The sequence below is a fragment of the Tauraco erythrolophus genome, chromosome 12 (assembly GCF_009769465.1).
Source record: "Tauraco erythrolophus isolate bTauEry1 chromosome 12, bTauEry1.pri, whole genome shotgun sequence".
Taxonomy (NCBI): Eukaryota; Metazoa; Chordata; class Aves; order Musophagiformes; family Musophagidae; genus Tauraco; species Tauraco erythrolophus.
The window spans coordinates 5,645,733-5,706,680 of NC_141476.1; the positions used below are offsets into that span (position 1 = coordinate 5,645,733).

General features: G+C 44.5%; 2 protein-coding genes across 2 annotated transcripts; one reads left to right on the forward strand and one right to left on the reverse strand.

The window, feature by feature from the left end:
* Positions 1 to 17,079: 17,079 nt before the first annotated feature.
* Positions 17,080 to 48,914, reverse strand: LOC104376371 (uncharacterized). The gene is given in 13 exon segments (XM_086619253.1): positions 17,080 to 17,201; positions 21,767 to 21,839; positions 22,356 to 22,564; positions 27,085 to 27,299; positions 28,566 to 28,645; positions 30,089 to 30,325; positions 36,996 to 37,079; positions 37,082 to 37,110; positions 37,113 to 37,277; positions 37,280 to 37,334; positions 38,380 to 38,459; positions 40,177 to 40,296; positions 48,857 to 48,914. Coding segments are annotated over 13 exon segments (1,527 nt in total).
* LOC104376370 (uncharacterized) lies at positions 48,913 to 55,226 on the forward strand. The gene is given in 7 exon segments (XM_086619254.1): positions 48,913 to 49,037; positions 50,907 to 50,956; positions 50,959 to 51,015; positions 51,018 to 51,538; positions 53,203 to 53,436; positions 54,057 to 54,309; positions 55,126 to 55,226. Coding segments are annotated over 7 exon segments (1,341 nt in total).
* Positions 55,227 to 60,948: the final 5,722 nt, after the last annotated feature.

A 60,948-nucleotide genomic window follows, 5' to 3' on the forward strand; every position in this document is an offset into this window, starting at 1 on the left:
TGGTACAAACTTTGACTACTGTTGGCGTGCTCCTTGTACAGACTTCAACTCAAATGTGCACAGTACTCAAGTCACGAAACAAGACCATGGCTCAAAAGACAACAGGACACCCCTTTTTGAAAGCAGGCTTGTCTCTCTAAGCCAGCGATCTATCAGGAACGTGTTTCCTCCCTACCACAACCACTCATCTCTGAAAGAAAATTTGTAATTCCCGTTCTTGATTTCCTTTCAACCTGTTTCTCTCAAACAATCTTCCCCTCAGGCAACGTGAGTCTCCAGCCTTTGTTTGGCTGAAGAAGTAAATATTTGGGCACTCACAGATTTGATATATAATACATATTTGTTGGAACATTTACCACCTGCTATTCAAAGTTAAATCCATAGATTACAGAAAACAAGTTCTTTATCGCTTTTTGTCTAATGTAAAATTAAAGACAGCTGAAAGCCTACAAGCTTTCTCTTGCTTGTGAGTCAGCTGTAGCATAATTACCCCTCTAAGGCTTGAATAGCAACGAAGAGTCAGATCTTTGCAAAGGCCCATCATCCCAGTGAGAGCTCCAGGAGCTTCTGTGCTCCTGAGGACATTAAAGCAGAGGCCACAGACTAATGAAAACTCCTCAGCTGTACTCTGCATGAGCTCTCACCTGCCAGTGATGAAGGCTTACTTGGCTCCTGAAGCAGGGAGAACCACGGTCTTCATAGATCATCATATGCTTCCTTCTGAGACGAACGCAGATAACACTGTAGTGGTGCATTGCAGAGGGTTTTACCAGACCTGTTCCCAAAGCTAAAAGTGGCTTTTAGAGGTTTGTGAGATCTTTATACCGCCAAACCCTTCCTATGTGTGAGGTCAGGTCTACCAAACCTGCGTTGCTTTCCCAGGATGGTTTTTCTTCCATATGGCACTGAAGCAGTACTAGGTCCACCACTTGACTATGGGAAGGTTTCTCCTCTCATCAGGCATCTCAGAAACTTCTTCAGACTCAAAACCAGATGAAGCATCTGGGTGCCCGGTTTCAGTCATTGAAGTGAGATTCTGCCAGCACTCAAAAAAGAAAACAAACAAACAAACAAAAAACCAAAGAGATGTGTTTGCCAGGAGAATTGTGCTGCATTCTCATGCTTATTGTTTTCATTAGGTTTTCAGGTGGTGACCTTGGGTGGTATGAGCAAAGGAGAGCTGACTACATAAGAACAGGACAGGCATGTGGAGTGTATACAGTGGTACAGCAGAGCTGATACAAATAGAGATGTAAACTGCAGTGATGCCATGACCTCCAGTATCAAACTGGGCTTGATTCTTAGTGCTACATAGAGGTTCCTTTAGGCTCATTTCACTCTGTGAGCTTTCAAAATACGCTTGAATAAAAAATTACATCCCTAAAGGAGACCAAGTTTACTGTAGACATTTCAGAATTTCCCAGTCCCTTGTGACTACTCTCAGTAAACAGATACCAGTGCAATTTCAACACTCGCATCCACTGCTGGCATCCTTGTTCCGAGCAGAAAACCAAACTGTTCACCTAGAAACTGCTTTTTGCACTTAACTGTATACGTGCAAACATTTGTGAATACCCAGCTATGTATATGGGACTCACATGACGTACACCTAATGGTACACACACAGTATAAGCAATATCCCCCAACTGAGAAGGCTGGGAAATCTGAGAAGCAGAACGACTGATGGCTGGTGATTAAACTGACTGTTTGGATTTGACTGTTATAGGAGAGGAAAGGTATGTCTCTACTTCCTAATGAAAAGGATAGACAGATATTGAAGAAGAGTAAGTTGGACTTTAATTACTGTTTTTGACGTCTGATCTATAACTCCCTAAAAGTTTTGTACAGGAGTAATATGGAAGCATCAGAAAATTCCACTGGGATATAGATGAGGTCCGGTTTGCAAAAATATCCTCTTCATAAAGAAGCTCAATGCCCTCTTTTGCTTGGCAAACCATCATGAATTTATGATGCATTGCATTTGGAAGGCAACGCGGCGCACAGCTGAGGCAAGTTACTGAAACGCAGGGAGAGTAAAAGCAAAATGTTCCGAGAGTGAGGGTGCATATGGGGATATTTGAAAAAAATTATATATATATAAATATACACACACATTTGCTAGAGAAAATGTATATGTATTTATAAAAAAATCTAAACTTCTCACCAGTCAAAAGTTAGAAATGATGCAAAATGCATCTGCTTTGATAAGCCTGTTAAATCTCACAGCTTGAAGCTTTTAACTGACCCTTTCCAGTTCATGAATATTTTAAGCGAACCCAGTTTAATTTAAAACAACTCTGGATCAATATATGCATTTATTCTGGCACTGCCCAAATTTCAGGTCCTTGTATTATCAAAAATTGTATCATACATCTCCCGTTTGACTCCAAATCTAGGGTTCATTCAAGGCTGGAGCCCAAATTAGGGGTAAACCTACATGGATTGAAACCTAAAAACGTCTGTATGGAACCAGGCCAAGCAAGACAATTTGGCCAACTATATTTAGAGCAATCTCATGACATAAAGTCTCTCCTATTGCCTGAAGCTGATGCTTAGAGAGGCACACAAATGCCCTGGGGAATAAATGGTTTCCAATATCACTTTGTGATGGTGTTCAGCATGGGATATCAGCAAGGAGACATTTCTGCATGACAAGGAAGTCCATGCTACCTAGCTTCAGAAAACCTACCTGCTTGTTCTCCAGAGCCCTGATGGGGAGAAGAGATGTCCATCCCACTGAGAACTGACACATCCAACATAGACGGGGACACCTTCCACGCAAAAATAATTTCAACAACCCAAAACTTCTACTGTCCTGAACACCCTTTGGAAGCATTCATCTTGGCTGTATGACACTCTTCTTCATCCAGGTGTTCAGAGAGTCGTAGGCCGAGAACTGCGAGGCTGACAAATTATTCGTTGAAGCTTTTTGAGACCTTGGAGCATTTGTATGACTTTGCAAGACTTGCAAAAAGCAGCTATTTATAAAAATAACTCCAAACCTACTGCCCAGTTTAAATCTTAATGGAATTAACAACTGTCCACTGTCTCCCAGTTCAGTGTTCTGTGCTTCTCATCTTCATGTCAGTGAGAGGCATTTCTGCATATCTACAGTGAAAATTTAATCCTGCCCTCCTCTTAAAGATGATGAGAGTTTTGCTCTGAGGCATCATTTATGTACTTACGTTTTTCCTTTCTAGTATGGTTCATTTTTTCAAAAGAAAGTCCTCTTGAAAGACACTAACGTGTATTCTACTGCACTAAATATGTTTTTCATTTTAAAACCTCTCTTTCCATACATCTCCGTCCACAGCAAAATTCATCTGGTGCCACTAACATAACGCAGATCCTGTATTAATCCGAGCAGTGTAACGCTGTTAAATTTCGTAGCTGCGACAGCCTCCTGGCCGTCATCCCCTCACCTGGTGCCCGGGGCAGCAGCCAGCTCCCGGCTGCGGTCCCTCGGGCACGCTGGGACACCCTTGCCAGCACAGCACCCTTTAGAGACTTCCCAAAAGCGTGGATCCAGATTTACAGGTGTCTATGGGAAGGGCTGTGGAGTTTCTCACTTCTCAGGCATAATTTTAGTGCCTGAAAAACATCCATTTCGGTAGGAAGGACAGCCTGAATCAGCTTCCAGATGCTTTGGTAAAGAGAAAAGCTATTGGTCACTTAAAACACAATGACTAACAGATCCTAAGCTAAGCCTGCATCACAACGCCAACCTTTCTACCTAATCACACACACTAGCGGTGATAAAAAGGCAGAAACACGGATCGGTTTTACACTTGAGGTGCATTTGTGGGGGCTTCCTCAGTGCATAGATTGTCTGTGTAACCGGCCTCTAAGGAAATACCTACACAAACATCCAGCCTGCGACTTCATTAAGATGCTCACTGACTCTATGGGAAGTCCATAATAATCTCTATAGAAAGAATCAATATGTTATTGAGAAGATAAGTCAGTGTCAGCGCTAATGTTTAAATATTCATATACTTATACCAACATTGTCTGTTACTGAAACAACAGGAATATTCAAAGATTAACTCTACATAAAAGACTCGGTAATTTTTTTTCTCCAATTCCTTGTTTTTCTCTCGTCAGTTCTACGAACAGTTGTTAAGTAGAACAGGTTGGCATTTTTTCATCAAAACGTTACTTATTTGAAAAATGGGTCTTGGAACAAACCAAGACTTTTGCAGAAAATTTTCATTTGGGGAAATTTTTCAGCTTGTTGTCAAGAAAAGTGAAAACTGAAAAGAACTCATTTTCCAGGATACACAATAGTTCTGAATATATAATCAAAAGAGCTAAAAGAACCAGACGGTATTTGTTTTAATCCAAAGAATTTGAAGGGAGAGAATATAAAAGGACTCATATTAACTGCAAGCACATTTATAAAGAGCTTCGGAAGAGAGAAGATTTGCTTCTTCGTAAAGGACCACTAGACTAACTCCAGAAAGTACCGGAGGAGAGAAGGAACGAGGACAACTTCCTAGCATTTGCGACCCACTCAAGCCATTCCTGTTACTCAGAAGAGACTTCGCAACATTTCTGCAGTGAAAGATCTGTTTAAAACTAGAAAAAAAGGAAAAACCTTATGTAGAAGATTAAGGAGCACGTGAAATGCTTGGACAGAAAGCTGCTGAAGTTCATTGAAGCTTGTGTTCTGTGTGGTGCTGCTTGGAGGCTCTAAATATAACCAAATTTCTGCCACCAGAGGCAACAGCCCCCTGCAAAAGAGGAGAAAACTGATCTCCCAGATGATCACACTGCCCTGAAAAATCCTGCTGAAGAGCATTAATGTGGTTTCATGCAAGACAGTGAGTACATCTTCCTGAGATCTGGAAAAAGTAATATATGGTAGCCAAGCTGGCCCCACAATTAATTCATCTGTTTCAGCATAGGCACTGTGCAGCACATCAAAAGTAAATCAACACTTCCAACACCTTGTTCACAGGTAAGCACTAAAGTAAAGTCTGTTACCATTTCTTAGGTGGAATTTGAACATGAGCATTGGATGAGTGATACGACAATAAGCGAAGCAACAGAGACAAACCACACTGTCATCAAGAGAAGTTTGTAATGGAATAGCGTAGTGTTTGCCATTTTGCTATTTACCAAAAGCCTTGTTTTAATCAGGGCTGTAATTAAAGCCCTTAATCATTCTGAGCAGTTTCAAATGAATGGTTTCTCTCATGCGTTAACATATCATTTATGCAACAACTGTCCATGTAAGGCAGTGTCAGGAGTCTGTCCGGACATAGGAAGTAGCCTATGGAAACATAAATCTATTTGTCGGCATTTTAATACAAATCTGAAAATGCTAGTTTACACATTTAAGAAGCTGTTACAAACTGTCAAGCCAAAAAAATATGTATCTTGTGAATTAATGAGGCTTCCTAAAGACTCAAACTGCATATCTACACAGCATGCTATGTTGGTGAAAGGGGAGCAAATAGAGCGTGGCAGAAAGCGCTTGCAGCTGTAGTGTGGGGATGTGTCCCGAAGGACATCTTCCAGGGGAGGGCATGATTTCCCCATGCCCAAGCCAGCAAGGGTTGGATTAGTCCTCATCGAGCCCCAATTTAGGAAAGACCTTTAACAAAAGTAGGAACAGGGATCTACAGCCTTCCCTTATGCCTGGATAAATTTTCAGGCCACCCCTGGATTCAAGAACATATTCACATATTCAAGTGGGAAGGGATTGAGGGGGAGTTACTTGCACTCACCCATGAACAAGAGTTTTCCTGCGTTTGCTACCGCTGATAAAGTCCTGGTACTAGAAGCTTCATGGATTGTGATGAAGTCACTTGGCATGCAAATAAATGAAGGCTAAATCCAGGCCTTGGTATTGAGAGGTATTCCTGGGTAACCCATGTGTACTGTCAACCCTCTCCACTCTTCTCCGTTTGCCTTGGTGTGATGGGGCGACAGCAGCAGCACTGGCAGCAGAGCAGGGGAAAGAGGTCAGATAGGACAAGAGGGGAAGGGAGAGCTCTACAGAAAGAAGAAAGAGGTACTGAATGGAGAAAAGACATCAAGTAGGTGAAAATCTAGCAGCAAACACTCACTGTGGTTTGAAAGTTTTGAAGAACTTCAACCTGTTCTGATGAGAAGGCATATGCTGTAAGACTGCACTGAGGTTCTTCAAGGAAGAGCAAGTTTTCCTTCTCTGTTTTAAAGAGTTAAAACAGTGTGGAAATTAATATATGATCAGATTTATAGCCACAGTGTAAAACATGATATTACTCAAGGCTGGGAAAGGTATCCAGGTTTCAGTCCTCAGCTCCTTGTGTTTCTCCTCCCAACAGCTGTTTAACCCTCTCTCTTGAAGATCATATACCTCTGTTCTCAGGTGCTACTGCTCCCTTCTGTTCCTCTGTTGGCTGGGCAGAAAGGCAGCAAGAGCCTTCCAGAGCTCCTTGCTCCCTAAAGGGGTGGGAAAGGCAATCCCTTTCTACCTTGCTAGCCAAAGGTGCAGGAATTTTCCACAAAACCTTTTGCCCTAAGGGAACTGCTGCATTCTTTAAGAAAATGTTCCAAGATGGATTTTGCTGAACTTCCAGCGAAACATTGGCATGTTTCTGAAGAACTGGTGGTCTTATAGTGCTGTAGTGGACTCCGCAGGGTAGCCCTAGCAGAGGGATGGAAGTCCTCAGCAGGGCACGTCAGTGCCTGGGCCTCCCAAAAAGCAGAAAACCACAAGGACTTCTGTCCTCACAGCACCTAGTAAGTCGTTTTCCACAAGCAGCAGAGAGCCCTGAGAGCCACATCTCATGGTCCACAGTTTCCTCTCCTGCTTCGCACTGGGAATGTGAATGGTCCCCACCGTGTTAGCTCCAGTTATGTGCTGAAACAGATACCTAAAATGCATCTGTATGAAACACTTTACCGACCTGCTGCCCCTGGCTTTGCATACCTACCTACCTGAGAGATCCATCTCCCAGATGTTCTCCAGCATGAGAAACGTCATGTGTGTGCTTCAGGGCTGCAGCACAGGGTGGGATCAGCAGGTATTCCGGATCACTGATCCTGGGTCACCAGATACCACCTGCAGCACCTATGCCTTCGGAGGTGTCACCTTAACACATTTTTTTCAGGGTGATCAATGACAGATGGATGAGCTAGAGGTATAAAATCTCCCTTTTTTCTCTCAGAGGCCACAATAACATTCAATCCCACTTCCATATCAATCTTGAGCCTATGTTTTAACATAGACATCGAAGAGACTGTCTTAAAAAAAAAATCTAATATTATGCTTTTGAATAGAGAATTTACCTAAGTAAATAATTATTTTTAAACCCAAGATTTAGGCAGCTTAGTATTCCACATTATGCTAATGTTTGACAATTACTAAGTGTGGGTATCAGCCAGCATTTTTTTTTTTTTAAGTTTAATTTAAAGCAATTTGACATGGAAAGGTTATTACTTTAGTTGCCAATAAAAGCTGTACTTTTAACATAAGTGTACACCAAGCCCTAGGGTATGTGACTATTATCTTTTCTGCAATTATGTGGTGTTCTACATAAATGTTTAAAAAAAAAAAAACCCTTAGAAATATTAAAAGTACTAACTTAGCTAGGATATAAAAGTTGAAGAGCGGAGCCGGGAAGCCCGGCTCCCGCAGACACAACGCAGGTTGAGGTTTCCTCCTAGAGGTACCGCCGGGAACGGCGCCTCCGCCCGCGGCCGCCCGCCCCGGCCCCGCTCCGCACCGCCGGGCTGAGCTGCCCTGACCAACCCCATCAAATACAGGTTCTGCCATTTCGCAGCTTCACCTGCACTCCCCAGAAAGGCGTCTTTTTTCCAAAATGTTTTGGGGTTTTGTTTTTTTTTTTATTATTATTTTTAATTTCTTTTCCCTCCAGGTCTTCTGTGCTAAGAAGAGGAAAAGGCTTTTCTTCCATCCCTCTTTTCTGCTGTTCCCTCGTAGGGGGAAAGCACAGCTTCTGCTTGCTTTGAGGCTGTGTTGCCAGAAGAGACCCCCTTGACCGCAGCAGTGAGCCTCCCCTCCGGCACAAGGCAGGGTCAGTTCTGCACCCAACAGGGAGCCCAGTATCCTGCTTTTGAGAGCCCAGCCCTGCTTTTGAGTGGAAATCAGCCTTTTCCCCCAGGAAATTACAAGCAAGGCCACAGAGCCAAAATGACATTGCCGGAGCCCCTGAGCAGATGAAGCCCTGGGTACAGGCATGTGGAGGGGAGATGTGAAGGTCTGTCCTTAAGAGGATAGACCAGCTCACACATGCATGGGGAAAGGCATTTCCCTCCTGACAGCTGCTCTCCTCCAAGAGTCGTCTCTTTGGCCGAAGTGAAGACACCACGCAAACCAAAAGAGCCAGGAGGGTGTTTGCTCATCACCCCGGGAACTCAGCACCGAGCACCCTGTTCCCTTGGGCCACCGAGTCTTGAGCCCCTCCTGTATCACGGGGTGAGAAGGCCTCTGCCACCAGCCGCTCTGGGCCAACAAGAGGCAGAGCCGCGGTCCGGGTGGGCGCATGGCCGTGTCTCCAAACAGGGTCCCAGCCCCACACTGGCCTGCACAGGTAAGCTCGCTCCTCTCTGCTCTGCCCGCTCAGCCCTTCAAAGGCAGAGCCTGGGGGAAAACGAATCTGGAATCCAAGCGAGACAAGCTCTAGTCCAAACACAGGAGACTGCTTAGTTAAGAGATCTTTTTTAGGTTTGGTTGTTGTTTGTTTTTTTTTTAAGTCTGGGGTTATTTTTTTCTGTCTGGATTTTGTTTCTAAAGTTAATTTGAAGCTTGTGAAAGTCACAGCACGACCCTTGCTGGCTGAAAATCTTCTTCCCAAAACCACGCAGCACCAGGGCAATGAACTTCAGCTTCCTGCAATGCCCTGCCAGCGCCTTCCGATGCAAACCTGCAGCCACCTCTGCACAGGGGAAGGGAGCTCAGCCTCAGCAGCCCGTTCAGCCCTTTTGTCTTTCTGCTGAGACAGTGAGAGCATTGGTTACAGTTCCAGTGCCAACTGCAGTTCGTGTTTCAAATTAGCTAAAGTTTGTTATTTTACACATTAGGTAGGAGCTGCAACAAACTGTTCACCAGCAGTCCAAGCAATAGTATACAAGCCCCTCTAGGATCCCTTGGAAGAGCTCCTGATGAGTTCACCAATGTTTGCACATTAACCTCTGGGTGAAAAGCCAGCCAGAGGGATGTGAGAACTCCACCGAGCCCTCCAGAGCATGACACAAAATGATGCAAGTGTGGGAGCTCGGAGAGAAAAGGTTTTGCGAGCCCAGAAAAATAATAAAACGTTTAAATCCTTAATTGTTTTTCTTGAAGATCTATCCAAAATCGAGCTCTCCTTAAGCCTGTGAGTTTGCAGAGCATTGTCAATAAATTAGATCATGCACATAAGGCAGGGATTTCAAGCCAAAAAGCTCTAGCCCTGAGTCGCTTAACAGCAACACTCCCCAGAAAAACGACTCGAGATGAAACATGAGATATGTATTAATTATCAATGGTCTAATAGAAAATTTAATGAAGACAAGTATCTTCTTGCACTTTATCCACGATAACGATGATAGTACGTCAGCGAGATGCATACCTTACAATGTGGCGGTGAATGTCAAGTCTGAAGCCATTACGGCAATTCACCACAATAATGGCTAGCCAATGTATGGACTTGTAGCACTTAATCAAAGTAATGACATTCATCCACAATTATTTATGTTATGGTAACAAAGAGCTGCCAAACGCAAAACAAATGACATGGGGATTTGCAAGTGAATTCCTTCCCGTAAATTCTCCTTAGGTTATGCTTAAAGGCCCCCAGGACGGAAGTCCGTACAAATTCAGAGCGTTATCGAAACGATGGTGTTACTGTGCTGCTTTTTACTGCCTGTGAGCAACGAACCCCGTGCTGTTGCCCAAAGGAGCTCTTCAGCCAAGAGAACTGTATTGGTATCATTTGAGCTGGCCGTGATTTACACCAGAAAATTGTCTTCAGAGTTTTCCAGGAGGAAAAAATAAAACAACTTGGAAGATGACCTTTGCTTACAACTGTCTATCAAAGAAAACAAAGACCTAGTTGTATCAACACTTACACATGCATTTAACTTTAGAGTATATGAGCAGTCCCCACGTACTGCAACGGGCTCTGGATGAGAGCCGTTCTAATTACCAACCATGATTAAGTGCAGTACTTTTCTTTCAGGGCATTTATGTGGGTGTTTGTATAAAAACACTGTCAAAAACTAAGAACACCAGTAAATATCAAATGGCAACATTCAGGTTCAAATGCAATGAACTAATTTATTTTTTTTTAGTACTACATCCAACTGTTTTTCACCACTCACAGATGTCACTGGAAGAAGCTGAATACAAAAAATCGCCTAAGAACAATATGCTACACAGGCCAGCTAATATTGATTGCTTTAAAAATGCCCCCTGTTAAACTAAATAATAACCAAATCTCACTGCAGTAAATGTGCCTTTATATCATTAAATACTAATTTAACAGAAATCTGAGTGTTTAGTGAAAAACACAAAAATGTTGAAAACGAAGGATTGCTTTTTTTTTTTTGCCTTTCTTTTTGCAATTATATGAGTCTCCAAAGCAACATCTGAAAGAAGAAAACAGTCATTTCGTATTAACCAGCCACTTAGCCACACCGGCCAAAACTGGGACTAAGCTAAACTCTAACCCACACTTTCCAAAGTGACCAACACCCCAGAGATGGGAGGCTGAAGAACGCCCCTCACCACAGACTCTGGCCTCCCTCGATGACCAGGTTATGGCCCGTCATGTAGTCTGAAGCTTCGGAGGCCAAATAGACGACAGCAGCCTGCAGGTCGGTGGCCTGAGCCAGCCTCCCGGCGGGGATGTCCCCCAGCCAGCGCCGCACCAGCGGCCGCAGCTCCTTGGAGCGGATGAGCGGCGTGTCCACGATGCCCTGCAACGAGCACACACACCGAGAGCTTAGCATCAGGTTTTCCCCAGAAGGAAAGGCAACACTTGCAGGTGATCGAGATGTTAATTTGGAAGGAAAACTATGGAATAGCCTCTGCTGAAAGTCATGACACAAACTTGGGTAGCGCTTCTTTCCTATGGCCTTTCGCTGCCGACAGCCAGGCTTAGAGGTTTTCTTTAAAGTGAGTGCACGCATACAGTCTTCTTAGCTAATAGCAGGACCTCCTCCTTACTTTTAAGTTACTCATTGTAATCACCAGCATATTTTTTTGTTTGTAGAAAACAAACATGGCATTGGAGCCAAAAGCGCCTCGAGCCTGGTCCGTCGTGGCCCTCGGGAGCTGCCATACTATGATTTCTCTTCTCATCACTTTGCAGCATGTTTGTACGTAGCCCAGAAACCGAAAACAGCCCTATTTCCCATATATCAAAAAATGAGGGGAACAAAAGCCAGAGCCCTTCCGGGCACCAGACCCTTTCCGAACAAAAAAGGAGAGGCAAAGATAAGCACAGCACGCCCAGTGTGATTCCCCTTAACCCAATATCCCAAGAAATCACATCATATTTACCTGTCTTGCCTCTTTTACATTAATGAGTGACTACGCCATTTATTAAAACTCTGCTAAGTTCATTTTCTTCAGGTGCCCTAAAAATGAGTGATGCTCCGGAAGGCACAACGCAGGGCGAACATTTGGCTGGCTTTTATGACTTTAACTGCGACTGATTTGTCATACTCCTCCTTAACAACATATTTGTATTTTGCGAAATGTATAATTTTTTTCAGCCCCTGAACAAATATATTTACATAACTGTGTCTAACGAGAAATTACATTTAACTTCTCAGAAATGACAATAACTAAAACCTGAACTGCCAATTCCACTTCATTAGTGTGGTAGAAATGCATTCCAAATGTTAATAAAAATTCCAACATGCTGATAAATTAGCGCTTCTAAGGAGCATGTGACACCTTGGTTAACATATTCAACCTCAATTATATTTCTCTTCAGCACCCTGTTATCTGGAACCTTTGCTGGCAATCAGAGGTGCTGTTTTTCAGCGGCCAATTTTCTAGATAATGTAGCTTATCAACACTGTGGGTAAACTTGCCAATGAAATCAGGCTGCACTGAACCACACACACGCTAATTGCATCTCTTTTTTATGCATATTTACAGACTGTCACTTCAAAGAAATCAGTGGCCCATTGAGGCAGCCAGTTAGCTGGAAGAATTGCCTCTTGCAAATGAAAATTAGCAAACAAGCTAGTGATAAATATGAATGAATAAAGTATAAAAATACCCGTTTTGTTCTGAAACTTCATCGGCATCCCAATTTATACTTCCAAGGAAATAATTTTTTTGAGACACACTGGATTCTGGGTATGAGATTTACCTTTTGTTTTAAACGAAGGCTGAAATCTGCTATTTACTCTGTTACAAAGTGGAACTAATTCAGACTTTTCCCCAAACGTTTCTGTTTTCACTAATCGGGCAGGATTTAAATATGGGCTTTATTTTTATTATAATTGTCAATAAACACCAGAGCAGTTCAGAAACACTGAGCGATGCAACTCGTTTAAGCTCTGGCAGCGTAATAAAATCAAACACATTCCAGTATGGGACTGCAGGTGGTTTACCTATTTCCCTCAAGCACAGCCCCTGATCCCCCAAACGCCTCGAGAACAGATTTTCTCCGGAGAGGAACATGCTCTGAGCAGCAAATGTGAAAAACGTTGGGCTCCTTTCCCTGACGTGCCTCTCGCTGTGCTTACAAAACCATCAACATAATCATTCTGGCTTTACACTATCAGAGATCAGAATAAGAGCCATATGATTTTATCATTTTTGGAATTTACATATACGTTTTAACCCCGAGGGAGCACAGATCAGGGAATACGACACACAGTCCTCCAGCACAACAGATTTTGCTAAAAAGAGGACATTTTTCAATCTGTTCAGAAAAAAAAAAAAATTATCTTTGGTCTGATCGCTGCAATCTGTAAATCAGAGCTCTGCACCTCTCGCTGGACCTTTCTTTAGGTTCTCTTCAAGTAGCAAAAATTTAGATGTGTAGCAAAATTTCATTATAAATTTTGGTTATATAAATGAGAAAAAAATCTAGCACAAAACTTAAAAGTTGCAAACACACATACTGATGGCACTATAAATATTAGGCATGTCATTGATACTACACATCTTCTGGGAACGCTTTGGTGCCAAGTTGGGCAATTTAATGTTGTCGAACCCTTTTAGGCAGATTTTAGTTGGCTTCTAACCAGTTCCAGCAAAGACAACTGCCAATGCATTAATTCCCTACCTCATCTCGTATGCAGTGCTGAGCCTATCAGTACTTTCTGTTGCATGTCAATGTAATATCAAACTGCTGGTTCCTTAACGTTAGATACGAGCATCAATATTTCATTATTGATACACAGGACAATTTGAGACATTAGGAAAAAAGAAAGAAACCCAAAACCCAAAAAAACCCACACCAAACTCAATTGCCTAAAACGTTTCCACTTATAGAGACACATTAGGAAAAATATCACTTACCAGATACTTAACTGGAATTGTTACGTGCGCTCAATCCCCAAATGAGAGCAAAAAAAGATTCCATCTGTGTGTAACTTGATTTCTTTCAGATGAGTTATTAATTTGAATGAGTTAAGTACACTCCACTTAATCAGGAAGTGTTTAATCAAGAGATCCACTTAATTGGGACATCTCCCAAGGAATTAGATTTAAGTCCAAAGATACTTACCAGCAACGACTGCTTAATGGGCATAGTAATGCTGCTTAATTGGGACGCCTTCAGGTGATGCTGGAGTGCTCCTTCTGCCAGCCCTTCCTCTCCTTCCCCTGTGATGGGGTACACCCAAAACCTGCAGTGATCCTGCCCTACCCACTTTCTGACTCCTCATACCCTAAAAGCCTGGTACAGCACCATACGGCTGCCTCCGTACCATCCCAGGGGAGCCAGGCAGGCATGCAGGGGATGAAGCCTCCTTGCCCATCGCAGCCCAAACCCGACTCCCTGCAGCCCAGCAGTGGGGAACATGGTTCATCTCCTAGGACTGCTGAGTTTCACTGGGTCTCTGACAAGCTGGCGTGGCTTAGAGCTGAAAATCAACTTCCAGCTGCCCATCCCAATGGTCATCACATTATGGCATTTTATGCCTTGCAAATGAAGCAGAGAGATGGGATTAGCCCCCAAAATGGACACTGATTCAGTGCAATGGCTGCAAAAATAAAGCGTTCCAATGCTGCACATGTCAAAAGCTAGAGGCTCTCAGAAGTCTCCAGCTCCATCACACCCAACACTTCACGTGTGCGGGGACAAGGAAAGGGACTAAAACACACCATGGGCAGCCAGGCATGGGCCACCAGTCAGTCCTCTGCAAAGGTCCCTATTCACATCCAGGTCCCTTCTGCAGCCCAACCTCCAGTTGCCTTTGGGGAAGACTCCAGCACCTTCTTAATTTTGCACAGCATCAGCTGTGCAGGAGACCACGAGGCAGTTGCACTAGATGTTGGCCAAAGGACTGAGCATGGTTTCCACGATACACGGAGACGCTTGCTGCTGCATGGAGCAACAGGCAAAGGGAGCCAAAGCATCCAGGCAGTCTTGGCCACCTTTTCTCTATGGGCATGAGGCTTGCCTGGCCAGCATGAGAAGCCTGAATCTTCAATTTTATACATGCAATAAATCATCCTAAGGACTCTGCCGTAACATTTTATGCATTGATAACTTTTATGCATTGCTCTGCATAAGTTTTATGCACTCATTAAGAAATTAAGTTGATAAAAAGTGACCAGATAGGAAGAGGGAAAAAGGCCAAAAGGTTTGCATGGTGAAATAATGTTGAAGGCCAGAATGGAGTGTTTGGAGCTTCAGACAGAGGTACGCTGAGAGAGCCTTAAAGCATTAATGCAACTGTGAGTGGGAAGAGCAAAGGACTTATGGACATGCTTAAATATTTTACTAATCCAGATATTATCTTGGGTACCATCATGCCTTGTAGCTATCTCTGAGCTCCTCACGCTCCTTAAAATCCTCTCCTGTGATAAGATAGTTACATGCTAGGTTGGACATCTGTGCTCAGAAAGACTTGTGCATTCAGGACATTTTTCAACCCTGCAGAGTACTCTGACAGCATCGACAGATGCACTGTTGCATTGAGGGTAGTGCCAGGTGTTGGGTACTAAGCTCAAGTGGGCTGAAGATGCCCCTGTGCCTTGGTGAGTCACGTCAAGAGACACGACAATGAGACTGGTGGGGTTCTAAGGATGAGCCCAAACATGCACTGGAATGCAGGTTCACATCTCACACAGGCAGAAGGGCAGATGGGAGTATTTATTCACTCTCAAGCATGTGTGGGTTTTGCTCGTGGTGAGGAGGGATCTGAGCTATACGAACGGCTGAAGGTTCCTTCCTCTGAACCCCACCCAGAGCTCCCTGGGCAGCCCCGGCATGAGCCAAAGCTTTGAGCTGCTGGAAGGAGAGCTCTGCTTGGCTCCTGGAGCGGGTCAGCCCGGGTCCCCAGCTGTGTCACAGGGGAACTGCTCTGTCCTGAACGGGGGACCTTAAAGACAGCAAACACATTTGCCCTCCCTCTGTGCACCCTTTCTGGCTATTCCTCCACAAAGAAATATCCCCCTGCCTGTTACAGGACTTTGAGCTCAGAGCTAGAGTTTAAGACAGGTAGAGATGATCAAAATACAACTGGTTTGTCTTGAAAAGTAGAAAAAGAGAAGTGTGACTATTTTTTTCTCTAGGCTCTGACAATTGCCTTCAGAAACATAACTCCTTCTAATACGAGCGTATGCTTCCGACTTGTACAAAACAATGAGTTTTGATCATTCAGAGGATATTTTTTAAATTTATGTAAGCCTTCTAGAAATGGATAATTCCTCATCTAAGAGCCTTCTCAGTGATTGCTGTGAACGTGGCACTACTATCCCACCTCTGTTGGTACAGATTACCCGTGTGTTTTCAGACACGATTCCTGCCAGGTCCTGCTGAGCTTCCCTAATTCCTTTCATCTCCCCTGGTTCCCAAAAGCCAGTGTAAATTCACTAGCGTTAGTTGTGGGAACACTGTTGCAGTGCAGCTAGCATCAGCATGGGGAAAATCCCATTACGAAGTAGGACGCTGTTTAAAGAATCTGTGGATCACATAGGGAGACGGCTGGAGTCACTGGTATAATTAGTAATAAATAATCATAAGGAAGACAGCTAGCACAAGCAAGTGGAGAGCAGACAGTAAAAACAGAGACACTTGCCATTGAGCCCTGTGATTTATTTATTTTTTTACTTCACTTGGTGGATTAAAATATGTAATTTGTTTTTCCTAGTTTGTTAAACTTTATGTCTTCATTATTACAGTTTAACTCCTGGGTTAAAATCCTGCCCTTCTTACCTACTCTGGTTGACTTCAATGGTCTACAGAATTTGTTCACTTCCAGTTAACACTATCCACTTGGGTTTCTGCTTAGCACTATCATGCACTGTTAATTGTTTAATAAAATGACTGTGTTGGGTATGTGTGTGAGAAACAGGGAGAGAAAAAGTGAACACTAAAAGAAAACTTTTCTTTGTGAATAAATACCATAAAATAAAACATACAGCTTTAAGCCTCTAAAAATAAGGAAAATGTAATTTGTAATAAAAATACATATATATATATATTTTTTTACAAAATTATACCTGGCCTCCTGTGATTGTCAGAGCTGAACAGTATCTCAATTACAGCAGCACAATGGTGGCTTTTAAAGTGCCTATATATTTGTCTCAAGTAAAAAGGGGAAAGAAGTATTGTCTGTTAAGTGTCAAAAGCCTTTTCTTCAACTGCAGAAGGCTTGGACAGACTAAGGAAATATTTCATCTGGAAGAGAAATGCTAAAAACTACCCTTCACGTTATTGGAAAACCTATTATCAAATGTTAAAACCTCTTCTTAAATCCCTGAGTATACACAGCAACAGAGCAGGCTTGGTTCTAAGTATTTAAACCTTTGTTAAGGAAAAGACAACATAAAAAGGGATGCAATCCACCTGCTAATTAGAAACTTTATTTGCTGAGATACTGTTCATTTGAGCTTTTTAGAGCATTTCATTCTCTTTGTACTTTCGAAACGAGACTACATTTTACTTACGGGGAAATGCAGTTGACTTTTACTCCTCTGTCAATCCACTCGGTTCCTAATGTCTGTGTTAATTTTACGACCCCGGCTTTCGAGACGTTGTACGCCAACTGCTTCTGCGGGTGTGGGACTAGAAGAGATTCAGAAATAGATAATTATTTATTCTCCACAAATTAAGATAGCTTAGGCACTACGTGGACAATTCCCTGTACTGAGATGAACTATTTCTCATTTTCCCTGATACTAGGCAGGGAGCAAAAGAATTTAGCCACTCACAACACAAAACTCTAAATCTGTATTTTGCCATTTAATGTTTTTGCCTCAGCAGCTGGGCTAAAGGGGGAAAAAAGAGGAAAAATGATGAAATACTGACATTTAAAAGTCTCTGTATTTGGACAAAGCCAAAACCCATGCATTAAACAAATATGCAAGGTTTTATTACTCCTGAGAAAGATAAACAATCATGTACACACATGCACTTTCTAATATTATACACATATGTATTTTTATATACAAAATACTTGTACAATGTAATGCTAATAAAGTATAGTATCACATAAGGATATGATATAATTTGATATGATATAATATGATTATAAGATATAGCATTATATAATATGATAGGATATAATGTAATATGATATGATATGATAGGACATAAATGCATAATAGACTTTATATAACATATTATATTATATATAGCTTCTTGGAACAAATTATTCTCCTTAATTTTTACATTATCTGTAGTCTGAAGCAAACACATCATATTATCTAACCAGTGTTTGTGTGCATGTGAGCACAGGTGCATCCCAAAAATTGAGAACACCCATCACTTTCAAAATCTGAAGCTTTTGAAAATGTTTCAGCGATGTCACATGTCAGTCAGAGAGGGAGACGATCAGCTTGCTAATTACAACGTTCAAGCTTGTTAGTGCTGTGTGCTCGGGTGGCTCTGCCCCTCCACCAGCTCTCATGCTCACAGTATTCCCAGGAAAGCTACTTAAGGACAAATCCCCAGTGAGTGTAAAGTGCTTTAAACCCATGGGAGCCAAACCAAACCGGTCCAGCTGTTGGGATTTACACCCACAAAGTGTCTCTCCTTGGACTTTTTTGGCTGCCATCGTGACTTTGTCAAACAAATCCAGCACAAAGCATTGATCCATAATTAGCACCATATCAGTACTGAGTGTCACTGCGTTGCTGACTCTTTCCTGGAAGGAGCATGAGGGAAATCAGTGCTAAAAATCAGTAATGGCAAAGGCAAGCAACGGTAGGCTGCGGGGTTGGGTAACACTGAACCCTGGAAGCAGGTGGTTGACTGTTTGTGTAAGGGACAGCAGGAAAATCCCACAGCGTTTTGATAAAAACTCATAAGCTTAACTGGTAGATGGCATTTAAGTGGTCTTAATTTATGAAGATAAGCCGTTGAATCGTTTCTAGATCACCACTGTCTGTGGAACCCCAACATACCCACAGTTGCTTTTGTTGACTAAAACTGTTGGGTTTGTCTATGTCCATTTAAAGGGTGAAAAGAAGATGGTGAGAAATTGAGTTATCCAAACCCTGAAAGAGCAAAAAGCCCTGCTGCAAATTACTGAGCATGTGAATAAGGACTTTTGCCTTGAACATAGATGTTTATGAATAGATTTAAACCACACACATGACGGGAACAACCATGAGTGCTTCTTTTTTCTGCGTGTGCTGAAGGTTCACTCAGAATTGTGAGGCCTGTTGCTTGCTACAAAGAGCATTTCACACCACGGCCCCCCTCTGACAGCATTTATTCTGTGCCCATTTTTTGTTCGATATGAAATAATGCCCATTTCCAGCGGCAGAGCCGCTTTGCCCTCCGCGTGTGCCCGTCGCCCCCAGACACAGCGCACCGTGTGGGCTCTCGAGAAGATGCGAAACGTAATTTCTTGATTAATTGCCATGCATCAGCTCCAAGTTACATACAACTTGGGTAGTTAACCTTGTAACCTCCCAAAGCAGTTCTTTGCTAAATTTTCCAAACATGTCTGTTTGTGATAATCATTCAATGTTTGCTCAGAGGAGAAGAGTTTTGGCACTGGCTCGGCACCTCTAGCACTCGTGGGTGAGAGCAGCAAGTTGCTGCAAGCTATCAGAATCAGCTTTCTGATTCGGGTGGGTGCTCAAGAGTCCTTCCTTGTAAGTGTTTTTGTCCTCATAAGAGAATCTAAGGAAGGTAATTCAGAAGATGAAATTTCCCTCTCCTGAGACACTTGGCCCCTCTCAATTGGAAGAGCTCAAGAAGAAGCCAACAAGCCCTGCAAAGTCCTGGCTCTGGGTGGGCTTTCTGTAGCCGAGCACCCCACACTGTCTCCTCTTCCCTTACCTAAAGTGGTCTCTTACAGACAGAAAAGCAAACCCTCAACCCTCCAAACTCAGACTAAATGGGGGTAGAGCTTGTGAGTAAAGCTACGCGTCACCAAAAAAAGAATCTGAATTTGTAAGGCTCCTGGGAAGGGAGGACACTCACATCTGTTTCAGATGGAGAAGATGGGAGGAAAGCAGATAAAAAAGCTGCCAACATCAGTTGCATTACATTTTAAACACCTGACACTATGTTTTTGCAGCTCTGTGCGGTGCGTGGGGCTCCTAGGCTGACCTCGAAGCAGCCGTGTAATGTTACTGAGAGGTGCACACAGATAGAGGAGACCAGACCACCTACCACTAAAGAGATTCCCAGTAAAAATTACGTATCTGAGTTACACCTGTGCAAATCGCAGAGCCGCAGCAGCCTTGTCTCCGCTGCTGAAGCATACGTCTGGAATAATTCCAGTGAAATATCGGAATCAAAATGCACATATGCAAAATGTATGCAGCTTATCTTCAATTAATTAAAACTGATTCTGAGCAGTGTATCTGGAAAAATCACAAACAAAATCCTCCCTATCCTCCTAAGAGTCTCCTCATTTTCGTGTATCTCTGAGGAAGGACTCAACCTACGACAACAAAAAAAATATCCCCTAACTATTTCTAGAAACATTTCATACTATGCCAGTTGGCCAACATACTTAAATAACCAACCAACCAACATATTTATTTAACATTCAGCAGATGGACATGATATGAACATCGTGGTTTTCAGTCGTAGTTTTATAACTACTAGATTTTCTCAATGCCAAGATTCAAACAGGTTCAGAAGGTAAAACATCTCTTGGTCTCTTAACTTCTGGCCCAACATGCACTAACTTTCAATGACATTTAAATGCATCTTGTGATGACCCTTCCAGCCTGCTCTCAGGGTTGCTTTCCAACGTTCGTTTCTGCTCCAGGACCGACACTGCCCTCAAACGAGATCCCCATATGGGTCTCATTGGGCTTGGCGCACCAGCCAAGGTGGTGCAGCCCCAAGCTGGGGCTGGGATGGATACTGTGATGGAATGGCATCACCTCCTGACTTAGCAGACCTGTGCCGGGGCCTCATGGAAAAGCTGGGAAATGTCTCTCCTTAAGCAGTGGAGAGCAATTCTGGGCAGCAAGAGCGAGGCTGGGAGCAATGTGCCGAACCAGCAGACCCCCAGCTTCTGGCAATTTCCAGAGCTTCCTAACTTTCTCTAGGGTGGAATACCTCTCAATAAATTTTGCTTTGCGACAATGATGTGGATGGTGACAGCCCAAGCCCCACTGTGCAGAGCAGAGCATGAAAGTCTGAGGCATTTGAAATTTAAAGCTCTACATTCTTTCTGAAACTCTTTTTCTTTGGGAGATTTGTAACTCCACAAAGGGATGGAGGGATGGTGCCTGTGTTTAAGCGTAAGTAAAACAGCTGGTAAAGACACTTGAAAAAAATATTAACAACAACATTATAAATGCATTTTTGAAGAAACATTCAAAGTTACTGTGCAATAAACTGAGCAGAATGTCACAGAATGTCAAACTGGGCACAGTAAAAATAAATGTTATTCCCAAGGAAATAAAAAGACTGCATATTTATGTAACATTCAGCAGATGGACATGATATTAATACAGGGGTTTTCAGTTGTACTTTTATAGCTACTAGATTTTCTTGCCTAACTTGGCAACCCAAGGCACCATTTGATTTTTGGATTTGGACAATACTGCAACAGATGTCCAGACCAATAAAATAAATTCCTGAAGGGCTATGCTTAATTTGTGTAATTGATCAATTTTTGTTACATGGGCCTCAGTTCACCAGCATGTAACTGCCTTCCAGATTAGCTCAGCAGTAGGGATTTCATTCCATATGTTACAATGGTTTATTGGCGCTTTTGACGACACTGCTGATTCAGCAGCGTTGGTGGAGACACCTGTTGGCAACGACAATGAAATAAAACCACGGGTACGGGGGCGAAGACCGGCACAAAAGCTTTTGGGTGTCTTGTAAACATCACAAGGGCACAGCTTCCCACAGTCCAACGCGTTTGCCCGAAACTACTGGGGAGGCACCAGCACCTCTCCCATACCGTCAGTGCGCCGGAGTCAGAGAAGGTGACTCCGCCTCTTCTATAAAAAGTAATAAGTGCTTTAAAACATAGAGGACAGATAAATGTTGAAAAATGATATCAATAAAAATTTTGTAGTACATTTCCTCTAATACAAAATGTCAGTGATTTACTCCTTCCCAATACAGGTTTAATTGATTCAAATAGCATGGGTAGTAATTAAAATATGGATTCTGAAGCACAACTGTTAGCTCTCATCACTCACCTATTAAACTTGCCATAGATGCTGTGTTAATTATCTTCCCATATCCTTGATTCAGCATAATGCGGCCTGCAGCCTGTGACAGAAATTAAAGGAAAGACCAGTGACCCTTTTTGTGATTGTGCTAATAATGACATGATAATAAATTAGTCTTCACTTTTCAGAAGAGTTTATGTGCGAACACATTTTTTTTTAAGCACTTGATATAAAAACTTGGTATAAAAATGGCTGATACAGGAAAAATCCCATTGCCATTTCAGACCCTCTTCACCGTTGGCAATTTTTTTCAAAACAATCACAAATGTTGGGAATGGACCCCAAAAAAGTTTTCTGGTTTTCAGGACGTGTCAAACAACCACCCTCCAAAAAGTCTGGCCGCTCTTAAATGCCTGGGGTTGGGCGGTCAGCAAGTACCAGCTGCTTTTGAAAATACTGACCAAAATCTGTAATCAATGTAAAGCAACTCCACCAAAACTAGGACCAATTTTATTGTGATAATTAGTAGTAAAGCGTTATTAAATCTTGGTAAAGGAAATGCTTAGAAAAATATTACCCATTTGCAAAACAAACCGGTACAGCGTCACAGACTTACTTGGCAGCACAAAAATAATCCTCGTAAATTAACATTAAAAGTTTTGTCCCATTCTTCCAGGGAAGTCTCTTCGCTTGCCGAGTTCATGTTGATTCCCGCGTTGTTGCACGCGATGTGAACTGTGCCCCAGCGAGCCACGATTGTGTCCACCATCCTTTGCACATCCTCGGGTTTGCTTACATCTGCTGCAAGGGCGATGCTTTTAATCCCTGCAGTCAAATAAGAGTGGTGAAATCAGTACAGGAATTCACAGAGAAAGAAACAAATACATATTTTTATGATTATTTATTAATTCATCTATCTATATATGTATTTTAATATGTCACCTTCATTCATTGCTCCACAAATTGTAGCAAAATGTGTTTGTTATTGGAATGGTGTTACTATTAAGTTGCTAACTGGTGCGAGGTTGGTTTGTTGGAGTCAAACATAAAGCCGAGGTAGGAGAGTGGAGTCTGCCACTGCACCAGGACGAAGCTTTGGTCACTGCACCATCTTCTGTCCAAACCCTCAACTGCAGCTTCCCCATCGGTGAGCGGTTCCAGAGACCAGCACTCGCCAGTGGGTGGTAAGAGCTCAGGAACAAGATAAAGCAAAAGACTCCTTCGTTTACTCAAATGTAGATGTGGTTTTATGTCAGTTCTTCCCTAAGATACTGCAGAAATCAAAACAACTTGCCCAAAAAGTGCTCTCTGGATGAATTATGGTATCCCAACAGCTGGGAGTCTGGGACAAAATCAAACCAGTTTTAGGTGGGAGCTAACCAGGAATACCTGCAGGTTCTCAGGTATGGTAGCCACAATGTCTGGCCTTATTTATTGTAAACCATACAAACATTCAGAAGTTAAGAGATTTACTGGGTTTGAAACATACAGAAGTTGTACTTTTTTTCCTAGAAAAATTCAGGCATTGACTTCTGCATCAATGCTGATACATAAATAGCTTCATTTAATCTATTGTGAAAATCAGCTTTAAATATCATTATTACTAAACAAAACAAGCAGCCTACTGAGGCACCTGATGCCAATGGAATTATATCCATCCTGAAAGTCAAACAAGGCTACCCCAGTTAGGGCTGTGGTGAAATGGGTCATAACTCACAAGAAGGGAGGCAGTCACTGGAGTTGAACCATAGATCACCAGTCCATAAGCAAACAGCACACAGGCAGGAAGTTACAGCTGTTAAAGTAAGATTTTTTACTTCTATTTAAACAGAAAAAATATTCCCCATTGCTCCCTCTTTTAGATCATTCTAATAACAAATTTAAAAGAAGGCTTAAACCTATCCTAGGAGAACAGAAGAGTCTCCCAAAATGAAGCTTTGAGATGGAGGCTTCCGTGACAGCAAGGCAAAGCCATATCCGCCCAGTCACATCTGAAGAAAATTACAGGAAAGAGGCTTTTGGATGGAAAAGCTCCTCTTGATCTCCAGTATCTCCAGGAGCCTGCCAAAGCACGCACCCCAAGGTGATGTTGGTCTGGGGTGCTCTCCATGCTGGACTGTGGGAGGTAACGTCCCCTCTGGCCTTCAGCTACGGTACAGTCCCCTTGCCCTCTGCAGAGGAGTAAAAGGCAGACCCACAATGCAGCCACCTACGAAAATGAATGCACGTTCTGCCACAAAACAAGACCCCTTATTTTATTGCAGATTTTATGATAGATATGCTGGAAGAATAAGAATAGCCAGACAGCCCCCATTGATCCTCCTAATTGTTACCGAGACATGTAAGGTACAAGGAGGTGCTGCAATCTTTGTTATTCAATTTACAGACAAAACGGGTGCAAACGTGTTACTAATGGTAACAGAACGAGGCTTTTCACCTATCCTCCAACTCTCACCCCATCTATGGCTTCATCTTGTACAACAGTTCACAAAAACAAGACAAAAGGTAACACACGTGCCTAGTGAAGAAGCAGCGAAGGCACGCTCACTCCAAACCAGAGTCCCACACTCAACTTTAATCAATTCAGCTGATATTCCTGCACTCTGAGAGAGGAAAAAAACACCCCACTCTCTGTCTCTCCACTGTACCCCCAAATAATCTGATAAAAATAAATTAATTAATTAAACTGTGGAAAAATAGCTTAAAATCAGTATTACTAACCAAAGGTAAGAAACCCAAGACATGACCGTGCTGCTACATGCATGACAGTACCAACGTGCCTCTACAGTCCTCAGTTTAGTTTTGTGATGCTTGTGAAGGCCATTTCGTGATGGATGAGAGGGGCAGGAGAGGAGCCCTGTGGCCCATGTGCTGAATGTGCCCGAGCTGCCCTTCTGGAGGGGACATGTACACGGCCCCCTGCCACGAGCTTCATCTCTAGTCTCTCGGTTTAAACGGGAGTCATACATTGCATATAGACAAGAAGATCAGAAGTGACATTGTGGGGAAGGCATTTGCATAGTTTACAGTGAAAATGTACATTTTAAAAATCCCATCGGACTAATTCTTCCCTTAAGGTACAGGCAGTGATTCCCCTGAAGACAGAGGGGTATGTAGTGAAAGGTAACCCTTAGGAGTTTTTGGTTATGTTTCATCGTTTCTGGTTCTTCTGTCAGGATCCATTAGCAACTGTTGAAAAAGGTATTCACACAGGATCTAAAAACAAAGCCCTCCGTAGTCAGGGGAGATACACTCGAGCTGTCTAACAAAGCTGAAACTGAGATCACAGAGTTCTGATGTTTAAAACTCACCAGGAAATGATGGCACCATCCCAAAAGACGGTAAAGGGCTCCTTGGTGCAAGAAGCAAAGCAGGTTTAAGAAAGCCAGGCAAAAAGTTCTGAAAAAGTATCAGTATGGGAATGACTTGGGGCACTGCGTTTCCAACTTTGAGTTAGAGATCCACAACCAAAGAGGTGTATGTGTGTGTGGGGAAATCACAGCTCCTTTGCACTTATTACAGCAGGAAAAATATGTATTAATACTGAGATTGCTTCGATTTACTCTTGTGAATATTTTGAGAGTAAAGCTAGCTGAACTTTTTTGTCAAAATTTATTTCCAACAGAGTATGTTACTTCTTTGAAGCCAAAATGTTTCGTGGAAACATATTGATTTCAACAGAAGTTTTCAAGGGAAAGCTTCTGAGGTCCAGGCTAGACTCTCTAGTTACCTCTGGAGAGAAAGAGATTGAAAACCTGACCTTTTCAGATCCTTTCCAAAAATGGGCATTTGGATCTAATTCCTTTTCACAAAAGCAATACAAAGTTTGGGTTTGGTTCCAACAAGGACTGACAATAAATTTGAAACCTCAAAAACCATCATGAGATGTGCCCTGAGCAGCTGCAGTGGTCAAGTTGATAGAGAATATTTGACCTCAAAGGATAAAGATGTGTAAAGACTGAGAAGAGGGATCTTTTACTTTAGACTGCAATAATATTTGCTATGCTTCATGACCTCTCCAACTGCATTTTGTAACATCCCCCCACCTCCTCCGGGCTTGCATCCCACCGATGCAGGAGAGAGTAGGGCAGCCATTGAAGGATGGATGAACAAACTCTACTAAAAACACCCTAGAGAAAAGTTACATTCTTTTTCAAACGGCATCCAAAGTCTCGTGGCTCTATCAAGTAGCCCAGTTCTATCTGAATAGCTCTACTTGACATGCAGGATCTCATGGTGAAAAAACGTCCAAAAGACAAGTTAACTTCTAGGGCACAGCTACTTTGTGCCAAGACCATATGGCTTCAATGCATAAGAAAATGAAAAGCTTCAGGAAAGGAGGAACTGGATGACTCAAGAATTTGTAATAGGAGCCGGACACTTTCTATTCTAGGTGTTTATTTGGGATCAGACCAGTAATCAAAGCTGGGATCATACAGACTGAGACTTTTTGTTTAAGATGGTCTTTGTGGAGGCTCAGGATGGTATCAAAACCAGATCTGAACCATTCCTCACCCCTTCCTCAGGCAGGTGATTGAGACTGGGGGATAGATACATCTGCAGGGGCTGGTTTTGTTGGAGAATGTGGTTTCCAAGGGCCCAATCCCTTTCTGAAGTCAGAGTGGAAACAAATACTGGTGACTTTATCCAAATGAGAATGTGAAAATTTCCTGGGAAAAGCTCTGTCTTTAGAGGCAATGAAGTACTGAACATCGAAGAAGGCTCGGTTATAATCTCATGAAAGGAATTATAAAATGAGTAACACTTCCTTTCTTTTCTCATTAAAATTATATTTCCAGTTTTCTTTTTCCCCTTTACAATTGCAGTTTAGCATGACTCCAAGGGGAAATTCAATTTTATGTTACATTTTCTGTTTTTACTGCTAAAATAGAAGTGGCTTGCAGAGAATTCTACCTCTGGTTTGGAATTTTAGCTATTATTGTCTATTAGTATTTGTTCCTATATCTGATCTGGCGTGTTTGAAAGAACTCTAGCTGACCGTTTCAAAAATGACTTTGCTTCGGTTTGAGCGCACAAAGAGAGATTCAGGCTGACAATACCACGACCATGTTTGGTGTTTTGGCTCATGATCCAGACATAAGGTATGGAAGAGGTGAGAGGAGAGAGTATGTGCTAACGAGTTTGTAGGCCATGTCTGTCATCCATCCTTAGTAAAATCTGGAGTGCTTTGGCTGCTGCGTGATCTACTCCGAGGAACATCAGAGCTGGATGAAAGAGAATTGCACTGCAGAGAAAGGGTCTGGTGTGAACAAGGAAAGCAGCCCGTTACGGCACTCATCGCCGAGTCCTGCACAGCAGGACCTGCAGGTCAGTCCCGTGCTTACCTTTGAGGCTGAGCTCACACACCACTGCTTCTGCCTTTGCAAGGACCAGATCTACAACGGCTACTTTAGCACCAGCTTCCCCCAGCGCGTGAGCAAAGGCTCTTCCAATTCCCTGCCCTCCGCCTGTGACGTAGGCCACCTTGCCATCCAAGCGCAGCCGGTCAAGGATGCGGCGCCTGTTGTAACCCCAGAAGACGTCATCCCTCACCACTTCTCTCTAAAACAAAAGCATACACACATTGCACAGTAAGGTGCAAAGCTCAGTAACGTGATAGCTGTGAAGGACTGTACCTGTGAGAATGAGTTGGGAGCGTGAACAGGGATCCGTATCTTCTTGGTCCATTATTTAATACAAAAGGTTTGACTAATTCGAGCCAAAAAGCACCCTTATCCCCACAGATATTAGCCTCAATAGGAGCACTAAGGTGCAAGACAATGGAGCAGGAGGGCTGTGGTTTGAGGAGATGCACCGACCACTCTATTTACAAGCAAGTAGGGTATTATATTTCCTGACTCGGCTCCCCATGAGAGACGTGTCAGGTACAAAGTCTAAGAACATGACTGTTTAAGTCTTCCAGTTATTTCACCCTCAAGGCCCAATCCTGCCCTCAGGCTCAGCTGGCTCCAGGAAGGCACGGAGGCTAAGAACAAGTTTCCAAAGGCAGGATTTGGCTCAAGTGGAGTGCAATCAAAATATCTTCACAAGGCTGGTGCGCAAATAAAGATATCAGCCAATAACTTAAACCAAGCTGTCATCTGATCGGCTGCCATACATCATTTCCCCTGACTGGAATCGAAATGGAAAATACAAGATGTTTAAAGTATTGGGTTTGAAATGCCAGGAATTGCCAGTGAGTGTAGCTTTGGGAGCACTCAGAAACTGCAAAACAATCAAAATGTTTTGGTCCGGATTTACCGAGTTAAGCCATTATGATTCCAGATGGGAATTTCATTACAGCTGGACGATGCCCACTACATGAAGCAGAGAAAGATAAAAGCACCATCTTTTCCACAGGACACACAAAATCTAGGGCCATGAAAACATTCAGCTCAGAGACTATAGGAGGGCATCAGATGCTGCCTTTGGGCTAAAAAAGATCTACTTCACAAATATTGCATTGGTTCATTACAGCTGGGCCCCAGCTCTGCCTGCCCACGCTCCCAGGCACGGGAAGGACTGGAGAGCACCGAGCAGATACTTGGTAAGCAGCACGCCAGCTGCTCTGGGGATTTATCACAGCACCAGCATGGCTGATCCAAAAGACTTTGCAAGGAATCATCATTTAATGGCTTTAGTGTAGCCCTAGACTAGCGAGGCTGATATGTACCAAGCCCTAAGCTGGCAGCTCCATGCTGCGCAGCACCACAGCACGACAGAACGTGAGCCTGGGCTCTTGCCACCAAACCCCTGGAAATTATTTTGTCACTGTCCTCAGTAGAGTCAAGATTTTCCCAGAAGTGCTCACAGAGAGAAAATACACACCTTGGATTCAATCACTGCATCTGGAGGAACAGGGCTCCTTCGAATGATGCTCAGTCCACTCTGAACAGGTAAAATTATCTGCAAATACAACACATACAGTTCTCAACTGCTTTATACCTGGCTTTCTGTCACCCAAATTCCACTGCTATGAAGGATAGCCCTTTCTTCCTTAGGCCACAGCAGTTTTTCTCCTACTCCTATTCTTTAGCTGAAATTCCTTCCAACACAAATATGTCAGGCATTTGTATTTGCTCGCATTTCTCTTCCAAACTCATGGGTTCCACAAACGCCAGGAAAAAATGCAATTTTGTCTCTGTTTTCTAAATCAGTACCAGCTGCTGAGGCTTCTGGGTTTCCACTGCCTGGCTAATTCTGTCGTGAGGCTATTCTAGTCTTATCCTTGGAGCTCAGCAAAACATAATAGCAACACTTTGGCATTCTTCAGCATTTGCTAGAACATCTGTCTTGCACCCATAGATGAGTGTGAGTGGATTTTGCCACCTTCCTTCTCTGATACCATTATCACACTTTAGTGAAAGCTGCACTCATTGTTGGAGATTCAACACTAACACCAAACTATTAGAACATTAAATATGGAAACACCATTCATTGAAGGTTAACCGTAGGATTCAGGGCATGTAAAACTATCATTAGTCTTTCCCTCTTCTACAAAGAAGAGCTGTTGCTCCTGGTACATTAGCTGATAGTTGTGTTGACGATAGAGTAAATGCAGAATCACAGGAGGCATCTCTAGAGGCCACCTGACCTGCAGATAGACAAGGACCTTGAGCCCATGAGGCACATACCAAACACCCCTGGGCATGAACCTCACAGCTTTGTGCCATAGAAAGCTATGATGGAGCGTGGGAGGGGGTGCCTGGGAGGGAGGTGGCAGACCTCACCTGTCCCACCATCGGACCAGCCTTCCAGTACAGAAGGGCAGCAGGGAGCCTTTGGGGGCTCCCCCCTAGCCACAGCAGCTTCTCTACCCCTCTCTATACAGGCATGGCATGCAAGCAAGCTTTGCAGGCTGGTGGCTACTGCCCTGGCATGCCATCATCCACACCTGCTTTTAAAGTCCTGGAAGATATTTGTTTAATTTTGCCTTTAAAACCATAGCATATCGTTTATGCATCCTATCCGCACTTTTTTTTTTTTTTTTCCTCCTGCTAGAGGAGGACTTTGTTGACTCCTGTTGTGCTGGTGATGCCCTACAGCCTCTAGAGCCCTTAAAGTGGAGCGGCGGTTCCTCGGTTGTACTGTAGAGCTGATGATTCACTCTTAAGTGCTCCACTTTTATCTTGCCTTTAACACTGTATGTGGTGTAGATAGAGAGTAGGGACCACCTCTGAATATAGAAACTCATGCATTGAGCTCAAGCAAGGTGAATTATAATAGAATTTGAGTTCATTTTAGGTCCACTGCATAATGACACCAACAATGGAAACATTTTTAAAGAGTACTTTGCAAAATCCATAGATACAGTACCACGGGCACCTTAACCAATTGCATTGCACTAACCTGCTGAACACGAGGATCTGAATTAATCACTGTATTTAATTTTCTGACAGCTAGTACATTTTCATCAGATACATTCTCCAGGTAGACTTGCCCTTTCATGAGTGTATTCTCTACACAGATCACTCCATCCATTCTCAGCAAGTGGTTATCCATGACAAAGCTGTAGTAGTTAACAGCATTTCTTTGATCAGCATCAATAAAGACTATATCAAAGTGCTCGTCCTCAGCATGTAATGCCTGGGAAAAAAAAAAATATTGCAGAAAACACTAATTATTTACCTGAAAATTTAAAGTCTTGCCATTAAAATGTCCTTTGTATCAAACCCAAACAAGTGGGAACCCTGTTCTTTTAAGGTAACATGGTTAGAATTACTTCTGGAGATCTTGGGTGTTTTCCATGCTTTGCAGACAATTCTTCAGCAACATCAGTGCCCAAAACTCTGAACCTCTCAAAGAAAATCAGGATATGAAAGCGGATGGCTTGTGGTGCTGAGAGTTACAGCAGAAACATCTGTATATCTAGAGTCAAAGGGAATTGATCCATCAGGGTACGGGAGAGGACTGGCATCAAACCCTGCGGCTGAGGTGCTGCAATAAGTTATCTCTTCTCAGAAGAGTAACTATCAACAAACTGAAGAGTGGCAATTATATCAGCCTTTGGGAAAAACAGGCATAAGGCTGATCCTGGGAATTGCAAACTAGTGAGTCCCACTTCAGTAGCAGGCAAATGGTTGAAAACCCAATTAATAATAGAATTATAAAGCACATAAAAGAACAGGTCATGATAGAGATAAAGCAGCACAGCTCCTATGAAGGAAAATGATGTTTCTTTAATCTAAAAAATGCTTTGGATGGCTCAGCAACAGAGAGGATAAAGAGAACTGGCTGCTATCATCTAATTGGATTTTCAGAAATGTGGCACACCTTCCCTCCAAGCAGGCTGCTGATGATAATGTATAAAAGTGTTGATGGATGACCAGATGGGAGCCTTTACAGCCTTCTCCTGTGGCAGTTAATGCACTCGCTGCCCAAGAGGCTGCTATGGAATATTTCAGATTCCATCTGGGACTATTTAACTGCATCTGTGTGCGTTGCAATGAAACAAGGGCTCATCCACCTATCTCGGCAAGCAGAAATGCTTTCAAGTCTTGGCATTTTGAGTGAAAAGAGAAACAATTATGTTTTCCAGAACTCACTGTTTCTACCACAACTTTTAACAGCACTTCTTGTGTCCAGATTTCCCTTTTGTGTTTGGAGACATTGTGTACAACGAGTGATGAGCGATCCCCTGAGATGTACTAGAGAAAGCATCAATAACAAATGGCAACAGAATGTGAAAAACTAATTTGTTTTCAGGAGTGAGGTTGATGGCTCCCAAACAGAGATTTCAGGAGCCTTTCTGAAGCAGAGAGTGTGTCATTCAGAAGAGGAGATAGAGGGAAGTGGATCATTCGAGTTCTGAATTACTCTATTGTGCAAACTGGTGTCATTGTGAGCTTGTTAGTGGTTAAGAAATTAAATCTGCCGGAGAGCCTGGATAGTCACACTTAACTGCAGATGCTTGATAGCACAGAAGCTCTGCCAAAAGCATTCATGAGTCTGCATTTAGGACAACTTTCAATACTACACTGTAATGAAAGAAGACCTTAAGGCCAAATATACTGGTTTATAATGTAGCAGAAACTGGGACATCTGGTTCCCTGGGATTCATCTTTTCATTTCATGACCAGTAAGAAAATTTTTCCCTGGTTGCCTCTTGAGCTGTATGGGGGAAAGCAACAGGAACATTTTTGCTACTGTGGAAAAGCATCTTATATCAGGTTGCAACTCAGTCAGTCTGTCTAATGTTGATATTTCAGAAAGGGTCAGAAGATGAAAATTGGGAGGAGGAGTCTATCAGGACGAGAGACTAGAGGTCTCACCCCCCAGAGAGAAAAACCAAAATGAAATTCAAGTAATTATCATGACTTATCACTACTTTCTGACTTGTAACCTTCCTGGGCGGAGGAGGTGGGGGGCAGACATTCAGAAGCAGATGTGGCGATCTCTGAACATATGTTACTTCTGCTCCATGGTATGGCTCCCTAATGAAAAAGAATCCCACTTTTGCATTGACTTCATTAGGTCCATATGGAGTTGTGTCGCTCTTTGGATATTAGCTGGGCTTTCTCATTTCAGACCTCTTTCCAAACTATCTACCTGCTGACAGCTTATCTCCTTCTTATCTATCTTCTGATACAGATAAACCACCTTTTAACTTCACAGCTTTCATCCCAGGAGGGTGCCTGTGTTGTATGTGTATCCAGCACACGCCTGTCTTGTCCTTGCACGGCCTGGTATGAAAGGCAACTGTCTGGAAGGGATTTCTCTTCTGCAAGTTCGAGTCCTGAACGGCCAGCCATGAAGGTCACTTGTGCACCTTTCATTTCTTCTAGAGACTTAGTACTAGATGCCTACATGAAATGTCTGACTCACTGCCTTGGAGTTCACGCTGTGACCCTGTCATTATTTGAGCTTCTTGTTTCCACAGCTTCAAGACTGCTGTTGGGTTTTCCATTTTTAGTTGGAAACAGCTCCAGGCCTAGAAGAGGAATCCATGAAATTCCCTGAAGACAGCTTTGCCTCTGGAGCAGCCTATACACAAGAGGAAAACAGCCACAGGAACAGGAAAGTGCTCTGTTTCCTAGAGCTCCTTGTCAAGCAGAGCACAGGTCACCCTCTCCAGGTGGTCACCATAGCCAGGCTACCACACTGGAGAGGGTTTCCTCCTGCAGGAGACATGCCTTTCTGCCAGCACCAGCTGTTGAACCAAAAAAGCCAAAAAGAAAAAGCTGCCTTACTGGTACCTCTGTCTGTGGCGTTAAGCACTGGAAATATTGGTGCAGTGATGGAGAGAAGAGCAGCCCTCACTGCGTCTGTCTCAGAATGGATGAGAGGTTTAAGAGAATGGATTGACCACCCTTCTGCTCCCAGAGCAGACTGGGCCAGGTCCTGCCTGGAGCCTCACAGCACGTTGGAGACGCCTTTGTCCTTGCTAGGAGAGAGGCAGAGCCCAAACATCTCCAACTGTGAGGAAAGCTGAGATCCAGAAGGAAATAATCTGCTTGCAAAATATCCCGCTGAAACTAATTTCCTGAATGTTTACAGTGCAATCCCTGCTCCTTGCTACAGAGGCATCATAGACGGTAACAGATGGCAACAAGAAGTGTCTTAATTCAGAGCAAACTTGGCTAAAATTAATGTTTTTGCTTATAGTGAGTCATTAATTTCCTTTTGGGTTAAAAAAGAACCACCAACTTGTAGGACTGGATTGCATAGAGGAGATGCACGAGAAAGGGCACAGCAGCACTATTGACGGATATGGCAAAAGATCAAGGAGAGGACATCCCGAATAAAAACATGAATGAATCTTCTGCCAAAGCTCAGAGAAAACACAATTGGAGTCCTGATGAGAGACAACACTCTCTCATAAGGCTCACACAAACTCAATCAGAAAAAATGACTGTCCAGTTCCTTTGATATGGATCCTACAGTCAGCATATTTGTAATAAAGATTACTCAAAACTTATTACCTTCCCCGTGCCTTGTTCTTGACCTAAATGTAATAGCAATCCATCCTTAGGGTACACAAAACACATGAAAAAGTACAGCTTCCTTTTAAAACACCATTAGAATATTTACTGTATGTGGACATACACTCTTGTTACTCCTAAATGCTATTCTATTGAGTACAGTTTATATTCACCAGCAAAGCTAAATCTCTAGGGAAGCTAGAGAGGGAATGCAATTTCTAGTAATAACAGCTCACAACAGTGAATACTATCCACTTATCCCCACAATTTCCAGCTATTTTGGACTCCTTTCTGAATTAACCTTTCATATCAAAAGGAGCAATTCTGCACACTAGAGACTCCGACACAATTTCATGCATAATTATTCACTCAGTTCAACATTAAACGCAGAGTCCTTGACTTTGTCAAGGTGGATTCTGTTGGCAGACTTCACAAGCAGCAAAACAGGAGAAATGAGATCTGCAGCTCAACCTCTTCACCTATTCTGTCTGGTAAAAGGAGGGGAAAAAAGAAAAAAGAAAACCTCAACATGCTTACACAATGCCCTGCAATCAGTAGAATCTGCTGCAAACATGGCGTTATTTTTGTGCTGTGTTTTCAATCTTAAAATGGAAGAAGCAAAATCATGCATGGGAATAATTTCCTGGTAGTTTGCATTCCCTCCGGACTCCATCCTGCGTCCATTGTTCAACCGAAAGTCCACTGGGAATTAAAGGAAGCTCTTTGTGCAGGATCAGGCCTCTTGCTCACAGCTGATGCATGGCAAGGCACATTGAAAAGGCAGCTAATTCCCACTGAAAGCACTTGTATCGGAGGCTGAACCCAAGGAAAGGCTCCCTCAACTCCACATTGCAAAAGATTATGTCAAAATTACTGAGATCATCAGGCACAGAGGCTCGTGCCATGGTGCATGTGAGCTACATGCTTTGGTGGGGACCTAGCCTAGCTTGGCAGCCTGTCCCTCCCGCATGGGAAAGGTGGATTTTTTTCCATTGTGCCCTCAGGTACCAAATGAGCCCCACTGCGTACCTGAGCTCTGCAGCTCCTCTCTGGTATTTAGTATCCTTTGACAGCTCAAAATCCCAGATGTTTTGCAGCTGGCTCTGATCTGGGACGAGACAGGGAGACTGGCTGTCTCTGTGATAACGCGAAGGAAGGAAGAGCAAGAGGCTTCGGACAGCCAGGTCGAGGTGCTGTGATGATGGGATGTGCTGCCTTCGCACTGCTCCCTGCTCGGTCCCAGCCCTGGCGAGCCACGGTTGCAGGTGGAAGAGCCAGAGCCACGTGGGTGCCACCAAGGCCCCACTGTCTGAGGTGAGCTGGTACAGATGTGTCGCATCCTTGTGGCAACTGCTGCAACATCTGGCAGCTTCCCTTGTAAAGGGCATCGACTGCAGATGTGGGTGCAGCACTGGACACGTTCTGCAGCACTTGGATGGTATCCTCTACCTGAGGCTAGGATGTAACTCTTGGGTGGACTAGAATGAAACCAAGAACTGTAGACACCACAGACAACAAACAAAGCCTTTGCCAGGGCTTGTCCCAGCTCTTCTGAATCTCACCAAGTATTCAGCAACTCTCACCCAGCTCTGCTCTAGATAAGCTACCTGCAGATGATGGGGGACAGAAATGCACTGTTGTGCTCTCCTCCATGAAGCTGAGCTGTGAGATCTTGGCTGTGCCACCCCGAGCCTGCCTCATCCTCCTGCCTTTCAGCGTGCCCACGCAGCAGTGGAGGAAGCCTGTTTGGTCGCCATCCGAAGCTGGTCTTCTCTAGGAAGGAAAAGGCTGCACACCATTCACCGCCTGAGCCTCTCCCATGCATCCAGGTGCATTACCACCCGGCTTCTGGGCAAACTTTAATGAGCCTGAAATGCAAAGGCACCAGAGAGGCCACCAAACGTCACTTCACTGTTTACAAGACATTGTGGATAAAGACCTAGAGACCCTGTGTAACAACCCCAATTTCCCAATAGCAATGACAAATATCTGCCAGGTTGAGCAACACAAGTTCAGAGCCCAGTGAAGAAATCCTGCACAGAGAGGTGTCCTGGTGCCAGTATGTCTCCTGCCGAAGACAAGCATCTCCGTTCCCATCAGCTCCAAGAGCTATTTCAGCCTGAGTACCTGCAGAACCGGGGTCAGGATACTCCTTTCCATTGCAATCGGAGGATATCGAATCAATTGCAATGTTCTGTTTCAAGGATTTAATTTTCATGTCTTTGCTCCCTTCTTTAATCTCTACGCAGCATGTTCTCTGCCTGCCTCTAGATATTTTAATTCAGGTCGCAGTAGTCAGTTGCACAGATGGGCACTAGAGGAGCAACAGCAATTCAATTAATTTCACACTCACTGCGGGGGAGCTGGGGTTGTAAATGCCGCACGTTGCAGGTGATCTGTAACATTTCGTTTATTCCTATATTTGGCAAAGCTCTTTGGTTCTTTCTTATCAAACTTGGAGGTCATGAAAGCCAGAGGTCAGAAAGCTCCTGGCCGTTTCATTTCAGAAACAAATACGGTATCTGTTAATGCAAATACAATTACAATGAAGCTCGCACCGACACATCCAGAGTGAAAATGGAATGGGATCAAATTGGTTTGCCTAACAATAGAAAGGCTATATGTTTAATGAACCTGGCATGAGCATCACCTGTCAGCGTGCTGGACCTGCAGCAACATCCTGGAGATGCGTAAAGTGGAGTCAAATGTGAAACTCCTCTAACTGCTGGCAGTCATGAGCTTTTCTCTTTCTTGGACAATGTCAGTAGGCAGAATGGAACAACACAGCTAACACATTTGAGTGTCTGAGCTTATCACCTTGCTCTGGAGGTGACAAACCTGGGCTGTGATCTCCCATGGTGTTTTCCATGGGGGAAAACAGTGACAGGTTGTGGATGAATTACTAACTTCTGCAGGACTTTCTCAATTCTTGTGAACATTGGGACTAAAGCTGTCCTTCTCAGGGCAGGTCCAGCAGGCACAGATACACTCTTCTAGCTTGTATGTTTGGAATTAGGACCCTGAACCAAAGCCCACCCACGTTAAGTAAAACTCTGCCACTGAAGCCTATCAACCTACATTTAGAGCTTGTGATCCCTCTGATCAAAAAGCTGCAGTATTTTAGTTAAGAAGGGAAAAAGCTATCTTGTACAATGGGGCTGTCCCATCGTACATCACCATGAATAAGAAATAACTCCAGTGCAAGAGCCCGCTCACATATTTGCAAGCAAACTAGAGTCACCACCCAGCATCCTCTGGGCAGAAATTAGGACCTGCCTGAAAACTTTTAATTGCTCTGCACAAGAGCTCCCAAACTCCTTTGCCAACTGACTTACCTCCAAAGTGTCTGCCATCGGTCCCACTTGCATGCTTATCTTTATACCATCTGAAGAATAATCAAATGCTTCTTGGCTGTTCACGATCCGAGATATGGCACTTCTGCACACGCAAGATTTTGCCATCATCTGGCAATTCTTCTGCGATAGCAAGGATACTGTAACCTTTAAGCTTGCCAATTAATAAAATCCTCCTGGCTCTAATCATACGAACAAACATCCTAAAAATTTGGCCTGTTAAAAGACAAGGATGAAAATTTAAAATTAAAACCATAGGGAAGACTGTTCACAATGAAAATTAGGTACACTTTTTAAGTGATCATTAAAAAAAAAAAAAAACTAAACTAATTTTAAAACACTTTCAAGAAGGGTTTAAAAACAGAATTTGACAAATTTCATCTAAAATGCAGCTAAAAGACAACAGAATAAGGGACTGTTTAAAATGTAAAACCTTAATCATCAATGCTGCTATTGTTCAAGTGCTTGTTACATAGTGCTTGAATTATTGCATATTTTAACATTGCCCCCATATGAAAATGGGGTTTAAGATGTCTCCATATTCTTTCTGGAACCCGGTTTAAAAAAAAATCACTACATTACCTTGCATTTGCTCTTAGAGTCATTATCCCTAGACAGCACCATCATTTAAGAAATTTATCATCAGTGGTGTCCTTCGAACAATGTATTAGTGTAATACATTATAAGAGTACTTCACTGTGATGATATATTACCGAAAAGATGGGAACATCTGGGAAGAATGAATCTAGGAATAGATTTAGTGTAATAGGCTTTACATGGGGATACAAGCCTGGGTATTGCTACTTGAAAGGGTACAGTGCTTGGCCACAGGCCACCTCCACTGCAGAGAAGCGTGTAAACCCCATCAGACACCATCAAGCTCAAACCAACATGATTTTTTCCCTTCTCCTTCCATAGTGAGGACAATGGTGTCTTTGCTGCTCGCTAAGGGTCGAGGCTGGAACTGTGAATTAAAGCACTCAAACGTGTGTGTGAGCGTGTGTGCGTGGGCACAAGGAGGTGAGGGCACAAGGAGGTGAGGGCACAAGGAGGTGAGGGCACAAGGAGGTGAGGGCACAAGGAGGTGAGGGCACAAGGAGGTGAGGGCACAAGGAGGTGAGGGCACAAGGAGGTGAGGGCACAAGGAGGTGAGGGACAGGGAAAATTCATGCAAAAGGAAGATCGAAGCCTACAGGAAGGTCCTATCTCTCTTTTAAGTCATTTTCCACATTTTCTGAGCCTTTCCATAGCATTCATCCTATCCCCACTCAAGATGGAGTAGAGGATGATGAACTTCAGTGATAACCTTTACAGCAATCTGGTGCAATTTTATCCTCTTTCTTGACCAACTTGCCATTCAAAGAGCCAGATGCATGCTCTTCCTGTGGCCTAAGTCTAGTTTCAGTTCCTCCAGCATCCTCTGGGCCATGGTCGGGTGAAGTTTTTCTGGAAAAAAGAAAGAAATTTCAACATTATGATGACAACCAAAATCTGAGTATCTTGCATTAAAAAAAAAAGGCAACCAAGAGAGAACTCCTGGAAAAAATCCACCTGTGCATTAGCATGAAAAATCAGCCCAGAAGCATTACAAATATCCCTAAATTACATTCCTAAGAGGACCTGGCTTGATGATAGGTTCATCTTGATGCTGGCAGCTGCTCCAGCCGTAGGGGCTTGGGTAGAAAGGGCTGTGGGGCTGAGGAAAAGTGTTCCCCACTGTTCAACCCCAATCTTTCCCATTCCAGTTGGTCCCAGACAGGTGTCTATCTATCTACTGGTCTGGAGTAAACGGTTCCAGCTACCCTGGCCAGGTTTTGCTCAGCTCTGGGTTTCGTTCTTTTTTTTCAGGAAAAAAAACAACAACAACAAAAAAAAACCAAACACACACACACACCACCAGGTTTCTTAGGTTTCTTTGCAGAATAGAGACAAAGATGTAAAACATAAAATTTTTTGCAAGACAGGAAAAAAGTAGTTTTCTACCCAAGCTGCTGAGAAAAGCAGGGTGTCTCCAGATGCTATTTCACAGAAGCCAGGTCTGTGACAGCAACTTTGGATGAAGCGAGATGCTACCTATGACAAAAAGAAGGGAATAGACAACGAGAAGTCCATAGCCTCCGGTCAGATTAGATTAGCCTAGCTGAAGCAAGTAACCACCAGGAATGGCGGTGATACTTCTGCGGGCCAGAATTTAGTCATTTCAGCTTTCTCTTTTTTTTTTTTTTTCCACCTTCCCCCACTGCTCCTCAGTAAAATGAGAAAGAATTCATAACCCGTGTCAGCCACACTCAGCTAATCCAAGACTTAAAGAGTAGAACATTTCATGTAACCTCTTTTCTGCCCCTCACAAATGCTTTAACAACTTTAATAAGATAATGTATAGCTATTATCGTACAGCAAGAGTAAGTCAAACAACTATCAGCTATTATTTCAGCAACAGAACGAATGCTCCGCGTTCCTGTAATCCACAGCCTGGAACAGTTTACACATTGTCATTTTAGACAGAACTGGCTTTTCCACATATCAAAACGTACACTGATAAATGGGAGTTGTTTAGCAGACCCCACATGGTGGGTAATATACTGTAGCTCAAAAAAGAATAATGAGGGTATCAGTTGGACTTCTGAATTAATGATACTTTAAATTAGTTTAATTAATTAGTTTAGTTACTGGAGTAATTTAGTTAGCAGATTAATTAATGTTTGTTGAGTGCTTGGAGATAAAAGCTGCATATAAAGGCTGTTATTATAGGGTGGATCCAGAGGTGCAGGTTTTCTTCATTCTTTATTTATCCCAGCACCAATTTGATCCAGGGGGTCATTCTTCCAGCCTTTCAGCAGGCACAGTGTGGAGGCTGGCTTGCTGATTTTTCACAGGATATGGTCCAGCACAGACATTGCCATAATCAATAGTCAATGAGTAGAGTATCTTCCAAATTTGGAGTTAGGACTTTTTGTTCTCACCTCCTCTCCTCCCAGCCATAGGCACACACAGACACACACACACATCCATGCACATTTTGCTATGTGTTGGGGTGCAGTTAACTTTCATTCTTCTTCCTGCCACTGTCCTCAGTGTTTATGGCATATTCTGAAGAGAAATCTAAGAACATATTCTTACAATCACAGGAAAAAAGCACAAGGTTACAAAGGAGTATCCGTACCTCTTGAAGTTGCCATTGCATCCAGGTAAGGGTCTAGTCCAAGAGCAACATCAAGAGCTTTTTGTAGGTAGTTCTTGAGCTGTTCAGGAACACGAGAGTCGTTGAGGGCTATTTCTTTGGCTTGAGAAGGTTCTCAGCAATGAGTCCAACTGGGGTTTCTGAAATGGAAAATAAAAGGAAGAACAATGATTTCATACTGCTTAAATCAGCAGAAGAGGAATTTAGACTGAAAAAAAAAAGTGCCTTTTTTTCCCATACAAAATACTGGTTTTGAAGGACTACAAAACAATCATGGAAACCTTTCCCAAACTGAAAAAACATTATACTTCCAATTCATTTTTGTCACGTGTTCTCCCTTTTTTCCTTTCACAGCTGATCCTTTTCTGAGTGGAAAAGCAGAAGAATATTTCAGCAACAGGAATTTTCACTTTTGAAGCTCTGAGACAAACACTGAGCACCAACAACTACATATGAAACCCATTCCTCCAGGTAGTGTTCTCCTTGGAGAAAACAGGGCTCTTCTCAAACCACCCTTGCAAAACCAGGCAGGTCCTCTCAGGCCAGGACACGCAGGCACCTGTCTAGCTTTGTGAAAAGGAGTATCTCCAACCAGCCTGCACATCAACGGGTACACGAGTCCCCCTACACGTGCCCATGCCACAGAGGCTGCTGTGCACAAAGTCTGCAAGAGCAACTCATGGTGCTCATTGCCTAAAATACATGGTACCTGTCATAAGGCAGCCAAACTAACAGGCTCTCAAATAAAAAGTTATGTGGCCAAATCCACGATGGCATAAAATCAAAGATACTCTTCAGCTAATGACTTTTAAGCAGGTGATGGAGCGATCACCCTGGCAGGAACGCAACCCACCCTTCTTCTGCCTTCAACCTGCCACAAACAGTTCACCGGTAGTGACACCATCCTGAACTCTGTTTCTCAGGTCACAAAAACTGACTATGCTTGAACCCATCAGCACCACATAGAAAATCTCCCAGCATCTCTTCACAAGCCAGACCCTGCCAAAGCTGATCATTCAGGTGGAGAGAGAAACAGTTGTGCACAACACAACAACATGTCAGCGTTTCAAAGGGCTGTGGAAACGTCTCCAGATCAAGACGACTCTGCCCGGGTAATAAAAGCAATGCTGCCCATGGTACTGTATTTGCCTTGAGACCCCAGAAAAACCCATATCACCAGGTGGTAGCAATGCAATGATGGGCCCTGGCAAGCCATGGCCCCACTGAGCAAGTCATGGCTCAGAAAAACTCCCCCACTCCTCAAGTGTAAGCGCATGTGCTGGGTTATGAAAGCACTGGCCAGACACAGGGCAAGCAGGCTGTGGAGTATAACTGGGGTGGAGCAGATTGCCCCTGGCAGCATTTTACTCCCTATGATAGAAAAGCTGCAGGCAACTAAATGAAGCGGTTGAAAAGAGGACATATTTACTCTGGGAGACTAGCCCAGACCAGCCCAGCAGCTGTGGGGCAAAGCCCTGTCTATGCAGAACCGCTGTTGCCACAGGCACCATGTCCCCCTCCCCTCCCCATGGAATCTTGGACACCACAGAAGGCACCCAGCTGCTCCACAGCCTGCCAGCAGAGCTTCGGTATAAAGCCACTGAGGACATCAGAGCATCACCTCATATAGCCCACTGTTGAGAAAGACTGTATGAAGGCAAACACAACAGCGTATTTTAGGAATAGCTTTTAATCAGAAGGTCATTAAGGATCAGACTGCCAAGTGAAGATACATATGTGCCTCTGACTTCTCTGTTCTCCATTTCTTTCCTGTCTCTCTACTTAAAATGCCACCTTGGATATATTCTCCAAACACTGGGTCTTATGGGTGTTCTAAGCCAGGCTCAGTGGTGGCCTGGTGTCAGCTTCTAGCCAAGTGGTAACATGACAGAAGGGTGTTTGGTTTTTAATGTCTTCTTGTCTGAGCATTTCAAGGGATAAATCTGAGAGGGATACACTGAGCAGCTACATATCCTCAACGCAGGATGTGAGAATAGGTCAAGTCTCCTCATTGCAGATGTGACCACTTGAGTGAGTTTTCTACAACCTCCCAGCACATCAAGATGAATGGAAATACAGCAGATGATCCCATCACCCAAAGAGCACCAGGGCTTCCAGTTGCTGGGGATCACTTCTTCCTCAGGTGCCAGAGGCACATATGAGTAAACTCAGGTCTCTGGAAAAGGGTCTAAACCTCCCCAAAGGTCTGCTTCTCAAAGCAGCGTTTCTCAGCTTTCTGTAGCTACTAATATGACAACTCTTTTTTTTTAGACAACTTCACTGATTTTCACTATCCAAATTACAAAAAGACATGAAAGCAGACAAGGAACATGTGCTTTTTACATGTTTTTGGAATCCAGGAATTGCCAGCCTGGGCCAGACTTAGAGGTCATCTAAACAGCATGCAGGCTTGTGGCTGTAGCTCAATGTGACATACGAGGAAGGCAGATTTAGGCTAGCTATAACAGCCCCGATTTACATCTCATGACAGTCGTTTGCCATAGGGGCAGCTTATATCTTTTGCAACCATTTTATAATTATTGCAATTGCAAGAATAACCATCCCCTTCCCAGACCATCTTAGTTGTTGACTTCAGCAAACCCCTCAGGCCAGCTACATGTTGAATGAAGACACATTGTCTTTGTGCAGCAATTTCCCCACTGCATGAGCGAGCATCTCTCTGGCTCCTGCCATGCAGCTGCAGGATGCTGGAGGTCGGGCTCTGCCACGAGGCTTTTTGTTAATTTAGGGGAAAACACGTGTCTATAATCATGTCAGATTTTAAGTAACCGTCATGTTACTCTTCTGGATGAGTAACAGACAGGATCTTCTGTCACTCAAGGAGGGGGAAAACAAGATTTACCTCCAGCTGTTTTGTAACCTGTGTTATAACACCAAGAAGTGCCAAGAAACGCTACGGGGCAGAGGGAGCCCGCAGTGCACGCCAAGATCAACTCTCTGTGTAAGATTATACAACCTTTCCAGGAAGCGCCGCATTTTTTTACAGCCTGATGATGCTTTGGGCCAACGGCAGAGGTCAGAATTGCCTTCATTTATGCAAGAACCCAACAAGTCAGGGCAGAGCTCAGGGCTGCTGCTGGGCCCAGCCAAGCTGCGCTCAAGGCTCTGAGCACAAGTTTCTGTGACTACGTCATTTTTAACATCACTCCAGGAAAAGCGCTTTGTTTTAGTGCGTAGTTTGCACAACCTCAGCAAAGCTGCTGGACTATATTAAGCACTAAACTAGTTTGCTTGGTTGCCTCCTCACAGCTCTATCTATGTTCAGACATCTCTTCCTCTTTTCCTGTCTAGTTGGGCGTTATCTTTCTCATGCACACGAGGGAGATATATAAAAAAAAAAAAAAGGCTCCCTCGGAGTAGGAAAACGCTGCCAGGTGCAAAGCAGAGGAGTTCAAGCCCTACCATGAAACAGCTGGAAAGGGCTGCTTCAGCCTACAGCACCTTCAGAAAAAAGATAGGTGGCAGCTCTTAAAATGGACCATAGTTCCCAGCAGGATGGTTCCCAGCATCTTCCTCAGTAGATGCTGAGAGTGCAGTCAGCCTGTTTTACTGCTAAGCGGGATAGAAGGCGGCAGCTTCTGCTTTTTCTGAAATTAGGCACTTTTGGTTCATACTAAAGTCAGGAGTCAGGATTGTGGGTGGGGGCAAGGTTGTAGTAGGGGACATTAGTGTCCCCTGAGCAGGGCGAGGATGTAGCCCCATGGAGGGACACACTGCTCCTAAAGCGAAATTAAATTCTGCAGCTTGGCTTACATGGCATTTTTTGGGTGAGGGAGCTGAGCCAGGAAAGTGGAGGACGCTGTACTGTGTGCAGGGTGCTGCCCAGGAGAAGGCGTGGAGACAAGCACACGAGAAGGAAGCCTGGGTTTGGCAAAAACAAAGCGAAGAGGTCACATCCAGAGATGCAGGACCAGATCGTTCGTTCTCGGTTTTGGCTATCCTCATTTCACCTTCCAGCCTCTAGATCTACTTTGCAGCCCCAGAAATGACTTCCAGAAGAGCTCCCCTTCCCAGTCAGGGCACAGCATTGAACCTGATCCACCCAAACACTGTGCTGCCAGAACGGCTTGGTGCTTGGGTGCCAAGCACTTCAGCAGGAGCTGCTTGGTGCTAAAACTCTTGGAAATCCAGTCTGATAAACTCAGCTCAAACAGTTCCAGCCATCATATTCACCAAGGCACCTCAGGCAATGACAACAGCTTATCATGACACTCATTACTTCATCTTAGCGGGTAAACACACCTCAGGACGTTGCATTTACCAAGCAATCCTGTCTGTAGAAACCGTAATCAATCATAGAATGGTTTGGGTTGGAAGGGACCTTAAAGATCATCTAGCTCCAACCCCCCTGCCATGGGCAGGGACACCTTCCATTACACCAGGTTGCTCAAGCCTCATCCAACCTGGCCTTGAATGTTACCAGGGGATGGGGGCATACACACTTCTCTGGCACCTGTTCCAGTGCCTCACCACCCTCAGAGTGAAGATTTCTTTCCTTATAGCTCATCTAGATCTACCTCTTTGCAATGCTCGAGCTATTGCCTTACCTACACAGAACCCTGCATACAAAACGGCAGCCTCTCAGGGAGACTGTGCTTTCCTTGACCCAAATACATCAAACCCAGCTATGATGTATGCCCACCGTATGGTGAAGCTGTAGCAAGAAAAGCAGGATTGTGGTTGTGGCATATCTGGGGCGGCTCAGTGGCGCCAAACCCACCATGCACGAGCCCGGCAGGGCCATGTGCTGGCCACACGCATGTCCTATCCAACGTGGGACCAAGAGTGGGCTGATATCATGGCCAACCCAACTGAGTGGCCATTAAACATTGCAGGGGGTCCTGAGCAGAGCTTAGCTGATGCTTAGCCTCAGCATCAGTAGTGCAGCCAAGTCAGCAGTGATGGCATGGGAGAGGTAGTGGCTTAGGGGTGGAGTGGGAGCGTGAGGAGGAAGAGGAGGAGGAAGCAGCCAGGGTGAGGAAGCTGGCCGCTTAGGGCAGGAACAAGGGTGCTAAACTCTTCCTGAACTTCAGGAAAGGTGTGGAAAACACGTTGGCTGTCGTGTTTTCTACTGGCTCTACTGCTGGAAAAGAAGTAGAAAAGCTGAATGGTCCCCAGTGCTCCTCTGCCTTGTAGGAGGCTCTGGAGTCACTGGCAGAGAGCACACAAAGCGTATGCTTATTTTCATATGTAACAAAAGACACTGCATGCGGCAGGGGTAAGCGGACACATGGATCCAAAGCCCAGGCAGTCAAGGAGAGGCTTTCGACAGCTTCAATGGGCTTTAGATCAGGCTGTGAGAGCGCAAAGTCTCTCCGTTCAGAGCCACCTGCATTCCCACACTCAGCTGTTGATTTCAGAAACAGCCAAAAAAGGCAGCAAGCATCTCGCTGCATGTGCCGCGCCGGGCACACGTGGCTACCACAGAAAGCACCGAGGCAAGGTTAAAGCTGCAGAAAAAATATTTATAAAACAAGCATCCCAATCCATGAGAAAGTAGTCACAGCCAAAGTTCTCTTGGCACCACAAGAGTCCACCTTCCCACCCATCCCTTTCTCCCGAGAGCATCCTCCTCCCTCCACTTCAGGTTCCTGCAGACCCCCCTGCCCCACTCAGCCTCAAACTCCTCTCCCCAATAAACCCGTCTGCTCCTCTCTGCCAAACCACAGAGCCTGTAGGTCACAACTTAGCAGGGCAGTGAGGGACCCAGGACTGGGACATCACAGTGTCCCCTCCAGTCCCTCATGGAGACATCATCCCTCCTGGAGCTCCCTACCCCACACAGGGAGTTTACCTGCGGGATTATGCATGTTGCTTTCTTGTCCCCCGGCCTCAGAGGATGCTGCTGTGGGTTTGTTGCCTCTGCAGAGCAGCACGTTGGTGCTCAGGTGTCTGTCGAGGGGACGGGCTTCTCCACCCATGATCATCTGGGCAGAACCCCAGCCCTAGGGAGAGGCTGGGCAGGGAGGATGGCTCTGGACGGGGCTGCATCCGCTCCAGCTGCGCCCACCTGCCCCCACCCAGAGCACAGGCAGAGGGTGATATCCAACAGCATCTGGCATGAAAAAAAAAAAAAAGAATAGTAGAAAAAGCCAACTTCAATGCCTTTGTTTTATGTAAGAGTCTTACATATGTAAGTTCACATTCTGACCTCGGGAAGCTGCTGGCTCTCAAGGAGATAATCAGCAATTTCAAAACCTTCTAGTTACATAGCACAGACATGTGTCCTGCCTAAATCATCAGGTATGAGGCCAAAAAGTCCCAGGACTTTGAACCCCAGAGTATCTACAAGTGGTCCATAGATACGAGGTCACCAGCAATCGCATGCACCCAAACATGGGAGCACCCACTGCTCTCAGGTGCAGCTTGGAGATCAGGTCTCTGCATGGGCTGGAGGAGGTTGTGTCACATGGGTATCAGCAGTCCTGAACCCCTAGAAAGGGTCTCAGGAATGCACTGGCTGGAGGAGGCATCAGGAAAAAACACTGGGAACATCCAAGGTATCCAAAAGCCTAAGCTGGGCTGCAGCAGAGTAGGAGCAGAAAAGGCTGATGAGGAAATAAAGCAAAGTAATTAAAAAGCATGTGATGGAGTTAAGGTTGGATGGCCGTCTCCTCTTCACGCAGACAAAACACAAACCAAAGTTAATGAGGAAACATGGACAAGCCCATAACCAAAGCGGCGTCTTTCACCTCTGGGATGTATCACCCTGTACATGTAGCTGATGTAGCTCAGTCAAGGGCCAACCCAACATACCTGCAAAGCCTGCCAAGACAGCCCAGAGCTGGGCAGAGGAGGTGAAGGGACTGGAGGGAGCAGGTCTTCACTGCAAGTCTCCTGACAGCCCTTCTGCAGGACAGATGGTACAAGAACATGGCAGTCATTGGCCATGGCAAGCAGACTGAGATTAGAAAGTTAAGTTGTCACCTTCTAAATGAAACAGAAGTCATTTCAATGCCCCCAGAATAAAATTGGGAAGTATAAGTGGAAAATAAGTAAATGCACAGAACAAAAGAGTAAAAGAAAAGTAAATAAAATAAGTCCCACTGCTCAGTAGATTTGTATTAATCAAAACAAATAAACAAGATGAAGAAGACAGACCTCCTTGCATACCTAAGATTATTCCATCTTATGATTTAGTAAACAATAAACTGCATTAGACCTGCAGCCCCTGTGGAAAGCAATCCAAGTTGTGTTTGGATTAGGAGTTAAAATTTCATACGAGTATTTGCTAAACAGGCTGAGAGCTTTAGTATGCCATCTGGACTGCCCCCCACTAGCTTTGGAGGTGACTTTGGGAAGTTGCTTCTCTTCTGGTGACTCTATTTTCCGCTTCTGTAAAAAGGGGATAGCAGTCTGTCCTCTTTGCAAAGCGCTTTGCCATCTGGAGATGAAGCCAGCAGTGAGAGCTAGATGTTAGGAGTTTCCCACTACTGACCCTGGAGCAGGGCTACGTGACTTCAGAGTTTATTCTTGTAGCTTTGTCACAAATTTGAGATAAATGTAGGTTCCTAAGTGAGTTTGGCTGCAATTAAGCCTTCTGTGCAATGAGAGCTCGCTCTTGTCCCATGGGCAAGAAGAACCGTTTTTTCCAGCCTCTGCTTTTATGCCCGTTCTCCGTTTCTTGATCTTTGTTTCTGAACAAGGACAGCTTTCAGAAACATGACCAAGGAGAAGGCAAAGACGGGTTTGTACCTTCAGGCACTGCTGGTGAAATCAAGGAAGATCTTCCCCTGCACTCAGCACACAGAGCTGTGTGCCAAGGGAGTGTTTGGTGTGGCAAGCTGAGCCCAGGGCCCTCCAAAAGCCCCAGCTGGAAGATCATATGGAGAAGTGTCTTTGGCTTTAGGGAGATAGGGTGTCCCCAAGTATGCAGGGGGATACTGGCATCGTCTTAATGAGACAAATAGGTGACAATTGCAGGAATGTCTAGGACCCAAAAGGCAGGGTCATTGAGGCTCAGATACCATTGCTTGGACCAAGCTGCTGATCCTGAAATGACTCCACCGCAGGGAAACCTCATCATTTCAGAGTCCCACAGGCAGCTGGGCAAACGAATCAAAATTCAGCTCATCCACCAAACAGCCCTTCAGGAGATAAACTCTCTCTGATTATTTTTTTAAACCCATCATAAAAGCTAAAAAAAAAAAAAAAATTCTGTTCCTCCGCACAAGAGAATCCCAGAAATGCGAGCTCAAAAAAGGCTTAGCCAGCTGGTATCAATCCTGTCCCCATGCTCCTGCTCTGGTCTTACCCCATAAGAGCAGGTTAGAGCCGCAGTCAGATCAGAGGCTCTGCACAGCAAAGGAGTTTCCTGAACGTCGTGGAGAATCACACAAATGGCCTTTCATAACTTTAAATTTGCTGTAGGGCATCATGTTGGAAGTTACGTATGCACTCCTGTTGTACTACTTCAGCATTATAAAACCAGCTGATTATACAACCCCGCCTTGGTCCTTGCACGTGTCTTCAAATGCTCCTACCACCCCTAACATGTATTCCAGATTAGATAATCTTAGTTTTGTAATTGGTCTCCCCTGTGGAGACAAAACTCCCCTTCCAATGCCTGGTCACCTGGAGCCTTTAAAAAGCACCTCAAAGGCACCCAGTTACAGGAGATCTCTTAACAGGGAGATCTTACCTTCTGGAAGCATGCCAGTGTCAGAAGAGGCCTTTGCTCCAGTGGCCCCAGCCACCATGCCCCAGGAGCCCCAGCAGACAGACTTCCAGCTGGTGCGAGTCAAGAGCACATGGTGCCGCATCAAGAAAGGAGAAACCCTTTCCGACTGCAAGGACAAGATAACTCTCTCCGAAGCAAAAATGTAAGTATAGAAGCCCACGTTGCTCATTGGCGAATCTGCTGGATGGCTCTGGCTAGCCAGGCTTTGCGGTATGCCTGGTGGGATGCATCTCAGACGGAAAAAACCATCGTGTGTGCCCTCGTGGCTTCAACCCATCATTACGTATACATCCCTACAAAAGTGGGCTTCAAAATGTGTGAAATATGGCAGCACAGGTATTTACTGTTCTCCTTGGCATGACTTGGCTAACTTACGGAGGGAATTTTATCAACAGCCTGAATTTTTGTAAATGGGAAGTTCCTTTAAACTTCTGAAAAGCTTACGTACAGAATTCTGAATGCTGCACTTGAGCTTTTCTTACCCTTTCCGTACATGCATGGAATCTTTGTGTTCAAAAGCTGGTGCACAGCCATGGGAGAAGGACACATTTATAGAGAGAGTTGCAGGTAAATGAAATGCCTAGATGGGAAAAATAAACACAGTAGGTCACTGACAGAAGCAAAAACTGTGATGCATCTCTCAAACTGTAGAAGTCACCCAACGTTTCTTCAGACAGAGAAGAGAGATAAATTTCCCCCAGGGATATACACAGCTCTTTGTTGATATTATCAGTTAATTATCCTTTAATTACAGGATACTACTTATTACGAGCACACGGAGCCCCGTTTTTGAGGCAAGTCTTCCTTAACACGGCTGTTTTGCCTGTCAGAAGTTTTCTAGCACTTGTCATACTCAGGTTTTAACGTCACAAGTCTAACCCTTTTCCTGGTCAGGTCAGAGGGATCTTTACCGGCGCTGGCGGTGGGCAGTGACCGCGTGCATTGCTTGGGTAGAGCTGCAGTAGATAAAACAGGACTTTAGCAGACTCAAAAACAGTCTACTGGACCTCAGTGAATAGCAAGATGAACCCAGGGCCCAGAGCACACCCAGAAAAGTCCTCAGCTGACATGCACTCCAACAAGGGTATGTTGAGCCTCAAATTCACTACCAATTTTCACACAGGGAAGGGGTTGCACTGGATGCTAGTTGTGCCATTCCGCACCCAAAGCTGGTTCCATCAACTAACATTTAAAACCATCCTGTCTCTTAGAAGGGTCAAATGCCGGAGACAGATGCACATGGACATAAAGTACAGCTATAAGGTATATATTTGGTGCATTATGACATACATGGTGTTGGGTTTTGTAATACGGTATCTTAAAAGCCCAGAAGATATTTTCTGGAAGGTGTAAATCCTCACTGTTTTTCTTTAACACTTAAAAAGGTTGGGGCCAGGTTTAGAGGCAATTTGGTAAAGAAAGCAGAGAAGCATCTATTTAGAAGTATGAGAGAAAGTTCAGGCATGTGGAAAGAAATTGGGCATGTATGGAAATCTGATTATACAATGAGCCATCCGCTCATTCAAAAACAAAGCAAAGGTTTGTGGAAACTTTAAATTTTTACCCAACTGCAGATCAAGAAGAGATCTCATATAAAACATTTTTTTTTTTTTAAAGACAAAACAAAACTGCAAAATAACACCCAAAAACTTTTCCTGATTCCCAACAAACTAAAAAGTCTCTTGTTTTTCACCTGGCTCCCCCTTCCCAACAGGAGAAGTAATAGCTGTGCAAGGCTGTGTTCTTCACTGTTTTAGATAGATACTACATGCCAGCTTTGTAGGCTTCTAAATTTATCCTTTCAACCTCCACTATGGAAACCTTTTCCAAATCGCAAATAATTACTTTTTTAATTTTAACTACCTGGGAACACTTCCTATTTCTATCATACCTGTTTCAAGGTAAAGAGAGCCACTCTTCCCCCCAGCTACATCCTTAAACTAATTCAGACATGTAAAGCACAAAAAGAGGAATATAATGATTTCAAACCATGTTTTCTGATCCTTGCCAGAGGTGAATGTGTCTCCGAAGGTGGGATTTCCTGGACAATTGAAGCTCCCATCTATTTTGCTACAAAGTGGTAGAAACATACAATATTCTGGATCCCTCTAACACTACTCTGCTCTGGGTCACATTACTGACGCCCAGCAACTAGAGTTAGCCACTGGTAGCAAAAAGAAGCTGAGGCGCTTCATTGTCATAGATGAAGTCGTTGATGAACTTTATGGCTCCAAAGTCAGAGAATACTTTGAAGAGAACAACGTTCAGCACAAGATCCTCGCCCTGCCTACCACTGAAGAAACGAAATCCATGGACCTGGTCTTGAACATCTTGCAAGAAGTCCAGAACTTCAGCATTGACAGGCGAACAGAGCCCATCATCGCCATCGGAGGCGGCGTCTGCCTGGACATCGTAGGACTAGCCGCGTCACTCTATAGAAGACGTACCCCTTACATTCGGGTCCCAACAACCCTCCTCTCTTACGTTGACGCCAGCGTGGGGGCAAAGAACGGGGTGAATTTCCTGCAGTGTAAGAACAAGCTCGGGGGGTACACCCCTCCGGTAGCGAGTTTCCTGGATAGATCCTTCATTCAGAGTATTCCTCGGCGACACATCTCCAATGGCCTTGGTGAAATTTTAAAGGTATGAACTTTTGCAACTGCAGTTTTCAAAACTGAAAACATAGAATCATAGAATATTTTGGTTTGGAAGGGACCTTTAAAGGACACCTAATCCAACCTTCCTGCAGTGAGCAGGAACATCTTCAACTAGATCAGACTGCTCAGAGCCCCATCCAACCTGACCTTAAATGTTTTCAGGAATGGGGCATCTACAACCTCTCTGGGCAACCTGTGCCAGTGTTTTACCGCCCTCATCATAAAACATTTCTTCCATATATCTAGTCTAAATCTACCCTCTTTTAGTTTAAAACCATTACCCCTTGTGCTATTGCAACAGGCCCTACTAAAAAGTCTGCGTCCATCTTTCTTATAAGTCCCTTTTAAGTACTGAAAGGCCACAATGCTGGTAAGATGTCCATCAGCATCCATGGCATTGCATATATCACCCTATAGAAACAAGAGTGGGCCATCAAGGCCACGTGGGGACTTTTAACTCTCATTGAGCCTATGTATATTTCTACAGCTGCTAAACTTGTTAGAATATCCTTTACACGCAGTGCCTAGTGCTAACCCTGCAGAGTAAACTTCAAAACTCAAGGCTAGACGTAGACACAGCACAACCAGGGGAGAAAGCATCTTCCCATTGAGGCTGATCCATAGTACTCTGAAATGAACTGCTGGCAGAGAATTTGAGGTTCATTATACTGAGGATTAATAATCTGCAAGATCATTTGCACCTACCTCACAGGCTATGTTGAGTGTGGTCAATCAATCTCCTGCCAGACAAATTCTATTTCTAAAATTACCTGGGAAGTGCACAGTAAATGGTTTTATGCCTGAAGAGCTTTGAAAACTTTTGATAAAGCAGATTTCAAGCTATTGAAGTGTATTAAAGATGAGTTCACCAGTAGCATTTCTCTGTGCTTGCACAGTGGGAACTCCCCAGGATATCTGGAGGTTTCTGGCAGGAACTGGGAAACTCGCAGGTCACCATTCCCCACTGCAAGAGGGAGCTAATGCCTAAGTCAGAGGGTGAAAAATATGTACTTGCAACAATGAAACCACTTCTGAACCCTCCTATTGCCCATATTGCAGTGCTTTCCCACCTTCCCTTACCCAAACAGCAATTCCAAGGATTAGATGAGTTGTCCTGGGGATGGCCACCATTCAGCTGAGACACTCTCAAGTTCCCCGCCAGGCACACAAACAGCCAAAGCTCATTACAAACTCTCTGCTGGGCTACTGGAGTTTGTAGCAAGCTCACAGCATGGTCAGGGTTGCACAGTAGCAAGGGAACTTGCCCACCAGTGGTCCCATCATCTCTGCCATTTAACCAGAGCCCCACTGGGCATTTCCACACTGTCTTTTGCCTGCATCTTCACTTACCATAGGCTGACAACATGTATAAAACCACCAGGTCACATTTCCTAGAGGCCTGAATACACACCGAACTGGTATATCCTCCCTACACCTACAGCGCCAGATACATCCTACCAAGAACTGTGTCTAAAGAAATACTTTTGCATGTTGCAGAGGTGGAACTTGTCCATGCACCAAGTGTGTAGGTATTTTTTTGCTGATGTATAGCACGGTGTTATACTCCAGTCTATTGGAACATTCCAGTTTTCAACAGCACCTAAAAGGATCACATAATTATCTTTAATAACCTCTTCTGTTCTACCCTAGATGGCACTCATGAAACACAAAGGGCTGTTTGACCTGCTCAAGAGCCATGGGAAATACCTGCTGGACACCAAGTTCCAGTCCTACAGTGGCTCTGCTGGCCACGGGGATGCTGCACTGCAGACTACCAGAATTGCCATCGAAACCATGTTGGAAGAGCTAGCTCCCAACCTCTGGGAGGATGACCTGGACAGACTGGTTGATTTTGGTCACCTTATAAGCCCAGAGCTGGAAATGGTGAGTACTGGACTTTATATTTCAACTCTGTTTTTTTTAAAAAAAAACAAGTTTTCAGTTAGCAGCATGGAAACTTTATGCCAAAGGAGCTGAGCCTGGTCCTGTTGGATAGAGAGCCCTCTTTCCCTGTCCCATTCCCCCCACACCTCCACCCATGTTTCCTATTCAAACTGCAGGCCAGTTACTGCTTCTCACCACTTACCAAAGCACAAAGATGACCTGGTTTCAGTGAAGCCATTAGAAATTACCAACATGAGCTACAACAGTGAGATGGTGTGGAGACCATAGCCTGTATTACTGGGGAGGAATTGCCACTGAGGAATAACCTCATGCAAAATTCAGAGCTCTTCTCTCCATCCCATGGTGTTCTTCACCAGTGATTTGAATGGGAGGAGAATTAGATCCTGGATCCCTATGGGAGATTTTACATGCAATTAATCACCTGTAAAAGAGATCATCATCTGCAACCCATAAATCACAAGATGCTAACATCCACCAAATCTGTACCTCTACTGCTGTGAGTCGAACGTCAATTTTCACATGTAGCTTTAAAAAAAGCCTCCTTATTTACTATTTGCCAACCCAAACCTTTCCCCCCACCCACCTTTGCGCCGTTTCAGAGGGTTTTGCCATCGCTGATGCACGGAGAAGCTGTGAACGTTGACATGGCGTTCATGACGTACGTCGCCCACGCGCGGGGGCTCATCACTGCCGAGGAGAAGGAGCAGATCATCCAGTGCATGAGGGGCCTGGAGCTACCGGTCTGGCACGGCGGCTGCAGCTGGGCCCTCATCCAGAGAGCCCTGATGGAGCGCCTGAAACACAGCGGGGGACAGCCCCGGATGCCCCTCCCCACCGGCCTCGGCGTAGCAGGTACTGCATGGGGGGACACCAGGGAGCTCCTGAGAGCGGGCACTTGGGGGGCAGCGGGCATCCCGCTGGGAAACGTGCCCTGCAGTTCTGGTGCTGTACCTTTCTGGTTTTCCTTGTGCTTTTCTTAGTATCTCCATAAACCCACCGAGAGACAGGGTCCTTCTTTTGTGTGTAACCACCAGAACTCAGTTCAGGACTGAGGTCTGATCAATTGTGCTACGATTGACCAATTCACTTTGCAAACGTTTTTGCAAACCGACAGTCTAAACGCAGTGCTCTGACAGACAATGCCATAAGGGAAAAACAACTCCTTTGTTATTCTCGAAAATATTTGAAAATATATGAAATATATTGAAAAAACATATAAAATATATATTGAATATATATTCAATATATTTTATATATTATAACTATAAATATATATAAATATATATAAAAATAATATATAAATATATATATAATCCTTGGCAAAAGGATTTTGATGTATTACTTTGCCTAGAACTAATAGCCGGAAACTAAATAGTATCTGTTCAATATCTGGGGTGAAACACTCTTACTGATAAGATTTTTTTAAAAAAAACCCCAAACAGCCTTAACACAGAAGCAATGCATGGGACCAGATAGTAATCTCTTGCATCAGTATCCATCCAGGCTACTTCCACGAAGCTCAGTCTCTACACACTCCCAAGGAAACAGACTCTCAGAAACTGTTTGAAGGAGCTACTCTCCCCCCTAGTGAGTTAGTGTATGCAAGCAGGAAAAGCTTCTCTATCCAATTCTTCTAATGTCCAGTTAACTACAAGTCTTATTTTACAGAGATATTCAATGACACTACTGAAGAGACCCTGGAGAGGGCATATAAGCTGTGGGTCAGGGACTGCAAGACAGTGCTGGAAGAAGCGCCGGCTGCTGTCTGAGAGCTGTGAGCCCAGAGCAAGGGTCCTGCCCCAGGAGTGGAGTTGTTTGACATCGTAAATTAGTGGGCAGGACTGAACTTTAAATAAGATAAACACAGCAGCACCTGTGAAACCACTCCAGAGCTGCATGGAACTAGAAGCATATTGGCATTTGACCTGATTTACCTCTTTCGATTGCTCTATTTGAAAGGGAATTCATTAAATCTGTGTAGTGGTCAAGAAGTGATCACTCAGAATGAAAGCACCACGCACCCACAGCGTAGCTGATAGCAAGCTGTCTCCTTTGGGAGAAAGGGAGAGGCGTTTATTCATTCATTTGGTTAATCCAACCTGAGGGCTGCCATGGGTTTGCACAGTGCTGTCCCACCAGTGCTTGCTGTTGGACCCCTGAAGTCAGCAGGTGTATCCAGCTCATAGAACATGTAAAAGAAGTGGGGCATCTTGACAGCACCATGCAAAATCTCCATGCTATATAAAATGTTTGAAGTGGGTTATCCTTTTCACTGGTTTTGGCATTCTGAGTTGTTCTTGTTTTCTCAGCTCATTCAAACTAGCAAAAAAAAGAAACTCAGCTGCCAGCCTTTGCTCCCAGTGTAAGGGAACGACACACTCCAATTACATGCACCATCACATAGCTACAAATGGGCGGATGTCACTGATATGAAGCACAACGGAAAGTATATCTTGACAGCACGGCAGCTCCATGTTTTGGGACTCTTAGATACCAAGGACATGGTGGCAAGACGCGTCTTGCTGTCAAAAAATTATAGCGGTGGTTTTACCGTGTAACCCCTGCAAGCCACCGGTGTGACAAATACAGTATGATTTCCATCAGTGTCGCCTATGAACAAAGCCGAGCCCCAGGCTGTATCACAGAACCCTTCAGCATCCCCATGGGGCATCTGTCGTGGGTCTCCTCGTACCTGGATGGCCGGGGATCCTTCCCCATCATGGTACTTTCCGAATAGATAAGGTCAGCTGAGGGGAAACCAAAAGAAATCAGGGGACACCAAGTGAGTTTATCATCTTCAAGCAGCCTCAGTGCCATGTCTCAGGATCCTGGCAGACACAGAGCAGGTTATATACCAGATGCTGACTATGAAAAATGTAAAGGCAATGTCATCCTTCTCCCTGGAGGTCGAATCAAAGGAATCACAATCAACAAACAGCCTTTGAATTATTTACGGCATTATATTATTTTTTTTTCCTTATGTCATACCCGTTTGCGCTGATGTGCTGGCTTCTGTTTTGCTGAAGTAATAAAAGCTATTAAAACTGGAAAACTTCTAAAATAATAATTCCATTGCTGCACACAGTGTGTGCCTGTGTACATTTGCACGTGCTTGAGAGACAGACACACACTAGAGGAGTGAGGAATAGAGCCGACACAATAAATCCCTTTTCCTCTTGAGTATGGAGAAAATGCGCCTAAAAGTACACAAGAAGACTTCCCTAGCTCTTCTCCAGAGCCACGCATTTCTCCAGTACGTACAAGACATACATGAACTTGAGTTGCTTGTTTTAAATGTCCAGGGAGAGACCCTCAGAGGCCCATAGGCATTTAGCACCCCGGTCCCATGGAAAGCCAAGCAGCAGCTTAGCAGGGTCCAATCGAACCGAACCCAGAAGAGCCACAAAACCACACGTACCCATTAAAAGCCCAACACCTCAGGCTGACATGCTACTGGTGACAGCAACGTGGCTGCAGGTCACCTGCCAGTTGTTCCCAGACATTGGCTGTGCCTCCGTCTTCAGGAGCCGGTGTGTGTGTAACAACATATCAAAGGAGCTGGAGCAGAATTAAGACTGAAAAGTGAACACATGATTATTATTTTTTACCCTCCCTTCTGCCATGGGTGACAGAATACAATCAACCCCTGACATGCTTGGTTGCTTAGTAGCAGACAGCGACATTTTTAATTATATACTAAAATATGCTAAAGAACATAAAACGGCTGTGTGACTAATACATGTGTATCAAGAAAGGCATGTGACAGCAGCTAAATTACTTCAGTGTCTGATAGAGTGCCTCTGCCAGGCTTGTCATCGGAAGATCAAGGGAAGGAGGTGGAAAGTATTATTAATAAACCAGTGACTTTTTAAAATACACCTTTGTTTGCAGTGTGTTGGGTTTTTTTTAATGTCTAGCATGAATTTAATTCTTTTCCATTTATTTGGCTTTGATTTAATGCCTGCTTTTTCAAATGGAGCTATTATCATTAGACCTAAAATCTCTGCTTATTTTCTTATTACCTTCAATGACGTATTACTCCAAAGAGAAAAGCAGAAAGCTGTACGGGACCCAGCTGCGTGCTCTGCAGCACAAGTTCTTCATGAGTTGGTTTGAACAAAATTACTTTAGTGGTCAGAGAATAGAAATTATTTTATTATTTACATGTTCTGAAGTAATCTCTTTTGCAACGACCTGCTCTGGAAACTGCTTTTCAGCAGGGGGAAGATAAAAAAAAGAAATATCGTGAGCTCTGATATTTTTAAATAAAGGAGTATCTAAGCAGCTACTACTCATTTTCAGTTAATAGTGGCATTCAATGTACCCAATGTAAAATGAGAATCAGGCCAGGGGTCTTGAAGACACTAAAAGATTTTGACTAAACGTATTTAAAGCAGCTAAACAAACAGCGCAGAACGAAACAGCAGCTGCCCTGTTCCTCATCCAACGCAACACGTGCTCAACGGTGCCGCGCTGGCCTGTCCGGAGCCGTTACCGCTGGTACAAATTCCACGCTGCGTTTGGAGAGAACGACTTGCAAATGACAGGATTAAACCATAACTCACCTCGGAGCAAGCCGAATCCGCTGGCCGGTGCTGGGCAGGAGCCGACGCGGTGCCGTGAGGGGATGCAGCCGAAATTCTCACTCCGGCGGGGTCTGAGCCCGGCGAGGGAAGCCTGCCGGCGTTCAAGCTTCACAGCCAGCTGGGAAGGGTGCAGCCCCACAAGAGTGTGCTGTTCCTCGCTTTTTTAATTAATGGCTGACTCTCGCTGCCATCAAAGGCAAGGGGAAAAGCCAGCAGAGCGGGGAGCTCTGGAGAGGCACTGTTGAGCTGGCAAAGCCTTTGAGCAAGAACAGAGTTCCCAGAGCCACGTGCCCCATCTACTGAACCCCACTTGGAGCCCAGAGCATGCCCTGGGGGCCCGGTGCACCCCTGCCAGCACCCAACCCTGCCCCACTCCCATGGGACCAGCACCACGCTCGGACACTGGGTCTTGCGCTGGAGCCAGGTGCTCACCCTCCTGTCCCGAATAATCATGGCTGCCCTGTCACTGGCCACAGCGAGGCAGGCTGTGCCCACCTCCCGAAGCTCTGATGGTGTCCTACGGCCACCCCAGATGCCCAGTGCAGCTCTCCTGCCCACAGCAGATGCTTTAGGGCATTAAGGATTTCTCCTGTAGCTCCTTTCAGACAGCACCCACAATGTGCAACCGTGTACACCAACTCCATGGTGATTTTTAGAGGCACATTAAAAAAGTAACCAATATGTAGATGCTTTGCTGCCCTGGCTCATCCTGCTCGTTGCCTCACACAGATCTTGGATAGCATTTAACATAGAGGTCTGTCACAGGAACCATCGTTTCCCTTTCTGACCATAGAGCACGAAGGTGCCTCAGCCCCAGGAAGCACAGGGATGGGTAAGAGAGCGGCAGCACGAGGGGCTGGGAGCTGCCTTCTCCAGGGAATCGCAAACGAGCGCATCCGTCCACGGTCAGCATCGCCGGAGTTTGAGTGAAGTCTGCCTGCTTCTTTTCAGTCTAGGTGAGAAAGTCATAAAAAGGAAGAAACCACAGCTTCAGGCCTCGGTGGAGACGTGAGCCTCGACACAAGGCCATTAAGAGAGTCACTCTCAAAATCTTACTTAAAAACGAAGCCGTTTCAAGTAAGGGTGCACTTTGGGTCACAGGCAGAGACAACGGTGATGGCCAGTGCACATATATTTAACCTGCAAGCCAGCATCCTATCAACCCTTACTGATTTTAGCAAGTCAGGGTCATTTTTTCAAGCCATTCCCCTGCAATTTTCAGCAAGTGCATTTCAAAGGAGCTGGAGAAACAGCGTACGACCACCGCTGAGTGCCAGGACTGCCCCCAGATGCGATAGCAAAAGCAGCAGCAGCTCCCGAACCCGCTGAGGCAGCGCAATCACCGTCTCCTTCCCGGCGTTAGGAGCTGCTGAGCTGCCCAGTGCGTTTCCTCAGAAGGAAAGCACAATGCGGTGACATGCTGACAGGGTCCTGCCATGCCACCACACCATGCAGCCAAGCCCTGCAGCATCCCACAGCCCGGTCACGGGGCTTTCTAGTAAACCAGACCCCACCAAGGGTCCGCAGCCTCATTTTTAACATCCACTTTCTCACCCTGCACACAACTTTTCAGGCTTTTCCAAAGGAACTAAAAGGTTTCAAAGCAGACCCGCCACCACCACTTTGCTGGCACACATTGAGTAACCACGTACACCCGTTACCCCCACAATGGGTTTTGTTTCCGGCTCCTCCTAGGGTCTGTAATCCACTGACAGCAAAATATTCACACTCAAAATGCAGTGCTAGCACAGCTGACCACCAAAATGAAAGCCAAAATACATCAAAAAACTCAAACTTGGAAATTGTATTCTAGGCTGCTGATAAACAGATTTCCTACTGCAGTACTACAAGTCCACATTCTAATACTGTGCTGAATTTCTACAGAAATGGCATTTCAAAACCCGCTGGAAACACAAGCTTTAACTCAAGTATCTCCTACAAACAAGGAGCAAGGCTTTTCTACTGTAGTCCTAGCAGAGGCAGGTAGCTTTGTCCAGTGCTTTTTGTTTGGTTTCTTTTTAAATGGAGCATCACAGGACAGCTCATCATTTTTAGTTGCAGGTGAATTAAGTATTTTCTACTCCTAACAGGCATTGGATTTTCAAGACACAGGCCAAATTCCAAACTTCTGCTGTTTGTATTCAAGGATTAAAACCCGTGAGATAATACACATTAACCACCACTGCTGCTGCAGCAACGTCCACAGAGACAGCGAGGACTCCACGCTGTGAGCACACAGAATGACAGCCCGTCGAAGAACAAGATCAGAAGGGATGAAAGCAATGGAGAAACAGGGAAAAATAATGAAGATGAGAAGACAACACAAGACCCCAGCTGGTTCCTAAGCAGCACAAGCAGCTGCAGTTCCTAGCACCATCCAGGAGTGGGGGTTTCAGAAGGGGCAAGCAGAGCAAGGGCTGGGATCTCTCCATGCACAGGTCAGCTGGAGAAGCCAGTGAGGTGCTTCTGTGTAGGTCCATTGGGGATAGGTGACCTCGCAGGAGTTACAGCATAATGAAGAGGTGTAGGTACCCCGAGGCCTCACCAAGCCCATGCCTACACAGGGTAGCTGGTGGGAGGCAAAGGGCAATGCAGCCAGGGGTGGTTTTGGCAGATGCCCCTTTGAGAAGGGAGGTAGGCAAAAGGCCATGGGAGGGGAGAGGAGCAATGATTTTTCCATGTCCACCTGTTTTCTTCCTTACACTGCACCCTAAGATTTGGATCTATCCACTCATGGTGTGTATTGGCAAAGCCCAAGTAGGGCTTCATCAGTAGCTCCATCCACCCCGTGCCACCACAGTACGAACACAACCAGACAGCTCTCGTACAACCAGGGTTGCTGACTGACACCAGGTCAGAAACACGGACACATCCACCGCCAAGTCACAAAGACAGGAGCACTGCT